The 72,089-nt window shown below is 46.3% G+C and overlaps 2 protein-coding genes across 2 annotated transcripts in view; one reads left to right on the top strand and one right to left on the bottom strand.

The window, feature by feature from the left end:
* LOC112237408 (mitogen-activated protein kinase 1) overlaps nt 1-272 on the bottom strand; it is a 133,226-nt gene extending 132,954 nt beyond the window's left edge. The window contains exon 1 of the mRNA XM_042320208.1: nt 1-272. This exon is cut by the window's left edge and continues 161 nt beyond it. The gene's annotated coding sequence lies outside the window, so the exon portion shown is untranslated.
* A 20,466-nt stretch (nt 273-20,738) lies between these two features.
* Nucleotides 20,739-71,789, top strand: LOC112215174 (protein RUFY3-like). Its single transcript, XM_042320207.1, is given in 13 exon segments — nt 20,739-21,309; nt 26,902-27,075; nt 32,423-32,540; nt 35,138-35,363; nt 36,359-36,420; nt 40,062-40,197; nt 40,496-40,582; nt 42,164-42,200; nt 42,203-42,249; nt 48,008-48,140; nt 48,143-48,174; nt 59,489-59,586; nt 69,276-71,789. Coding segments are annotated over 13 exon segments (1,401 nt in total). The 5' UTR covers nt 20,739-21,131; the 3' UTR covers nt 69,349-71,789.
* Nucleotides 71,790-72,089: the final 300 nt, after the last annotated feature.

Here is a 72,089-nt window from a genome sequence, read left to right as displayed (position 1 = left end):
TATTTTTAACACGTTCTCCACAGCCAAAAAGAAAGGGAAAATACGAAAAGTCACCTCTGTAATAACGTTATACAACACAGTGAGACTTTATGAAGTCCTCAGTAACGGCGAAAGAGAGTAAGAAAAGTAATTTGTCCGCTCCTCGGCGCTATAACGTGTACAAAGCCTGATTCCACTGACTGCAGTCTGCTAGCTACTGCAAGAGCATGGGTGTATTCATTTACGCCGATTCTGTTGCGAAATTTTTGGTCTGTTGCAAAACCTTTTGCAACAGAAAGCGTTTACTCCCAACGTAAAACGTTTTGCAACGAAAACGAGGGCTTCTATTTGACACATTCAGGTAGGCCCCTCCCCGTTTCCTTCCGTTTGCTCTGTTTGCTTCTTACACGCGGTAAACGGTTTCCGTTGCAAGACGTAATGAATACACAGAGCTGAGCCGAGGCTGCTGCAGGAAATAACGGAGTGCGTCATGTGATCAAGGAGGCAAGACAAGATCGACAACCTCGCTGTGAGAAGATCTTTAACATCACCCGGATAAATCAAACTCATTATAACACAAATGACCTTTGTCTACAGATTAGGCCCATGAGGATGAAGATTACTAGGCACAACCCTTTAGGATAATATCAGATATTCTTACATGCAGGTCTATATTTATTGCATGACTGCAAATTATAGATTGACATGAATTGCCTACAACCACTGTTGTCCATAATGAGTATGTATTATTGTGGATTATCATGATGATAATCTGAGTATGTATTATTGTGGATTATCATGATGATAATCTGAGATTATTGAATCATTATGAGGGGTTAATCTCTGATCTTCAGATTGAGGCAGTTGGCAGTTCCTGGAGTGCGGTACCAGAAAAATAACCTCTCACTCAACGTCAACAAAACAAAGGAGCTGATCGTGGACTTCAGGAAACAGCAGAGGGTGCACCCCCCTATCTACATCAACCGGACCGCAGTGGAGAAGGTGGAAAGCTTAAAATTCCTCTGTGTACACATCACGGACAAACTGAAATGGTCCACCCACACAAACAGTGTGGTGAAGAAGGCGCAACAGCGCTTCTTCAACCTCAGGAGGTTTAAGAAATTTGTCTTGGCACCTAAAACCCTCACAAACTTTTACAGACGCACAATTGAGAGCATCCTGTCGGACTATATCACCGTCTGGTACGGCAACTGTCCAACTCATCCCCAGGGGCAAACTACCTGCCCTCCAGGACACCTACAGCACCCGATGTCACAGGAAGGCCAAAAAGATCATCAAGGACAACAACCACCCAAGCCACTGCCTGTTTACCCCGCCATACAATATTCTACTGTATTTTAATATATGGCGCTCCGACATTGCTCGTCCAAATATTTATATTTTCTAAATTCATCATTCCTTTACTTAGATGTGTGTGTATTGTTGTGAAATTGTTAGATATTACTGCACTGTCGGAGCTAGGAACACAAGCATTTCGTTACACCTGCAATAACATCTGCTAAACATGTGACAAATAACATTTGATTTTGATTGGGCATTGATCTTTTTTCTTACAGATCTCAGAAGAAAAACTATTTCCACTTCAACCCATCAATAGATGAATGACCCTGTCCAGAAACAGCTCCAAGGTGGCCTACTTGTGTAGATCTGAGAGGATTGGACAGGTATAAGAAACACGGATGTTGCCCCACCTTGCCCTCAAATATACAAGGTGGAAGTTAATAATGCTTATTATTCTCTCAGATCTACCACTATCTAGGACCTGGGAAGGGTCTCAGATCTACCAGTACCTAGGACAGGTCTATGTTTGTCTACCAGTACTTAAGACATAGGCAGGGTCTATGGTTGTCTGAATAGTATAGTGGTCACAGAGAAAATGTGGTATTTTGTGCATTTTGTGCTGTCTGCAACTAAATTGGAAAACAAACATAAAGGTAGAAGAATGGATGTGGTCAAAGTCACAGGTATTGTGGTTGTTTGTACAATGGTCATTATGGCCAAACAGTTCTATTTTTGTTTCATCAGACCAGAGGACATTTCTCCACAATGTACGATCTTTGTCCCCATATGCAGTTGCAAACCGTAGTCTGGCTTTTTTACGGTGGTTTCGGATCAGTGGCTTCTTCCTTGCTGAGCGGCCTTTCAGGTTATGTCGATATAGGACTCATTTCACTGTGGATATAGATACTTTTACCTGTTTCCTCCATATCTTCACAAGGTCCTTTGTTGTTGTTCTGGGATTGATTTGCACTTTTCACACCAAAGTACATTAATCTCTAGGAGACAGAACGCATCTACGTCCTGAGCGGTATGACGGCTGCGTGGTCCCATGGTGTTTATACTTGCTCGCTATTGTTTGTACAGATGAGCGTGGTACCTTCAGGTGTTTGGAAATGGCTCCCAAGGATGAACCAGACTTGTGGAAGTCTACAATTTTTTTTCCGAGGTCTTGGCTTATTTCTTTTGATTTCCCCATGATGTCAAGCAAAGAGGCACTGAGTTTGAAGGTAGGCCTTGAAAGACATCCACAGGTACACCTCCAATTGACTCAAATTATGCCAATTAGCCTATCAGAAGCTTCTAAAGCCATGACATCATTTTCTGGAATTTTCCAAGCTGTTTACAGGCACAGTCAACTTAGTGTATGTAAACTTCTGACCCACTGGAATTGTGATACAGTGAATTATAAGTGAAATAATCTGCCTTTAAACAATTGTTGGAAAAATCACTTGCGTCATGCACAAAGTAGATGTCCTAACCGACTTGCCAAAACTATAGCTTGTTAACAAGAAATGTATGGAGTGGTTGAAAAACGAGTTAATGACTCCAACCTAAGTGTATGTTAACTTCAACTGTATATAGTATGGTGTGTACAGATAGTATAGACAGTATATTGAAAGAAAGGTGTTTACAGCAGTAGTTATATAGGATGAGCCCTGACTAGAATACACTATATACATATGAAGTGGGTAAAACAGTATGTAAACATGATTAAAGTGACCAGTGTTTAATGATTATGTATATAGGGCAGCAGCCTCTAAGGTGCAGGGTAGAGTACCGTGTGGTAGCCGGCTAGTAACAGTGTCTAAAGTTCAGGGCAAGTTACTGGGTACAGGCTGGATAGTGGTGACTATTTAACAGTCTAATGGCCTGGAGATAGAAGCTATTTTTCAGCCTCTCGGGTCCAAGCTTCGATTTACCTGTACTGCCTCTGCCTTCTGATGGTACTGGGAGAACAGGCCGTGGTTCAGGTGGCTGAGGTGCTTCCTGTGAGTGATGTGGTACTGGGAGAACAGGTGGCTGAGGTGCTTCCTGTGAGTGATGTGTTGAGTGGTACTGGGAGAACAGGTGGCTGAGGTCCTTCCTGTGAGTGATGTGTTGAGTGGTACTGGGAGAACAGGTGGCTGAGGTCCTTCCTGTGAGTGATGTGTTGAGTGGTACTGGGAGAACAGGTGGCTGAGGTCCTTCCTGTGAGTGATGTGTTGAGTGGTACTGGGAGAACAGGTGGCTGAGGTGCTTCCTGTGAGTGATGTGTTGAGTGGTACTGGGAGAACAGGTGGCTGAGGTGCTTCCTGTGAGTGATGTGTTGAGTGGTACTGGGAGAACAGGTGGCTGAGGTGCTTCCTGTGAGTGATGTGTTGAGTGGTACTGGGAGAACAGGTGGCTGAGGTGCTTCCTGTGAGTGATGTGTTGAGTGGTACTGGGAGAACAGGTGGCTGAGGTCCTTCCTGTGAGTGATGTGTTGAGTGGTACTGGGAGAACAGGTGGCTGAGGTGCTTCCTGTGAGTGATGTGTTGAGTGGTACTGGGAGAACAGGTGGCTGAGGTCCTTCCTGTGAGTGATGTGTTGAGTGGTACTGGGAGAACAGGTGGCTGAGGTCCTTCCTGTGAGTGATGTGTTGAGTGGTACTGGGAGAACAGGTGGCTGAGGTCCTTCCTGTGAGTGATGTGTTGAGTGGTACTGGGAGAACAGGTGGCTGAGGTCCTTCCTGTGAGTGATGTGTTGAGTGGTACTGGGAGAACAGGTGGCTGAGGTCCTTCCTGTGAGTGATGTGTTGAGTGGTACTGGGAGAACAGGTGGCTGAGGTCCTTCCTGTGAGTGATGTGTTGAGTGGTACTGGGAGAACAGGTGGCTGAGGTCCTTCCTGTGAGTGATGTGTTGAGTGCATGTCCATTTGTTGATTGTCTTCTGTTCGCCCCATAAGTCATGAAAGTGGTCGAATGGGTGAAGAGTGTCAATTCGTTAGTAGGCGAATTCCACCCATGTCAACGTAATTTACCTAATGTGAGTCTCATTTCATACAAGCACATTTGTTTCCACAACGGAGGAGGACGTGAGGAGTCGAGCAAAACTAATTGAGATTCTCCCCTATAGACGAGACCTTGGGACTCATGGCTGCATTTCCACAGGCAGCCCAATTCTGATGTTTTTTCTACTAATTGGTCTTTCGACCAATCACAGCAGCGCTTTTCACAGCAGCGCTTTTTTTCAAAGCTGATCTGATTGTTTAAAAGAACAATTTGTGAAAAAAATATCAGATTTGGGCTGCCCATGTAAACTTATGGGGCGGCAGGGTAGCCTAGTGGTTAGAGCGTTGGACTAGTAACTGAAAGGTTGCAACTTCAAATCCCCGAGCTGACAAGGTACAAATCTGTCGTTCTGCCCCTGAACAGGCAGTTAACCCACTGTTCCTAGGCCATCATTGAAAATAAGAATTTGTTCTTAACTGACTTGCCTAGTAAAATAAAGGAAAAATAAAAAAATAAAAAAATAATGGTGTAAAAGCAACCATGAAGGCCTATTGAGTGCTGCTTGTCAGCAGAGGGCGCTAAAATATCAAACTATGAAAAACAATCTCAGCTGCATCAAATTGGATTGAAATTTTGAAATGAATAACGCAAGTTTTTAATTGAATTATATAATATAAGTCATGTTATTACATAAATAAGTATCCTGTCTACTGTGTACTCTGATCGGCTCATATATGCAATTTATATGTATATATTCTCTGCATTATACAGGCCCCCTTTTTTAAATAGTTTTAAAAAATTTCATAAACACAAAAACCCTCGTAATAAAGTTGTGTTTTAATGCATTTCATTGGTGTAAAATGTTTCGACAATGAGAAGGTTTCTTTACGACAGCTATGCGTCACGTTTTGTGTACGTCATAGCCTGCACTGCGATTCTTTGAAGTTCATTAGATACGGGTTTTGTGGAGACTGGACTGCAGAACTATACAGAAAAACAGCAGGTTGCAGAAAAATAAATGATCTATTAAATCTTTCGTGTAAGAAAGAAGTGAACGAACGAAGTGTATATCCGTCATGCGCTAGTAGTTTGCTACAATATTGCTTTTGCACTGCTTTATTTTGGAAACGAGTCATATGAGTTTGAAGTGAAGATGGCCGAGGGGAGGCTGATATCATCGTACCCTTTTCAGGATCCACAACTTTCACAAAGTTTGGACGCCACGGGGGACTCTGACAGAGAACATATTCAAGCTAAAAACGGACATGTTGCTGGCACCCCGGATGAGTCTTTCTCTCCGACGTCGGTCATTTATTTTAAAGAGGCGCTCAGTTCGGCCAACATCCGATTTGCAAAGACTGGACTGTCATCTCCCACTCCTGTTCAATATGAGTTCAATATCGAAAGAATGTCCAACAAAACGAAAAGTGAGTTTCAATAAATGTAATAATTTGGGTCTATAGTTAGAGTCTGTAGGTGGCTAGGTTACCCCCTAGAGTCTGTAGGTGGCTAGGTTACCCCCTAGAGTCTGTAGGTGGCTAGGTTACCCCCTAGAGTCTATAGGTGGCTTTACCCCCTAGAGTCTAGAGTCTGAGTCTGTAGGTGGCTAGGTTACCCCCTAGAGTCTGTAGGTGGCTAGGTTACCCCTAGAGTCTGTAGGTTACCCCTAGAGTCTATAGGTGGCTAGGTTACCCCTAGGTGGCTAGTCTGTAGGTGGCTAGGTTACCCCTAGAGTCTGTAGGTGGCTAGGTTACCCCCTAGGTGGCTAGTCTGTCTGTAGGTGGCTAGGTTACCCCCTAGAGTCTGTAGGTGGCTAGGTTACCCCCTGTAGGTGGCTAGGTTAGAGTCTGTAGGTGGCTAGGTTACCCCCTAGAGTCTACAGGTGGCTAGGTTACCCCTAGAGTCTGTAGGTGGCTAGAGTCTATAGGTGGCTAGGTTACCCCTAGAGTCTGTAGGTGGCTAGGTTAGAGTCTATAGGTGGCTAGGTTACCCCCTAGAGTCTATAGGTGGCTTACCCCTAGAGTTACCCCCCCTAGAGTCTACAGGTGGCTAGGTTACCCCCCCCCTAGAGTCTATAGGTGGCTAGAGAGTCTATAGGTGGTGGCTAGGTTACCCCCTAGAGTCTAGAGTCTAGGTGGCTAGGTTACCCCCTAGAGTCTATAGGTGGCTAGGTTACCCCCTAGGTGGCTAGTTACCCCCTAGAGTCTGTAGGTGGCTTAGAGTCTACCCCCCCTAGAGTCTGTAGGTGGCTAGGTTACCCCCTAGAGTCTGTAGGTGGCTAGGTTACCCCTAGAGTCTACAGGTGGTAGAGTCTGTAGGTGGCTAGGTTACCCCCTAGAGTCTGTAGGTGGCTAGGTTACCCCCTAGAGTCTGTAGGTGGCTAGGTTACCCCCTAGAGTCTGTCTGTAGGTGGCTAGGTTAGAGTCTATAGGTGGCTAGGTTACCCCTAGAGTCTGTAGGTGGCTAGGTTACCCCCTAGAGTCTATGGCTAGGTTACCCCTAGAGCTAGGTTACCCCCTAGGTAGAGTCTATAGGTGGCTAGGTTACCCCCTAGGTGGCTAGTCTATCTGTAGGTGGCTAGGAGTCTACCCCCCCTAGAGTCTATAGGTGGCTAGGTTACCCCTAGAGTCTAGAGTCTGTAGGTGGCTAGGTTACCCCCCTAGAGTCTACAGGTGGCTAGGTTACCCCCCCTAGAGTCTGTAGGTGGCTAGGTTAGAGTCTATAGGTGGCTAGGTTACCCCCTAGAGTCTACAGGTGGCTAGGTTACCCCCCCTAGAGTCTAGAGTCTACAGGGGGCTAGGTTACCCCCCTAGAGTCTGTAGGTGGCTAGGTTACCCCCTAGAGTCTATAGGTGGCTAGGTTACCCCCCCTAGAGTCTGTAGGTGGCTAGGTTACCCCCTAGGTGGCTAGTCTGTCTAGGTGGCTAGGTTACCCCCTAGAGTTACCCCCCTAGAGTCTGTAGGTGGCTAGGTTACCCCCTCTGTAGGTGGCTAGAGTCTATAGGTGGCTAGGTTACCTCTGTAGGTGGCTAGAGTCTGTAGGTGGCTAGGTTACCCCCTAGAGTCTGTAGGTGGCTAGGTTACCCCCCTAGAGTCTGTAGGTGGCTAGGTTACCCCCTAGGTGGCTAGGCTAGAGTCTGTAGGTGGCTAGGTTACCTCCTCTGTAGGTGGCTAGGCTAGAGTCTAGGTGGCTAGGTTACCCCCTAGGTGGCTAGGCTAGAGTCTGTAGGTGGCTAGGTTACCCCCTCCTGTAGGTGGCAGGTTACTAGAGTCTGATATCATCTACTGTATCTTGCCTATAGGTGGCTCTGTTACCATCACTCATTCTATATCCCCCTAGATGTACATATTCTTTATCCCCTTAGGTGGCTAGGTTACCTCCTGTATGACAGTAGGTTTTTTTAGAGGCTTAGGTGGCTAGGTTACCTGCTCGAGGCTATTAGGTGGCTAGGTTACAGAGGCTTGGTGGCTCGGGTTAACTATAGGTGGCTAGAAGGCTACAGGTGGCTAGGTTACCTCCTAGAGGCTATAGGTGGCTAGGTTACCTCCTAGAGGCTATTAACATCTGAGGCTAGGTGGCTAGGTTACATAGGTGGCTAGGTTACCTCCTAGGTAGGTGGCTACCTAGAGGCTATGACAAATAAAATTTGAGGCTATTTGATTTGAGGCTATAGGTGGCTAGGTGGCTAGGTTACCTCCTAGAGGCTATAGGTGGCTAGGTCACCTCCTAGAGGCTATAGGTGGCTAGGTTACCTCCTAGAGGCTATAGGTGGCTAGGTTACGTCCTAGAGTCAGATGAACACCTCTGGTCAGCTAATTCTGTGTCACCATGTCAGTAGTTGGTGTTGTGATGTAGCTGGTTAGCTAGGTAGTCATGTTAGCTAGCTTGTTGTCTATGCTGGTTGTTTGCATACCTGATGTGTATAATGTAAGGGAACAATACATGTTGTGGATAATATTTACAGAGTAGGTGAGGTCCATTCCTGAATGGCTGATCAGATTACATTGCAGCCTCAAAGGCGTTTTTGAGATCAAAGCGGGCCACGTTTGCAAATGTTTTGCAAATAATTGCTGGTGAGTTATTGCCCAGGTATAGCACATTTTTGGTAATTAATGAGAACCCCTCAAGTTATGGTGTGTGCATCACAGGCGGGTGTGTCAGTGGGCCTATGTCCTAAAAAATATTCTAACATGCTGACAAGGTGCGCCATCACACGCGTGTTGATTTTGTCCATCCACACCAGACACGATCAGGACATGGAGGTTGAAATATCAAAACCAACTTTGAACCAACTATATTAATTTGGGGACAGGTCGAAAAACATCTAACATTCATGTAAATTTAGCTGGCTAGTATGCTGTTGCTAGCTAATTTGTCCTGGGATAAAACATTGGGTTGTTATTTTACCTGAAATGCACAAGGTCCTCTACTCTGACAATTAATCCACAGATAGAAGTTTTTTTTCTTCTAGTAATCTCTCCTCCTTTAGGCTTCTTCGTCTTTGGACTTTAAATGGTGGTTGACAACCAACTTTAAGGTGCATCACCGACTGGACTGGAGTGTGGCCCTCAGTTCATCTTTCAATCACCCATATGGGTATATTCTCCTTAAAACCAATGAGATGGAAGAGGCGGGACTTGCAGCGCATCATGCGTCTCAAATGATGTATTTTAGCACCTGGACACGCAGGCGCTCTTGAGCAGTTTGGATGAAATGATTGAATAACATGTATACTCAGCAACAAAAAAAAAGGTCCTTTTACTCTCAACTGTGTTTATTTTCAGCAAACTTAACGTGTAAATATTTGTATGAACATGACAAGATTCAACAACTGAGACATAAACTGAACAAGTTCCACAGACATGTGACTAACAGAAATGGAATAATGTGTCCCTGAATAAAGGAGGGGTCAAAAGTAACAGTCAGCATCTGGTGTGGCCACCAGCTGCATTAAGTGCTGCAGTGCATCTCCTCATCTTGGACTGCACCAGATCTGCCAGTTCTTGCTGTGAGATGTTACCCCGCTCTTCCACCAAGACACCTGCAAGTTCACGGACATTTCTGGGGGGAATGGCCTTAGCCCTCACCCTCCGATCCAACAGGTCCCAGACGTGCTCAATGGGATTGAGATCCGAGCTCTTCGCTGGCCATGGCAGAACACTGACATTCCTGTCTTGCAGGAAATCTCGCACAGAACGAGCAGTATGGCTGGTGGCATTGTCATGTTGGAGGGTCACGTCAGGATGAGTCTGCAGGAAGGGTACCACATGAGGAAGGAGGATGGGTTTTCCCTGTAATGCACAGCGTAGAGATTGCCTGCAATGACAACAAGCTCAGTCCGATGATGCTGTGATACACCGCCCCAGACCATGACGGACCCTCCACCTCCAAATCAATCTTTCTCCAGAGTACAGGCCTCGGTGTAACGCTCATTCCTTCGACGATAAATGCAAATCCAACAAAACTGTGATTCGTCAGTGAATAGCACTTTTTGCTAGTCCTGTCTGGTCCAGCGATGGTGGGTTTGTTCCCGTAGGTGATGACGTTGCCGGTGATGTAAGGCAGGTCCTCACCAGACAACAGGCCTACAAGCCCTCAGTCCAGCCTCTCTCATCCTATTGCGGACAGTCTGAGCACTGATGGAGGGATTGTGCGTTCCTGGCGTATCTCGGGCAGTTGTTGTTGCCATCCTGTACCTGTCCCGCAGGTGTGATGTTCGGATGTACCGATCCTGTGCAGGTGTTGTTACACGTGGTCTGCCACTGCGAGGACGATCAGCTGTCCTTCCTGTCTCCCTGTAGCGCTGTCTTAGGCGTCTCACAGTACGGACATTGCAATTTATTGCCCTGGCCACATCTGCAGTCCTCATGCCTCCTTGCAGCATGCCTAAGGCACGTTCACGCAGATGAGCACGGACCCTTGGCATCTTTATTTTGGTGTTTGTCAGAGTCAGTAGAAAGGCCTCTTTCGTGTCCTAAGTTTTCATAACTGTGACCTTAATTGCCTACCATCTGTAAGCTGTCAGCATCTTAACGACCGTTCCACAGGTGCATGTTCATTAATTGTTTATGGTTCATTGAACAAGCATGGGAAACAGTGTTTAAACCCTTTACAATGAAGATCTGTGAAGTTATTTGGATTTTTACGAATTATCTTTGAAAAGAGACTTGTTTTTTTGCTGAGTTTGTGTACATTTATTTAGCAAAGTTAGCACTCGTAACACAAGTGGCGTGGTAGCCTAAATGACAAATAACTCCTACGCTGTCAAGATCTCCCCTGAACTCTGAATATTTTAACCTTACAAATAGATTAATATCTTCGTTCGCTAACTCGCCCATCTTAACCATTTGATCCCTGGTTCATTGAATGAGGGAATAGTTTAGGGCGGACCCCATTTCGTCGACTTGTCGATTGTTTCGTCAATAGGCTGTTGGTCGACTGAGTATTTTTATTGTCAAGCAGTTGTAAAGAAAATCTATGGCACATGTCTTGATTGACACTTGTCTCAGTGGACTGATCCATTGCGGAGGCCCATCTCAGTGGACTGATCCATTGCGGAGGCCCATCTCAGTGGACTGATCCATTGCCCATTTCAGAGGCCACGGGAATTGCACACCAGTAGTACAGTTAATTCCCATTATTTCTAATCTACTTTTGTTACTGTAAAATCCGTTAATGCATTCAATATTTTATTATTAGTCCTACAGTTCTGATGATTGGAGTATGAATAGTAGTAGGCCTAGTCTACCTGGCCTGTGTGCAAATGTAGGCTTCTAAATGTGCCCATTTGGGGATCTGAAGGGATGTCTGATTTGGCTTAACGCACATCCACTAATGAGTTGTGGAGCTTCCCAAAGTAACTACTACTTCACTTCAAACAGCAACTAAACAAAGTCTGTTTTTACATCCATTGAGAATTTATTTACCTTTTATTTAATGACCGTAAAAAGAGTCCTTTTTGCTTTTATTTAATGCCCGTAGTTCCAATAGAATGGTAAGAGACGGGAATAATATATTGAATGCAGTAACAGAAATTACAGTAACCAAACATTGTAGATGAGAAATTATAGGAATTCAATGTAAATATACTACTGGTGATGAATGTAATGGGGAATTGATAGACACTAACATCAGACAACCACTCGCCCACACAGCGCCATACACTCTGTCTGCCATCTACCCGGTGCAATTGAACCCGGCTTTCATCTGTAAAGAGCACACTTCTCCAGAGTGCCGGTGACCATCGACGGTGAGCATTTGCCCACTGAAGTTGGTTACGTCGCCAAACTGCAGTCAGGTCAAGACCCTGACGACGAGCACGCAGATGAGCTTCCCCGAGACTGCAGAAATGATTTGGTTGTGCAAACCCACATTTTCGTCAGCTGTCTGGGTGGCTGGTCTCAGACAATCCCGCAGGTGAAGAAGCTGGATGTGGAGGTCCTGGGCTGGCGTGGTTACACGTGTTCTGTGGTTGAAGCTTTTGGATGTTCTGCCAAATTCTTTAAATGACGTTGGAGGTGGCTTATGGTAGAGCAATTAACATTTAAATTCTCTGGCAAATGTTCCTGCAGTCAGCCAATTGCACGCTCCTGCAACTTGAGACATCTGTGGCATTGTGTTGTGACAAAACTGCACATTTTACCGCCCTTTTATTGTCCCCAGCACAAGGTGCACCTGTGTAATGATCATGCTGTTAAATCAGCATCTTGAAATGTCACACCTGTCAGGTAGATGGATTATGTTGGCGAAGGAGAAATGCTCACTAACAGGGATGTTAACAAATTTCTCCAAAAAATTGAAAAGCATGGTAGCATTTCTGGGATATTTTATTTTAGCTCTTGAAACATGGGACCAACACTTTACATGCTGTGTTTATACACTGCTCAACAAAATAAAGGGAACACTTAAACAACACAATGTAACTCCAAGTCAATCACACTTCTGTGAAATCAAACTGTCCACTTAGGAAGCAACACTGATTGACAATAAATTTCACATGCTGTTGTGCAAATGGAACAGACAACAGGTGGAAATTATAGGCAATTAGCAAGACACCCCCAATAAAGGAGTGGTTCTGCTGTTGGTGACTACAGACCACTTCTCAGTGCCTATACTTCCTGGCTAATGTTTTGGTCACTTTTGAATGCTGGCGGTGCTTTCAGTCTAGTGGTAGCATGAGACGGAGTCTACAACCCACACAAGTGGCTCAGGTAGTGCAGCTCATCCAGGATGACACAACAATGCAAAGAAATGACCTCCAGCAGGCTACAAATGTGCATGTGTCTGCTCAAACGGTCAGAAACAGACTCCATGAGGGTGGTATGAGGGCCCAACGTCCACAGGTGGGGGTTGTGCTTACAGCCCAACACAGTGCAGGACGTTTGGCATTTGCCAGAGAACACCAAGATTGGCAAATTCGCCACTGGTGCCCTGTGCTCTTCACAGATGAAAGCAGGTTCACACTGAGCACATGTGACAGAGTCTGGAGACGCTGTGGAGAACGTTCTGCTGCCTGCAACATCCTCCAGCATGAGCGGTTTGGCGGTGGGTCAGTCATGGTGTGGGGTGGCATTTCTTTGGGGGGGCCGCACAGCCCTCCATGTGCTCGCCAGAGGTAGCCTGACTGCCATTAGGTACCGAGATGAGATCCTCAGACCCCTTGTGAGACCATATGCTGGTGCGGTTGGCCCTGGGTTCCTCCTAATGCAAGACAATGCTAGACCTCATGTGGCTGGAGTGTGTCAGCAGTTCCTGCAAGAGGAAGGCATTGATGCTATGGACTGGCCCACCCGTTCCCCAGACCTGAATCCAATTGAGCACATCTGGGACATCATGTCTCGCTCCATCCACCAACGCCACGTTGCACCACAGACTGTCCAGGAGTTGGCGGATGCTTTAGTCCAGGTCTGGGAGGAGATCCCTCAGGAGACCATCCGCCACCTCATCAGGAGCATGCCCAGGCATTGTAGGGAGGTCATACAGGCACGTGGAGGCCACACACACTACTGAGCCTCATTTTGACTTGTTTTAAGGACATTACATTAAAGTTGGATCAGCCTGTACTGTGGTTTTCCACTTTAATTTTGAGTGTGACTCCAATTCCAGACCTCCATGGGTTGATAAATTTGATTTCCATTGATCATTTTTGTGTGATTTTGTTGTCAGCACATTCAACTATGGAAAGAAAAAAATATTTAATAAGTATTTAATTCATTCAGATCTTGGATGTGTTATTTTAGTGTTCCCTTTATTTTTTTGAGCAGTGTATTTTTGTCCAGTGTCGATACAGTGCATTCGGAAAGTATTCAGACCCCTTGACTTTTTCCACATTTTGTTACGTTACAGCCTTATTCTAAAATGGATTATATTTTGTTTTTCCCCCTAATCGATATACACACACTACCCCCATAATGACAAAGCAAAAACAGGTTTGTAGAAATTTGATAATTTATATTTAAAAAATGAAAACAGATATGACATTTACATAAGTATTCAGACCCTTTTACTTAGTACTTTGTTCACGCACCTTTGGCAGCGATTACAGCCGTGTCTTCTTAGGTGTGACGCTACAAGCTTGGAATACGTGTATTTGGGGAGTTTCTCCCATTCTTCTCTGCAGATCCTTTCAAGCTCTCAGGTTGGATGGGGAGCATCGCTGCACAGCTATTTTCAGGTCTCTCCAGAGACGTTTGATCGGGTTCAAGTCCGGGCTCTGGCTGATGCTGCAACCACCATACTTCATTGTTGGGATGTTGCCAGGTTTCTTCCAGATGTGACACTTGGCAATCAGGCCAGAGAGGTCAACCTTGTTTCTCATGGTTTGAATCCTTTTAGGTAAACTACAAGTGGGCTGTTACGCCTTTTTTACTGAGGAGTGACTTCCGTCTGGCCACTCTACCATAATGGCCCGATTGGTGTTGCAGAGATGGTTGTCCTTTTGGAAGGTAATCCCATCCCCACAGAAAGAACTCTGGAGCTCTGTCAGAGTGACTCGGTTGCTCAGTTTGGCTGGGCAAGCAGCTCTAGGAAGAGTCTTGGTGGTTCCAAACAATCGTGTAAGAATGATGGAGGCCGCTGTGTTCTTGGGCAGTATTGTTGTGAAATTGTTAGGTATCACTTGTTAGATATTACTGCACTGTTGGAGCTAGAAACAAGCATTTCGCAACACCCGCAATAACATCTGCTTAACACGTGTATGTGACAAACAAAATTTGATTTGAATTGAGATGGATTAGGTTGAGTTGGACCGTGGAGAGAAGGAAGAGCAGCTAAACAAGCGCTCAGCATATGTGGGAACTCCTTCAAGACTGAAAGAATCTAAAAATGTATTTGGATTTGTTTAACACCTTCTTTTTGGTTACAACATGATTCCATATGTGTTATTTCATAGTTTTGATGTCTTCACTATTATTCTACAATGTAGAAAATAGTAAAAATAAAAACCCTTGAATGAGTAGGTGTTCTAAAACTTTTGACCGGGAGTGTAATTGGTGTTTTGATACAGGCTAGATGTAGCTGGATGGTCTGACCGAGCTCTGCAGTTCCTCTGTGGAGATGGGAGAACCTTCCCGAAGGACAACCATCTCTCTTCAGCACTCCACCAATCAGGCCTTTATGGTAGAGTGTCCATACGGAAACCACTCCTCAGTAAAGATGACAGCCCGCTTGGGGTTTGCCAAAAGGCAACCAAAGGACTCGCACACGATGAGAAACAAGATTCGCTGGTCTGATGAAATCAAGATTGAATTCTTTGGCCTGAAAGCCAAGTGTCACATCTGGAGGAAACCTGGCACCACCCCTACGGTGAAGCATGGTGGTGGCAGCATCATGCTGTGGGGATGTTTTTCAGCCGCAGGGACTGGGAGACTAGTCAGGATCGAGGTAATGGTGCAAAGTACAGAGAACTCCTTGCTGAAAACTTACTCAAGACTGCTCAGGACCTCACAACCCTACTTATATAAATGTGATATTTCTGTTTTTTAATTTGAGAAATTAACAAACATTTCTAAAAACCAGTTTTTGCTTTGTCATTATGGGGTATTGTGTGTAGATTGATCGGGGGGAAAACACTTTTTATCAATTTTAGAATAAGGCTGTAACAATTTGGAACAAGTCACGGGGTCTGAATATTTTGAGGGGACAGGTTGGATGCTTCACATTTGATACCTTTTTTGAACTGAACTTCTGTTTAGCGGTCTAACAAGGATGCAAACTAGTCACCTTTCTGTGAATTTTGCCATTTTGAATCCAAGAAAGTGTGGTGGACCAAGTATTGTTAGCATTGTTTAGTATCTTGCTAGCTGGGTCGAATTTAACGTTAGCTAGCCAGGGAAATGTTGAGCCACATTAGCCAATTTATCTGATGAAATAAATGAGTTTATGGTGTGAAAATTGGCTTGCTAATAAGGTCAGATGAGCTAACGTTAGTAACCTAACCAATTCGCTATAGTATTAACTGGTAACATTATACGACTAGAGGATCTAGATACTTTTGCTATCCTCTCTGGATTAAAACCAAATTAAGATAAAAGTACCATATTACGTATTGGATCACAAAAAAAATGCTAATTTTACCTTATGTAGTTTACCAATTAAATGGTCTGACGGAGATGTGGACATACTCGGTATATGATACTCATCTCATATGTATATACTGTACTCGATACCATCTACTGTATCTTGCCTATGCTGCTCTGTACCATCACTCATTCACATATCCTTATGTACATATTCTTTATCCCCTTACACTGTGTATTAGACAGTAGTTTTGGAATTGTTAGTTAGATTACTTGTTGGTTATTACTGCATTGTCGGAACTAGAAGCACAAGCATTTCGCTACACTCGCATTAACATCTGCTAACCATGTGTATGTGACAAATCAAATTTGATTTGATTTAAATGTTTGTAGAAGGTTAGCAAAAATAGATAAAATGTTGCTAGCATGGAAAGGAAAATACCTGTCTCTTTGTGGAAAAATCACCCTGATTAACTCTTTAGTCATATCACTATTTGCTTATGGTTTTGCCTACACCTAGTGACCTGCTTTTAAATGATATGAACATAAAATATTATATTTTATTTGGAACGGGAAGCCAGATAAAATGAAAAGGGCCTATTTGTATAACGAATATGAATTCGGTGGGCAGAAATGATTAAATATTAAAGCATTAGACCTCTCACTAAAGGCATCAGTCATACAAAAGTTATATTTAAATCCAAACTGGTTCTCTAGTCAATTTTTAGGAATGTCTCATCCTATATTCAGGAAGGGCCTTTTCCCTTTATTCAGATTACACCTGCTCACTTTCAGTTGTTTGAAAAGGAAATCATCTCCAAAATATATCTTTATTTTTTAAACAAGCCTTAGAAAGTTGGTTGCAATTTCAGTTTAATCCACCTGAAAGGATGGAACAAATAACACAACAAATACTGTGGTTAAATTCAAATATACTAATTGATTAAAAACTGTTTATTGAAGAAATGTTTACAAAAGGTATAATTTTAGTGAATGACATCATAAATAGGACTGATGGAGTTTTGTCACACATGCAGCTAACACAGACATATGGAAATGTCTGCTCTACCCAACATTACAACCAACTAATTGCAGCATCACCACAAAATGGAAGAGGCAACTAGAAGGGGGGACAAGTAAGGAACTTGTATGTCGGCCCTGTATTAAAGAACATAAATGGTTAAAGAAAAGTGTGATAAATAAAAACATTTACCAATTTCATTTAAGGACCAAAAACTGACAGCTGTGCCCTATAAATTGCAAAATAGTTGTGAAGAGATTTTTGATGTACCCGTTCCATGGCACATGGTTGATGAATTGATACGCAAAACAGCGCCGGATTCAAAACTTCAACTTTTTCCATTTATATTACTATACAAAATTATTGCAACCAATAGAATGTTAAATATATGGGGATACAATCTTCCCAGCTCTGCTGATTCTGCTGTGAGGAGGCAGAGTCATTAGATCATTTATTTAGGTATTGTCCATATGGAGCTCGTTTTTGGTCACAGGTCCTGAAGAATTGCAACATTTGCCTAGAACTAACACTACAGATAGCAATACTGGGTGATTTGAAAAGCTATAGTCAATCAATCAATAATATAATAATTATTTTAGCAAAAATGTTTCTTTTTAATTTACAATCTGTAGAAGCTATGAGAATAGGAAGGTTCAATTCTTTTGTGAAGCATCACAGCACAGTTTAAAAATATATGGCAGAGACAGATGGGAGGGGTTGAGAGACAGATGGGAGGGGTTGAGAGACAGATGGGAGGGGTTGAGAGACAGATGGGAGGGGTTGAGAGACAGATGGGAGGGGTTGAGAGACAGATGGGAGGGGTTGAGAGACAGATGGGAGGGGTTGAGAGACAGATGGGAGGGGTTGAGAGACAGATGGGAGGGGTTGAGAGACAGATGGGAGGGGTTGAGTGGAGCTGAAGGGTGGGACTAATAACAAGAAACAATGTAGGGCATAAGGGATCTGTAGAATGTATATAGGTTCGGAGCTTTTGTGAAATAGCACAGTTACAAATAGAAATCAAACTGGATGGACATCAGAAATAGAGGAAGGACTAAGAACAAACAAGAGAGAACTATTGTAAAGTAGACTGTGTCTGTAGAATGTGTATAAGATGTATGGATTGAAGGTAGAGGCAGAAGTGTTTATTAGTTTACTCCAATTGGGGGATCATTTGATTAATTGGGGATCAATTGGGGAATGTTAACTTGTTATAGTTAGCTCACCAACAAACCTATATCTGTGAACTAATGTTTTCCCTCTACAGTATGTGGTTAATTTTCAGAATGTGAGAATTAGGTGAAAATGAGGCGTTGCTTGTTTAAAAACCTCTTAAGGATCTGCCCCTTTCCCCCCCCCAATTTCCTCCTAAAATGACATACCCAAATCTAACTGCCTGTAGCTCAGGCCCTGAAGCAAGGATATGCAGATTCTTGATACCATTTGAAAGGAAACACTTTGAAGTTTGTGTAAATGTGAAATTAATGTAGTAGAATAAAACACATTAGATCTGGTAGAAGATGATGCAAAGAAAATAACATGCTTAAAAAATAAATTCCATCTTTGAAATGGAAGAGAAAGGCCATAATGTATTATTCCAGCCCATGTGCAATTTAGATTGTGGCCACTAGATGGCAGCAGTGCATGGGCAAAATTTTAGACTGATCCAATGAACCACTGTATTTCTGTTCAAAATGTTGTATCGACTGCCCAAATGTATGTAATTGGTGTATTAATACATTTTCAAGTTCATAATTGTGCACTCCCCTCAAACAATAGCATGGTATTATTTCACTGTAATAGCTACTGTAAATTAGACAGTGCAGTTAGACTAACAACAATTTAAGCCTTTTGCCAATATCAGATATGTCTATGTCCTGGGAAATGTTCTTGTTACTTACAACCTCATGCTAATCACACTAGCTTACGTTAGCTCAACCTTCCCACGGGGGTCCCACTGATCTGGTAGAGGTTAAACAAGCGTAGCTGGAGCTGGTCCTGGCTTAAGCTGGAGGCCACTAGAGGTGAAAGGAACACCACACACTTTCCCTCTATCACTTTTTCAATACGGTGGATGGAAAGGGGTATGCCAGGTGTACTCTCTGCCTGAAAGAGACCAATTATGCCAACAAAGGATCTCATGCTCTGCTGGCACATTGTAGAACAGATGTCCACAGCCAGAAAGTGTACAATGTAATAATGTGCAGTGAAGCCCACAGATATTGTTTTTGTTGTGTTGAACTTGATAGTAACACGTGTGTGAGTGAGTGCGTGGGATTATATTTATTTTTTTACTCGGTGAACATTATTTTTGCACACATGTATCCTTGTGCAGTTGATCAATGTCTACAGAGGCCACTATAATAGAGCAACAATAGAATGCCTGTTTCATTCTATTTCTACTTTGCAATGTTTTTCCCCCAGTATATTTAGTGTGGTCACAAGCGTTCTATTATCAAGGCTAACCGCAATATTAGTGTTTTCTTTCTCATTTGCTGTGAAGTCTGGGCAACAAATAACATTGGATTTGGCTTTCTTTACTTTTTAATTAGCTATTTTAGGGTCACATGAACCACTTGTTATTTTACACACAGAGACTGATCATGTAGATCATATTCTGTTGGTTAATTAGTTAAAACCTGTGTTATTTATTGCTTGTTTCAGTGCAACAACAAAAAATGTCACCTTTGTGGTCCCTCAGAAGTTTGTATCCCTATAACATAAAGAACTGAATGGTGTGGCAGCACTATGAGGTAACATAAAGAACTGAATGGTGTGGCAGCACTATGAGGTAACATAAAGAACTGAATGGTGTGGCAGCACTATGAGGTAACATAAAGAACTGAATGGTGTGGCAGCACTATGAGGTAACATAAAGAACTGAATGGTGTGGCAGCACTATGAGGTAACATAAAGAACTGAATGGTGTGGCAGCACTATGAGGTAACATAAAGAACTGAATGGTGTGGCAGCACTATGAGGTAAAATAAAGAACTGAATGGTGTGGCAGCACTAAGGTAACATAAAGAACTGAATGGTGTGGCAGCACTATGAGGTAACATAAAGAACTGAATGGTGTGGCAGCACTATGAGGTAACATAAAGAACTGAATGGTGTGGCAGCACTGAGGTAACACAAAGAACTGAATGGTGTGGCAGCACTATGAGGTAACATAAAGAACTGAATGGTGTGGCAGCAACTGAATGGTGTGGCAGCACTATGAGGTAACATAAAGAACTGAATGGTGTGGCAGCACTATGAGGTAACATAAAGAACTGAATGGTGTGGCAGCACTATAAAAGAAAGAACTGAATGGTGTGGCAGCACTATGAGGTAAAATAAAGAACTGAATGGTGTGGCAGCACTATGAGGTAACATAAAGAACTGAATGGTGTGGCAGCACTATGAGGTAACATAAAGAACTGAATGGTGTGGCAGCACTATGAGGTAACAAAGAACTAGAAATGCTGTAAACGAGCATAATGCCTAGGCTTTTGCTCAGAAGACTAATTGTTTTGTGACTCGCAGATGATCTCTGTTCATTTATTATTATTATTATTATAGCATTATTACTCAGTTTCATCAGAGTGAAATGTAATTTTCCTGCAGTCTACGACAGTGCACACGTTATTTTTATTTAACTAGGTAAGTCATTGAGAACAACTTATTTTACTTAACAAATTACCAAGAGATACCAATGTTTCAATACTTGTCCTAAAAACATTAATGTTGTAGGCTGATTGAAACGATAGTTAATGCCCACTGCTTTTACACAGGAGAGTTGTAGTGCCTGTTAAGTGGTGGTTCTCAGTTCAGTGTTTTGATTAATACTCCTTCCCAACCAGGAAATCTGGCTGATGCCAGAAAGAAAGATGAAGCTCTCCCTCCCTGCAACAAAGCAAAAAAATTTTTTACGCATGCACCATCTGGTCACGTGATGCTGATCTGTTACCCAACAAGCTCATTATCAGGCAGCCATCTTGGTGTCTATCATCGGAGCAGCGACTCACAGCCTACTCTATCTGAGCTAGCTGGGCGAGAGGAGAGGCAGAGCGTTGTTATCCCAGTACCCAGACCGCACCGCGCTGCAGAGACGCACAGGGGAGAGGGCAGGGCTGCAGCCTTTGTTGAGACCGACGCACGGTGGCTTTTCTCCTTACTCATCTGTGAAGGGAGGAGAGCGTGAAGGGCGAGGAATAACAAACCCAGCATCCATCCAGCCTCCTCTTTTCTCTCTCCCTTTGTTTTCAGCAAATAGACTGGCCTTACTTTGCATTGCCTGTTTTTCTGGAGAGAGCTGCGTTGTTTCCATTTGCCTCTCAGCCCTCTATTCGCTGAGTCATCATGGCAGACCTGATGGCCCAGCCCGACGCCCCGACTCCCACCACCGACAAGATCACGCAGGCCGCCCGGGAGACCATCTACCTGTGTAACTTCCGCGTGTCGGTGGACGGAGAATGGCTCTGTCTCAGGGAGCTGAATGACATCTCCCTCACCCCAGACCCAGAGCCAGCCCACGAAGGTACAGACAGGGCTGAGGCTGACCTAGTCTAGGAGGATGGGGAGGGTCGGGGGTGGTTGGATGTTCAGGAGGATGTTGTGGTAATGAATTACATCATTGGTTCTCAGCGCTTGGTAACCCACTGATTTAACTCAATGATTACAAGTGTCTTGCAGGGAGGAGGGCTGGGATATAGACACTCAGGATATCCTCTCTCCATCCTGCCTCCGTACAGTAACAGACCAGTGTTTTCGATGCTCTCGTTTAGCTGTGGCGCTGCGCCACACGTTGAAGATGCTAGAACAGTCCACATTATACTTTTCCTCTACAAACAAAAGGCGTAATGACAAATTAGACAACCCCATGGAATAGTTGATCTATTAGCTTTTATACTGAAAAAAAATATAAACGTAACATGGGCTGAATAAAATATCCCAGAAATGTTCCATATGCACAAAAAGCTTATTTATCTCAAATTTTGGTTCTGTTCACAAATTTGTTTACATCCCTGTTAGTGAGAATTTCTCCTTTGCAAAGATAATCCATCCACCTGACAGGTGTGGCATATCAAGAATCTGATTAAACAGCATGGTCATTACATAGGTGCACCTTGAGCTGGGGACAATAAAAGGCCACTCTAAAACCATGTGGTTTTGTCACACAACACAATTTCACAGATGTCTGAAGTTTTGAGGGAGTGTGCATTTGGTATGCGGACTGCAGGAATGTCCACCAGAGCTGTTTTATCTTTGTATTTAATCTTTAACTAGGCAAGTCAGTTAAGAACAAATTCTTATTTACAATGATTGCCAAACCTGGTCAATTCTGCGCCGTCCTTTTTAGAGAATATGGCTGTATGGCCAACCGGCCTCACAACCGCAGACCATTTGCACAACTGAAGAATAGAAACCATAAACCAAGCTCTTCGTCTTGACCTGACTGACGATGTTCAGCATCGTAACTGACTTCAGTGGGCAAATGCTCTGATGGCCACTAGCACACTGGATAGGTGTGCTGTTCACAGATTAATCCCGGTTTCAACGGTTTACGATGCTCTGGATCGACGTGTACTATAGTTCCAGTTCTCGCTAATATCCAGCAACTTCGCCATTGGAGGAGGAGTGGGAGCCACAGCCATTGGGACAACATTCCACAGACCACAATCAACTCTGAGAAGATGTCACGCTGCATGAGGCACATGGTGGTCACACCAGATACCGGTTTGCTGATCTAAGCACCTAACTTTGTTTTAAGGTATCTGTGACCCACAGATGCATATCTGTATTCCCAGTGTTGTGAAATCTGAAGTGAAGCCTAATTGATTTAAATTCACTGATTTCCTTAAGAATTTTAACTCCGTAATGTCTTCAGAAATTGTTGCATTGATATGGTTTGTTCAGTGTAGCTTGCTTTTTGTTCTAGGCGAGATAAATGTTCTTCTTGAGGTGCATTCAAGTTGAGTGCCCACAGGCCGCACAACAGTAATTTAAAATAAACAAATGTATAAACCCATCCACTTCCCCCACTCTTCTTCTTCTTTTACAGGTTTTCTGCCGGTTGAAAGTTTGGACACACCTACTCATTGAAGGGGTTTTCTTTATTATTTGCTGTTTTCTACGTAGTTGATTTGTTCACTATTATTCTACAATGAAATTACACATGGAATCATGTAGTAACCAAAAAGTGTTAAACAAATCAAAATATACTTTATATTTGCGATTCTTCAAATAGCCACCCTTTGCCTTGACAGCTTCGTACACTTGGCATTCTCTCAATGAGCTTCACCTGGAATGCTTTTCCAACAGTCTTGAAAGAGTTCCCACATATGCTGAGCACTTGTTGGCTGCTTTTCCTTCACTCTGCGGTCCAACTCATCCCAAACCATCTCAATTAGGATGAGGTCAGGGGATTGTGGAGGCCAGGTGGTCTGATGCAGCACCTTCTTGGTCAAATAGCCCTTACACAGCCTGGAGGTGTGTTGGGTCATTGTCCTCTCAAAAAACAAATGATAGTCCCACTAAGCCCAAACCAGATGGGATGGCGTATCGCTGCAGAATGCTGTGGTAGCCATGCTGGTTAAGTGTGCCTTGAATTCTAAATAAATCGCTGACAGTGTCAACAGCAAAGCACCCCCACACCATCTCACCACCACCTCCGCCATGCTTCACGGTGGGAAATACACATGCGGAGATCATCCGTTCAAATGCTTCAAGAGGGCATTGTTCCTGTTCCCAAGAAAGCTAAGGTAACTAAGCTAAATGACTACCGCCCCATAGCACTCACTTCCGTCATCTTGAAGTGCTTTGAGAGACTAGTCAAGGACCATATCACCTCCACCCTACCTGACACCCTAGACCCACTCCAATTTGCTTGCTGCTCTAATAGGTCCACAAACGATGCAATCACACTGCACACTGCCCTAACCCATCTGGAGAAGAGGAATAACTATGTAAGTATGTTGTTCATCGACTACAGCTCAGCATTTAACACCATAGTACCCTCCAAACTCGTCATTAAGCTCGAGACCCTGGGTCTCGACCCCGCCCTGTGCAACTGGGTCCTGGACTTCCTGACTGGCCGCCCGCAGGTGGCGAGGGTAGGTAACAACATCTCCACCCCGCTTATCCTCAACACTGGGGCCCCACAAGGGTGCATTCTCAGCCCTCTCCTGTACTCCCTGTTCACCCACGACTGCGTGGCCATGCACGCCTCCAACTCAATCATCAAGTTTGCAGACGACACTACAGTCGTAGGCTTGATTACCAACAACGACGAGACGGCCTACAGGGAGGAGGTGAGGGCCCTCGGAGTGTGGTGTCAGGAAAATAACCTCACACTCAATGTCAACAAAATAAAGGAGATGATCGTGGACTTCAGGAAACAGCAGAGGGTGCAGCCCCCTATCCACATCGACGGGACAGTAGTGGAGAAGGTGGAAAGTGTTAAGTTCCTCGGCGTACACATCACGGACAAACTGAAATAGTCCACCCACACGGACAGCGTGGTCAAGAAGGCGCAACAGCGCCTCTTCAACCTCAGGTGGCTGAAGAAATTTGGCTTGTTACCAAAAACACTCACAAACTTTTACAGATGCACAATCGAGAGTATCCTGTCGGGCTGTATAACTGCCTGGTACGGCAACTGCTCCGCCCACAACCGTAAGGTTCTCCAGAGGGTTGTGAGGTCTGCACAACTCATCACCGGGGTCAAACTACCTGCCCTCCAGGACACCTACACCACCCAATGTCACAGGAAGGCCATAAAGATCATCAAGGACAACAACCACCCGAGCCACTGCCTGTTCACCCCGCTATCATCCAGAAGGCGAGGTGCATCAGTACAGGTGCATCAAAGCTGGGAACGAGAGACTGAAAAACAGCTTCTATCTCAAGGCCCTCAGGTTGTTAATCTGCCATCAATAACATTGAGTGGCTGCTGCCAACATACTGACTCAACTCCAGCCACTTTAATAATGGAAAAATTGATGTAATAAATGTATCACTAACCACTTGAAATAATGCCACTTTATATAATGTTTACATACCCTACATTACATTACGTAAATTGTTGGTTGTCTGCATGAACCCAGCCTTTACTATGAGTCATCCATACACCAATTGTCTTAATCATTTATTTACTAATTAAATAATCACAGAAATGCACAAACAAACAACAGTTGTAGTTATGAGGAGGTTCCCTAGTGGGCTAAGCCGATATGATGGCTTGATGGACAAAGGGAAGTGGGTGTGGACTAAAAAGGGTGGAAAAGACAAAAGGAGTCACTACACCGTTGATAATTATATGAATTGAAATGCTAATCCTTTGCACATGAACGCTTAGTCTCAATCAATATAGATTTACGCCCAGTGTGTGATCTCTGTTGGAATCGTCAGTCCTTCTATTGGAGAGTTCGTCCGAGCGTCTCTCTGATTCCCTGAAGTATTTCGTGGTTAGAATGAGTACTTCAGAGTATCATTCAGAAATGTTCTCATGGAATAGATGTTTCGGCAGTTGTCGGTCTTCGCATCCCAGGTTGACATCATGTCTAGCTGCAGACTAGTAATTAGTATCTAAGATTTGCTCTTATTCTGTAGGGATCGGTAGTCTCAGAGTTGAACCATTTTCAGCTGTGTAGCCAATGCTCCACGTGGTATGGTAGGAATTCAACAACCATTACAACCTTAGTTTATACTGAGGTTTTTGTGGTCTAACCTCAACCTGTGCCCCTCAGTGTCCAATGAGGTACGCGTGGTCTGAAGAGGATTTCCTCAGGAGTTTTTTTTTATTCGTAACAGTAGAAAAGGGCTGTTTCATGACGCCCGATCATGTCTGTGCTCACGGGTGCGGGCCAATGACTTTGATAAACTTTGACGGTTTAACATCACCTTACATCATTTCACAAATATTTTCATCTTTACTCGTTCATTTTATACAATAATTAGATGCAAACCCCATAATTGATAAATGTACATATTCAGAGATATAGTTTGTGTTTTCTGTCCTCTCTGGGGTCACCAAATGAAACACACTTGTCATACCCGTCCCTCAAGTGTCCACGGACCATTCCTACCTTCTCACAAGTGGACATTTTGTGTCAAATCCTTATTTTTGGGGATTCAGGAGTTCGCCATGTGAAATCCTTTGTTCTCTCTGTGTCTCTTTCTGCATGGCCAGGGGGAGAGAGTCTCCTCCAGGAATTTACGACCTGAGATAACAGAACCTGGGTGTAGGAGAGAGAGGGGGAAGCCACTAGCTATACCCATAAAGGGCCACATCATGACAGCACAGTCAACTTAGTGTATGTAAACTTCTGACCCACTGGAAATGAGATACACAGTGAATTATAAGTGAAATAATCTGTAAACAATTATTGGAAACATTACTTGTCATGCACAAAGTAGATGTCCTAACCGACTTACCAAAACTATGTTAACAAGAAATTTGTGGAGTGGTTGAAAAACTAGTTTTAATGACTCCAACCTAAGTGTATGTAAACTTCTGACTTCAACTGTATATTGTAGTTGCTTGATATTTATATTGACATCCAGTAGGCTGTCTCTCGAGGGCGAGACCATGTCACAGCCTTGAAGACAGTCTGGTTAGTGTTAATGAGACCCGGTTGGAATGTGAAGAGGTGGCTGTGATATTCTTTGCCAGTTTTGCAGTCAGATTAGTCAATGACTTCCTTTGATGTCTCACTATTATAAGACATGGATCCAAATAACACTAGTGTGTCTTGCTGAAGAAAGAACCACCAGGATTTCACAGGGATTTGTTTTTTGTCATTTACCTACAAAAATGCTTGATTTTGGTTCTCCAATGCTGACATTTTGCCTGACAATATGCAATGATTTTGTCCAATTTGTCGCAAAAATGCGCTGACGGGTGAAAAGGTTTGTTGCTACATCCTCTGTCTGTTGGAAGATATTCTTCCTGTCTCTATTCTCAGTTTTGATTGGCTGCTGCCTTCAACTAGTTTTGGTGACATGGTGACTATTGTACCAGGGTTTGTTTGTTGACATCTCTTCTTTCTCTCTCTTCCCTCTCTCCTTTATCTTTTCTACTTGTCCCTCTATTTCTTCCTCTACTCTCTCCCTCTATCCCTCTGTCCAGATCCGAAGGACCCTATAGCCATCGAGCGGTTGAACCTGATGAACATGGCTAAGCTGAGCATCAAGGGTCTGATTGAGTCGGCCCTGAACCTGGGCAGGACCTTGGACTCTGACTACGCTCCGTTACAGCAGTTCTTCGTGGTCATGGAGCACTGCCTCAAACACGGACTCAAAAGTACAGAGACGTGGGCTACCTACCTATGTTGTTGTTTGTTCTCGTCCCAGATCTGTTTGTGCGGTCTTGTTTCACCAAACGTGACATAGGAGTGACCATAGGAGTTGGTTGGCTGAACAGATCTGGGACATGTTTGTATAGATGTAGGCTTCTTTCTCTGGTGTAACAAGAATCCTAAGTCATATCTTTGATAATAATAATTTGAGAACCATGCTCCCAAATTTTTACCAACACATCTTACTCGTGGAAATTCTACTCTTGACCACAGCTACACGCCTTTTGGACACGGGGTATAAGGCCCGCTCTCGTCCTCCTTTTGGCAAATCCGACCATGACTCCATCTTGCTTCTCCCTGCCTTCAAAACAAAGACTTGAGGGAAGTGCTGGTGGTCAGGTCTATACAGCGTTTGTCTGACCAATCAGAATTCTGGCGTCATGACTATTTTAATCACGTGGACTGAAATATGTTCCGGGTTGCCTCAGGAGATTAACATCAATGAATACGCAGACTCCGTCACCAGATTAAATTAAAATGGCGCCGGAAGAAATGGCAGCAGTTTTACGGGCGCCCACCCAATTGTGTTTTTTTGCGTTATTTGTAACTCATTTTGTACATAATGTTTCTGACACCGTATCTTACGGCAAAAAATAGCTTCTGAATTTCAGGACAGCGATCACTCACCTCGGATTAGACAAAGAGCTTCTGGATTTCAGGACAGCGATCACTCACCTCGGATTAGACAAAGAGCTTCTGGATTTCAGGACAGCGATCACTCACCTCGGATTAGACAAAGAGCTTCTGGATTTCAGGACAGCGATCACTCACCTCGGATTAGACAAAGAGCTTCTGGATATCAGGACAGCGATCACTCACCTCAGACTAGACAAAGATTTTTTTCTTCAACAAGCAAGACGCACAGGACATTCTCCTAACATCCGACAAGGCCAACATCCCAGTTATTTGCAAGAGGAAGAGGCGCAGGTACAGGGGACACAGAGCAGGATGCCTCATCCAGACCCGCAGAAGGCGAGTCGGAAAGCTGCCGTTACCATCAATATCCTACCAACGTGCAATCATTGGACAATAAACTAGACGAGGTACGATCACGAATATCCTACCAACGGGACATCATTGGACAATAAACTAGACGAGGTACGATCACGAATATCCTACCAACGGGACATCATTGGACAATAAACTAGACGAGGTACGATCACGAATATCCTACCAACGGGACATCAACAACTGTAATATCCTATGTTTCACGGAATCATTGCTGAATGAGGACATGGATTTTCAGCTATAGGGATATACGCTGCACTGGCAAGACAGAACAGAGGAGTGGGGGCGGTCTGTGCATGTTTGTAAACAACAGCTGGTTCACAAAATCTAAGGAGGGTCTCTAGATTTTGCTCGCCTGAAGTAGAATATATTGTAGAGTATATTGTGATAAATTGCAGGCCACACTACTTGCCTAGAGAGTTTTCAGCTATACTTTTCGTGGCAGTTTATTTACCACCACAGAGAGAAGCTGGCATAAGGAAATAAGGAATAAAGGAAATAAGCAAACAGGAAACCACTCACCCAGAGGCGGCGCTCCTAGTGGCCGGAGACTTTAATGCAGGGAAACTTAAATCAGTTCTACCAAAGCTCTATCAACATGTTAAATATGCAACCAGAGGGAAAACAATTCTAGATCATATGTACCCCACACACAGAGACGCGTACAAAGCTCTCCCTCGCCCTCCATTTGGTAAATCCGACCACAATTCTATCCTCCTGATTCCTGCTTACAAGCACAAATTAAAGCAGGAAGCACCAGTGAGATGAAGCAGATGCTAAACTACAGGACTGTTTTGCTATCACAGACTGGAACATGTTCCGGGATTCTTCTGATGGCATTGAGGAGTACACCACATCAGTCACTGGTTTTTTTATGAATTTATTTGCAAATTATGGTGGAAAATAAGTATTTGGTCACCTACAAACAAGCAAGATTTCTGGCTCTCACAGACCTGTAACTTCTTCTTTAAGAGGCTCCTCTGTCCTCCACTCGTTACCTGTATTAATGGCACATTAGAATCCTCCTTTTTTTACTCACTGCTTTAGCACATTCTGCCAACCCGGATGTCCTAGCCGTGTCTGAATCCTGGCTTAGGAAGGCCACCAAAAATCCTGACATTTCCATCCCTAACTATAACATTTTCCGACAAGATAAAACTACCAAAGGGGGCAGAGTTAGCCTGCAGAGTTCTGTCTTACTATCCAGGTCTGTACCCAAACAATTCGAGCTTCTACTTTTAAAAATCCACCTTTCTAGAAACAAGTCTCTCACCGTTGCCGCTTGTTATTGACCCCCTTCAGCTCACAGCTGTTCCCTGGACACCGTGAATTGATTATCCCCCATCTATCTTCAGAACTCGTGCTGCTAGGTGACCTAAACTGGGACATGCTTAACACAATCTCACACAAATTATCAAGGAACCTACCAGGTACAACCCTAAATCTGTAACCATGGGCACCCTCTTAGATATCATCCTGACCAACTTGCCCTCTAAATACACCTCTGCTGTCTTCAACCAGGATCTCAGCGTCACTGCCTCAATGCCTGCATCCGTAATGGATCCGCGGTCAAACGACCACCCCTCATCACTGTCAAACGCTCCCTAAAACACTTCTGCAAGCAGGCCTTTCTAACCAACCTGGCCTGGGTATCCTGGAAGGATATTGACCTCATCCCGTCAGTAGAGGATGCTCTTCTAAAGTGCTTTCCTCTCCATCTTAAATAAGCCCCATTCAATAAATGTAGAATTAAGATCCCATATCGCCCTTGGTTCACTCCAGACTTGACTGCCCTTGACCAGCACAAAAACATCCTGTGGCCAAGGCTTTCGACTCTGTCAATCACTGCATTCCTATCGGCAGAATCAATAGCCTTGGCTTTTCAAATGACTGCCTTGCCAGGTTCACCAACTATTTCTCTGATAGAGTTCAGTTGTCAAATCGGAGGGCCTGTTGTCCGGACCTCTGGCAGTCTCTGTGGGGGTGCTACAGGGCTCAATTCTTGGGCTGACTCTTTTCTCTGTATAGATCAATGATGTTGCTCTTGCTGCTGGTGATTCTCTGATCCACCTCTATGCAGACGACACCATTCTGTATACTTCTGGCCCTTCTTTGGACACTGTGTTAACAGTTTTATCACCAAACCCCATATACGACCCACCACTGTGACCTGTATGTTCTCGTTGGCTGGTCCTCGTTTCATATTCGTCACCAAACCCACTGGCTCCAGGTCATCTATGTTTTTGCTCGGTAAATCCCCGCCTTATCTCAGCACACTGGTCACCATAGAAACATCCACCTGTAGCACGCGCTCCAGAAGGTAAATTGCACAGGTCATCCCCAAAGCCAACACTTCCTTTGGCCGCCTTTCCTTCCAGTTCTCTGCTGCCAATGACTGGAACGAATTGCAAAAATCTCTGAATGTGAAAAATCTCTCTAACTTTAAGCATCAGCTGTCAGAGCTGCTTACCGATCACTGTACCTGTACACAGCCAATCTGTAAATAGCCCATCCAACTACCTCATCTCCATATTATTACTTACCCTCTTGCTATTTTGCACCCCAGTATCTCTACTTGCACATCATCATCTGCACATACAGTAAATCACTTCAGTATTAATGCTAAGTTGTAATTATTTTTGCCTCTATGGCCTATTTATCCCTACTCTTCTACATTTGCACACATTGTACATAAATCGAAAAATCTTTATTTTCTATTGTGTTATTGACTACGTTTGTTTATTTGTAACTCTGTTGTTGTTTGTGTCGCACTGCTTTGCTTTATCTTGGCCAGGTTGCAGTTGTAAATGAGAACTTCTTCTCAACTGGCCTACCTGGTTAACTAAAGGTGAAATAAAAAACACAAATAGTGGACTTCAGGAGGAATCAGGCTGGATACTCCCCTCCATGGAGACGGTCAGCGTACACCTCAGAGAATCTGAAATGGTCTAACCTCATGGACATCGTAGTGATGGCACGACAGTGACTCTTCAATATTCTGAAGAAATGTTGCATTTCCCAGAGGGCTCTGTGTTCTACAGGAGTAACTTCGAGAGCATACTGTTGGTCTGCATCCCAGCCTGGTACGGACCACAAGGCGCTTCAGAGTGTGATACAGCCTAACGCAGTATTGGGTGCCCACTGCCTGCCCTACAGGACACCTACAACACCAGGTGTCGCAGGAAGGCCTAGAAGATCATCATGGACCCCAGCCACCAAGCCATGCCCTGTTCTCCCATCTTCAATCACTCAGACCGGGCAGCAAAGGAGCTTCATGGGAACAACTGGAAGGACTGGCTGCTGAATAGCCACCTGCAGCTACCTGCAACCCCTTCCTCCCTGCTACTCCCCTTATGGTCTTTACTCTGCCTCTACCCCCAAGGGACATGTATTTATTCATCCTTGCTACAGTTATGTATATAGTTTATTTTTTCTATACTTTTAATACCATTTGTCATTATCTCTTTTCACTCGTCCTGTATGTTGGAGCTCGGAACCTAAACGTTTGACTGTACCTGCTTCTATCTCAAGGCCATCAGACTGTTAAACAGCCACCACTAACATTGAGTGGCTACTGCCAACACACTGTCAATGACACTGACTCTACTCCAGCCACTTTAATAATGGGAATTGATGGGAAATGATGTAAATATATCACTAGCCACTTTAAACAATGCTACCTTATATAATGTTACTTACCCTACATTATTCATCTCATATGCATACGTATATACTGTACTCTATATCATCGACTGCATCCTTATGTAATACATGTATCACTAGCCACTTTAACTATGCCACTTGGTTTACATACTTATCTCATATGTATGTACTGTACTCGATATCATCTACTGTATCTTGCCTATGCTGCTCTGTACCATCACTCATTCATATATCCTTATGTACATATTCTTTATCCCCTTACACTGTGTTATAAGACAGTAGTTTTTTTGGAATTGTTAGTTAGATTACTTGTTCGTTATTACTGCATTGTCGGAACTAGAAGCACAAGCATTTCGCTACACTCGCATTAACATCTGCTAACCATGTGTATGTGACAAATAAAATTTGATTTGATTTGATTGTACCCTGCAATCACACCTGCATCCCTGTACATGTGACTATTAAACACTCGGAATCTGATTATAATGATGTAAGTGTGACAGATTTATAACCTACTGATTCTGTTCATTCAGGATGCTTAGAAGTGCCCTTTCAGGATGATCTTAGCATTGGTGTTGTGTAGTATTGTTGGCCTAACGTGCCCTCTACCGACCCCCTCAGCCAAGAAGACGTTCCTGGGGCAGAACAAGTCTTTCTGGGGGGCCCTGGAGCTGGTGGAGAAACTCACCCCTGAGGCTGGAGAGATCACCGCCAGCGTCAAGGACCTGCCAGGACTCAAGTAAGACCTGCGCCTGAATAACGCCGTCCCTCATGTCCCCTTCCCGCCTGACTAACGCTGTCCCTAATGTCCTCTTCCCGCCTGACTGACGCCGTCCCTAATGTCCTCTTCCCGTCTGACTAACGCCGTCCCTCATGTCCTCTTCCCGTCTGACTGACGCCGTCCCTAATGTCCTCTTCCCATCTGACTGACGCCGTCCCTAATGTCCTCTTCCCGTCTGACTGACGCCGTCCCTAATGTCCTCTTCCCGCCTGACTAACGCTGTCCCTAATGTCCTCTTCCCGCCTGACTAACGCTGTCCCTAATGTCCTCTTCCCGTCTGACTAACGCTGTCCCTAATGTCCTCTTCCCGTCTGACTAACGCTGTGCCTAATGTCCTCTTCCCGTCTGACTAACGCTGTGCCTAATGTCCTCTTCCCGTCTGACTAACGCTGTGCCTAATGTCCTCTTCCCCCTAACGCTGTGCCTAATGTCCTCTGACTAACGCTGTGCCTAATGTCCTCTTCCCATCTGACTAACGCTGTGCCTAATGTCCTCTTCCCGTCTGACTAACGCTGTGCCTAATGTCCTCTTCCCGTCTAACGCTGTGCCTAATGTCCTCTTCCCGTCTGACTAACGCTGTGCCTAATGTCCTCTTCCCGTCTGACTAACGCTGTGCCTAATGTCCTCTTCCCGTCTGACTAACGCTGTGCCTAATGTCCTCTTCCCGTCTGACTAACGCTGTGCCTAATGTCCTCTTCCCGTCTAACGCTGTGCCTAATGTCCTCTTCCCGTCTGACTAACGCTGTGCCTAATGTCCTCTTCCCGTCTGACTAACGCTGTGCCTAATGTCCTCTTCCCGTCTAACGCTGTGCCTAATGTCCTCTTCCCGTCTGACTAACGCTGTGCCTAATGTCCTCTTCCCGTCTGACTAACGCTGTGCCTAATGTCCTCTTCCCATCTGACTAACGCTGTGCCTAATGTCCCCGTCTGACTAACGCTGTGCCTAATGTCCTCTTCCCGTCTAACGCTGTGCCTAATGTCCTCTTCCCGTCTGACTAACGCTGTGCCTAATGTCCTCTTCCCGTCTGACTAACGCTGTGCCTAATGTCCTCTTCCCGTCTGACTAACGCTGTGCCTAATGTCCTCTTCCCGTCTGACTAACGCTGTGCCTAATGTCCTCTTCCCGTCTGAACGCTGTGCCTAATGTCCTCTTCCCGTCTGAACGCTGTGCCTAATGTCCTCTTCCCGTCTGACTAACGCTGTGCCTAATGTCCTCTTCCCGTCTGACTAACGCTGTGCCTAATGTCCTCTTCCCGTCTGACTAACGCTGTGCCTAATGTCCTCTTCCCGTCTGACTAACGCTGTGCCTAATGTCCTCTTCCCGTCTGACTAACGCTGTGCCTAATGTCCTCTTCCCGTCTAACGCTGTGCCTAATGTCCTCTTCCCGTCTAACGCTGTGCCTAACAACACCATTCCTACATGAGAAATTCCCTCCTTTGTTTTGTTGATGGTGGTGGAAGATGCTGTCTCTGGTGTTATTTTACAGGGTTGACATCTAGTGACACACGTGTTGATGGTGGTGGAAGATGCTGTCTCTAGTGTTATTTTACAGGGTTGACATCTAGTGACCCACGTGTTGTTTTACTGTCCTTGTGGGGACTAAACAATTGATTCCCATTTAAAAATCCTATTTTACCTTACCCTCATTCTAAACCTAACCCCTAAGCCTGAAATTGCTTTTTTTTTTCCATGTGGGGACAGGCAAAATGTCCTGTCCCCACATTGGGGGGGGATAGTCTCATCTTTCAAGAGTGGTCATAATAGGCCTGTTGAAATGCATTTTTGGGAGAAGACTGATTTTCAGGATGTCTCCTGGTCTGACAAACAGAGCTGTAGCTCTGCTACCTTCCACAGCAGATGCTGAAGGGCGATATCGGTGGATGCATAGGCTTGAGAGACAGTCCAGGCAAAATAATATTTCTCTAGCTTGAACCTACTGATTTTGATGGGGATTTTGTTATGTTGATTTCTGGGGTGCAGAAATTGTAGGCTACGGGTTTTGAAACCCTCTATACTCCTTTGAGATCCATCTTTGAAAGTCACTGAGATCTCTTCTATCCATGGTTGCCAACATAATGGGCAGCTGGGCATTTTTATACAGGGACCCTCCCAAAGCATGATGGGATGTTTTAAATTCTTAATTAACTCACGAACCACACCTGTGTGGAAGCACCTGCTTTCAATATACTCCGTCTCCCTCATTTACTCCAGTGATTCCTTTATTATGGAAGTCATATCACATCCGTGATTGGGAGTCCCATAGGACGGCGCACAATTGGCCCAGCGTCGTTCGGGGTAGGCCGTCATTTTAAATAGGAATCTGTTGGTAACTGACTTGTTTGGTTAAATTAAGGTTCCATTGGTGTAAGCCCCCCCAGTATTAGATGGAGTAACACTGTGTGGTTCGATTACGATGGTAGACACTCGCACACGGTTCACTTGGTATCTGATTGGTGTAAACATGTCACACATTGTGTAGTTGATACATAATTGGCCTAATCCCCTGTTGACCAGTTGAGTTATGTGATTGGTGTAACTCCCCGTCCGTCACCAGAACCCCATTAGGAAGAGGGCGGGCCTGGCTGCGATTGGCCCTGATGCAGAAGAAGCTGTCAGATTACATGAAGACCATCATCAACAGAAAGGACCTGCTCAGTGAGTTCTACGAGTCCAACGCTCTCATGATGGAGGAGGAAGGAGCCGTGATCGCCGGACTGCTGGTTGGGTTGAACGTCATCGATGCTAATCTCTGTATGAAGGGAGAAGACCTCGACTCACAGGTTAGTACCATAGAATATATATGTGGCCCCCAGTACACATTTACAGTGGCCCCCAGTACACATTTACAGTGGTCCCCAGTACACATTTACAGTGGTCCCCAGTACACATTTACAGTGGCCCCCAGTATGCATTTACAGTGACCCCCAGTATGCATTTACAGTGGCCCCCAGTATGCATTTACAGTGACCCCCAGTATGCATTTACAGTGGCCCCCAGCCCCCCCCAGTATGCATTTACAGTGGCCCCCAGTATGCATTTACAGTGGCCCCCAGTATGCATTTACAGTGGCCCCGCAGTATGCATTTACAGTGGCCCCCAGTATGCATTTACAGTGGCCCCGCAGTATGCATTTACAGTGGCCCCGCAGTATGCATTTACAGTGGCCCCCAGTATGCATTTACAGTGGCCCCCAGTATGCATTTACAGTGGCCCCCAGTATGCATTTACAGTGGCCCCCAGTATGCATTTACAGTGGCCCCCAGTATGCATTTACAGTGGCCCCCAGTATGCATTTACAGTGGCCCCCAGTATGCATTTACAGTGGCCCCCAGTATGCATTTACAGTGGCCCCCAGTATGCATTTACAGTGGCCCCAGTATGCATTTACAGTGGCCCCCAGTATGCATTTACAGTGGCCCCGCAGTGCATTTACAGTGGCCCCCATTTTACAGTGGCCCCGCAGTATGCATTTACAGTGGCCCCAGTATGCATTTACAGTGGCCCCCAGTATGCATTTACAGTGGCCCCAGTGCGCATTTACAGTGGCCCCCAGTACGCATTTACAGTGGCCCCCAGTACGCATTTACATTGGCCCCCAGTACGCATTTACAGTGGCCCCAGTACGCATTTACAGTGGCCCCCAGTACGCATTTACAGTGGCCCCCAGTACGCATTTACTGTGGCCCCCAGTACGCATTTACAGTGGCCCATCAGTGTAGCAGCTGTTATTCTGTTATGTGGTCATACAAGTAAGTCTGTTGTATTTCCTGTGCAGGTCGGGGTGATAGATTTCTCCATGTATCTTAAGGATGGTCAAAGCAGCAAGACGGCAGAAGGGTGCGTTCCTCTTTTAATACCGCTAGCCCCTCCCATTAACAATGATAGCCACTCCCCTTAACAATGATAGCCCCTCCCCTTGACAATGCTAGCCCCTCCCCTTAACAATGATAGCCACTCCCCTTAACAATGATAGCCACTCCCCTTAACAATGATAGCCCCTCCCTGGACAATGCTAGCCCCTCCCCTTAACAACGCATTCCCCTCCCCTTAACAATGATAGCCCCTCCCCTTAACAACGCATTCCCCTCCCCTTAACAATGATAGCCCCTCCCCTTGACAATGCTAGCCCCTCCCTTTAACAATGATAGCCCCTCCCCTTAACAATGCTTTCCCCTTCCCTTAACAACGCTAGCCCCTCCCCTTAATACCGCTAGCCCCTCACCTTAATAACGCTAGCCCCTCACCTTAATACCGCTAGCCCCTCACCTTAACAACGCTAGCCCCTCACCTTAACATCGCTAGCCCCTCACCTTAACAACGCTAACCCCTCACCTTAATTACCGCTAGCCCCTCACATTAACAACGCTAGCCCCTCACCTTAATAACGCTAGCCCCTCACCTTAACAACGCTACCTTAACCCCCCCTCACCTTAATTACCGCTAGCCCCTCACATTAACAAAGCTCGCCCCTCACCTTAATAACGCTAGCCCCTCACCTTAATACCGCTAGCCCCTCACCTCATCCCGCCCCTCACCGCTAGCCCCTCACCTCACCCGCCCCTTACTAGCCCCTTTTTGCAATTCTTTCCAGTCGCAGGCAGCAGAGAACTGGAAGGAAAGACGGCCAAATGAGGTTTTGGCTTTAGGGATGATCAGTGAGATACACCTGCTGGAGCGCGTGCTACGGTTGGGTGTTGCCATCGTGACCAGTGAACTGAGATAAGGCGGAGCTTTACCTAGCATAGACTTGTAGATGACCTGGAGCCAGTGGGTCTGGCGACGAATATGTAGCGAGGGCCAGCCGACTAGAGCATACAGGTCGCAGGTGTGGGTGGTATAAGGTGCTTTAGTAACCAAACGGATGGCACTGTGATAAACTGCATCCAGTTTGCTGAGTCGAGTATTGGAAGCTATTTTGTAGATGACATCGCCGAAGTCGAGGATCGGTAGGATAGTCAGTTTTACTGGGGTAAATTTTGCGGTGTGAGTGAAGGAGGCTTTGTTGCGAAATAGAAAGCCGACTCTAGATTTGATTTTGGATTGGAGATATTTGATATGAGTCTGGAAGGAGAGTTTGCAGTCTAGCCAGACACCTAGGTACTTATAGATGTCCACATATTCTAGGTCGGAACCATCCAGTGTGGTGATGCTAGTCGGGCGTGCGGGTGCAGGCAGCGAACGGTTGAAAAGGATGCATTTGGTTTTGCTAGCGTTTAAGAGTAGTTGGAGGCCACGGAAGGAGTGTTGTATGGCATTGAAGCTCATTTGGAGGTTAGATAGCACAGTGTCCAAGGAAGGGCCAGAAGTATACAGAATGGTGTCGTCTGCGTAGAGGTGGATCAGGGAATCGCCCGCGCAAGAGCAACATCATTGATATATATACAGAGAAAAGAGTCGGACCGAGAACTGAACCCTGTGGTACCCCCATAGAGACTGCCAGAGGACAGGACAACATGCCCTCCGATTTGACACACTGAACTCTGTCTGCAAAGTAGTTGGTGAACCAGGCAAGGCAGTCATTAGAAAAACCGAGGCTACTGAGTCTGCCGATAAGAATATGGTGATTGACAGAGTCGAAAGCCTTGGCCAGGTCGATGAAGACGGCTGCACAGTGCTGTCTTTTATCGATGGCGGTTATGATATCGTTTAGTACCTTGAGCGTGGCTGAGGTGCACCCGTGACCGGCTCGGAAACGGATTGCACAGCGGAGAAGGTATGATGGGATTCGAGATGGTCAGTGATCTGTTTGTTAACTTGGCTTTCGAAGACCTTAGATAGGCAGGGCAGGATGGATATAGGTCTGTAACAATTTTGGGTCCAGGGTCTCTCCCCCTTTGAAGAGGGGGATGACCGCGCAGCTTTCAATCCTTGGGGATCTCAGATGATACAAAGGAGATGTTGAACAGGCTGATAATAGGGGTTGCGACAATGGCTGCGGACAGTTTCAGAAATAAAGGGTCCAGATTGTCAAGCCCAGCTGATTTGTACGTGTCCAGGTTTTGCAGCTCTTTCAGAACATCTGCTATCTGGATTTGGGTAAAGGAGAAGCTGGGGAGGCGTGGGCGAGTAGCTGCGGGGGGCGGAGCTGTTGGTTCGAGGTTGGAGTAGCCAGGAGGAAGGCATGGCCAGCCGTTGAGAAATGCTTGTTGAAGTTTTCGATTATCACGGATTTATCGGTGGTGACGGTGTTACCTAGCCTCAGTGCAGTGGGCAGCTGGGAGGAGGTGCTCTTGTTCTCCATGGACTTTACAGTGTCCCAAAACTTTTTGGAGTTCGAGCTACAGGATGCACATTTCTGCTTGAAAAGCTGGCCTTTGCTTTCCTGACTGACTGCGTGTTTTGGTTCCTGACTTCCTGAACAGTTGCATATCGCGGGGACTATTCGATGCTAGTGTTGTGCCCTCCCAGCCCTAGTGTTGTGCCCTCCCAGCCCTAGTGTTGTGCCCTCCCAGCCCTAGTGCCGCGCCCTCCCAGCCCTAGTGCCGCGCCCTCCCAGCCCTAGTGCCGCGCCCTCCCAGCCCTAGTGCCGCGCCCTCCCAGCCCTAGTGCCGCGCCCTCCCAGCCCTAGTGCCGCGCCCTCCCAGCCCTAGTGCCGCGCCCTCCCAGCCCTAGTGCCGCGCCTCCCAGCCCTAGTGCCGCGCCCTCCCAGCCCTAGTGCCGCGCCCTCCCAGCCCTAGTGCCGCGCCCTCCCAGCCCTAGTGCCGCGCCCTCCCAGCCCTAGTGCCGCGCCCTCCCAGCCCTAGTGCCGCGCCCTCCCAGCCCTGCCCTCCCAGCCCTAGTGCCGCGCCCTCCCAGCCCTAGTGCCGCGCCCTCCCAGCCCTAGTGCCGCGCCCTCCCAGCCCTAGTGCCGCGCCCTCCCAGCCCTAGTGCTCCCAGCCCTAGTGCCGCGCCCTCCCAGCCCTAGTGCCGCGCCCTCCCAGCCCTAGTGCCGCCCAGCCCTCCCGCGCCCAGCCCTAGTGCCGCGCCCTCCCAGCCCTAGTGCCGCCCTAGCCCTCCCAGCCCTAGTGCCGCGCCCTCCCAGCCCTAGTGCCGCGCCCTCCCAGCCCTAGTGCCGCGCCCCCCAGCCCTAGTGCCGCGCCCCCCCAGCCCTAGTGCCGCGCCCTCCCAGCCCTAGTGCCGCGCCCTCTCAGCCCTAGTGCCGCGCCCTCCCAGCCCTAGTGCCGCGCCCTCCCAGCCCTAGTGCCGCGCCCTCCCAGCCCTAGTGCCGCGCCCTCCCAGCCCTAGTGCCGCGCCCTCCCAGCCCTAGTGCCGCCTCCCAGCCCTAGTGCCGCGCCCTCCCAGCCCTAGTGCCGCGCCCTCCCAGCCCTAGTGCCGCGCCCTCCCAGCCCTAGTGCCGCGCCCTCCCAGCCCTAGTGCCGCGCCCTCCCAGCCCTAGTGCCGCGCCCTCCCAGCCCTAGTGCCGCGCCCTCCCAGCCCTAGTGTGAGATGAGCTGGCTTTTGCTTCCAAGTATTTCTCAATTCTTCCCCCCCCCCACCAGGGATGGCCAGATCACAGCCATCCTGGACCAGAAGAACTATGTTGAGGAGCTCAACAGACACCTGAGTGCTTCAGTCAACAACCTGCAGGCCAAAGTAGACGCTATGGAGAAGTCCAACACCAAGCTCACTGAAGAGGTTGGCTTATTTTTTTATTTGACCACAGTTTGATTTAACATGCAGTCTACAACTGGGTTGTGTAGAGGTTGTGTTGAGGTCAACAGAACGTTGTCTTAATGTCAAGTGAAATGCCATTCTTTCAAGCTCTAAACCCAACAATGCAGTAATCAATAGCCTTGGTTGTCTGAAAGTAAATCTGATATTTCTCCACTGGTGTGGAACATTTTACAGGGTTCTCTTGCAAAATAGATTTTTATCTCAATGAGACAAACCTGTATAAATAAAGGTCAAATACACTCAAACCTGGTGTGTCCAGCTTGCAGTAGCCAACAACAGGATCATCACCCTACAAGAGGATGTAGAACGAGTCAAGGAGGAGAGCTCCAACCAGTCCAGTCGCAAGGTAAAACGGACAACCACTGTTCATTTTGAAGTATTTAACCATTATTGAACTAGGCAAGTCAGTTAAGAACAAATTCTTATTTACAACAACGGCCTAGGAACAGTGGGTTAACTGCCTTATTCAGGGGCAGAACGACATATTGTACCTTGTCAGCTCTGGGATTCGATCCAGCAACCTTTCAGTTACTGGGCCAATGCTCTAACCACTAGGCTACCTGCTGGTTACTGGCCCAACACTCTAACCACTAGGCTACCTGCTGGTTACTGGCCCAACACTCTAACCACTAGGCTACCTGCTGGTTACTGGCCCAACACTCTAACCACTAGGCTACCTGCTGGTTACTGGCCCAACACTCTAACCACTAGGCTACCTGCTGGTTACTGGCCCAACACTCTAACCACTAGGCTACCTGCTGGTTACTGGCCCAACACTCTAACCACTAGGCTACCTGCTGGTTACTGGCCCAACACTCTAACCACTAGGCTACCTGCTGGTTACTGGCCCAACACTCTAACCACTAGGCTACCTGCTGGTTACTGGCCCAACACTCTAACCACTAGGCTACCTGCTGGTTACTGGCCCAACACTCTAACCACTAGGCTACCTGCTGGTTACTGGCCCAACACTCTAACCACTAGGCTACCTGCTGGTTACTGGCCCAACACTCTAACCACTAGTCTACCTGCTGGTTACTGACCCAACGCTCTAACCACTAGGCTACCTGCTGGTTACTGGCCCAACACTCTAACCACTAGGCTACCTGCTGGTTACTGGCCCAACACTCTAACCACTAGGCTACCTGCTGGTTACTGACCCAACGCTCTAACCACTAGGCTACCTGCTGATTACTGGCCCAACACTCTAACCACTAGGCTACCTGCTGGTTACTGGCCCAACACTCTAACCACTAGGCTACCTGCTGGTTACTGCCCCAAAGCTCTAACCACTAGGCTACCTGCCGCCTCACATCGTGCAGCCATATGTGGAAATGATCTCAAATGCAGAAATTGATGAAAAATCAGGAAATTAGAAGTTAAATTGAACAGTATAAAACAATCAGAATGGAGAAAGAAACCACCCAACGGTCACCTACTACTCATAAAGCACATGCACAACTTTTATTATCCAAAAATAGAGTGATGTGATATTTTGACCATATTGCCCAGCCTTAGTAACTAGCTAGCAAGCAATGCTAAGGAGGTTAGCAGAATGCTAGATGACTAGCATTTCAGGCCAACAAACACTTTCCTCACACGCTAGGAACGTATTTCCTCCAATGTGACGTTCCTAGCGTGTGAGGAACATAAAAGGTGCCTCTCGCTCCCAAAACACACGTTTTCTGGAGACTTGAGGGCAGAGTGCTGATGACATCACCCACTGTATGTGTATCTGGTAGCCTGATTGATCCATACTGAGGAGAAATCCAATGTGTCCCTGACCACCTTCTGAACACAATCAGACCGCAACGCGACCTGTCTTTTCCATGCCATCTTCGTATACTGATCGCAGAAATCGCATGTAAATGTCAAGTGTGGACGAGGCCTGATATGTAGGATGAAGTAATTAGGACGACTTTCCCAGGCATCGCGGGCAGGGGACAGCTTGGCAGACGGTCAGGTGCTGGGGAGGCACGCAAACAGCTCAAGGAGGAAACACAGCTACGATTGGTCAGTTTGTCTCTCTCCCTAATCGCTGAGAAATATCATATCCTGTATTAACCCATCCCTCCATCCATCCATCCTGTATTAACCCCTCCATCCATCCATCCTGTATTAACCCCTTCATCCTTCCATCCCTCCATCCATCCTGTATTAACCCATCCATCCATCCATCCTGCATTAACCCATCCATCCATCCTGTATTAACCCATCCATCCATCCTGTATTAACCCATCCCTCCATCCATCCATCCATCCATCCTGTATTAACCCATCCATCCATCCATCCTGTATTAACCCCTTCATCCTTCCATCCCTCCATCCATCCTGTATTAACCCATCCACCCATCCATCCTGTATTAACCCATCCATCCATCCATCCTGTATTAACCCCTTCATCCTTCCATCCCTCCATCCATCCTGTATTAACCCATCCCTCCATCCATCCTGTATTAATCCATCCATCCCTCCTGTATTAACCCCCCCCATCCATCCCTCCATCCATCCTGTATTAACCCATCCATCCATCCATCCCTCCATCCATCCTGTATTAACCCCTCCTCCATCCTGTATTAACCCACCCATCCATCCTGTATTAACCCATCCATCCATCCTGTATTAACCCCTCCCTCCATCCTGTATTAACCCACCCATCCATCCTGTATTAACCCATCCATCCATCCTGTATTAACCCATCCCTCCATCCTGTATTAACCCACCCCTCCCTCCATCCATCCTGTATTAACCCCTCCCCCCTCCATCCATCCATCCATCCTGTATTAACCCACCCCTCCATCCATCCATCTATCCTGTATTAACCCACCCCTCCCTCATCCATCCTGTATTAACCCATCCCTCCATCCATCCATCCATCCTGTATTAACCCATCTCTCCCTCCATCCTGTATTAACCCATCCCTCATCCATCCATCCTGTATTAACCCATCCATCCATCCTGTATTAACCATCCATCCATCCATCCATCCATCCTGTATTAACCCATCCATCCTGTATTAACCCATCCATCCTGTATTAACCCATCCATCCATCCATCCTGTATTAACCCACCTCCATCCATCCATCATGTATTAACCCACCCATCCCTCCATCCATCCATCATGTATTAACCCACCCATCCCTCCATCCATCCATCATGTATTAACCCACCCCTCCATCTATCCATCCTGTATTAACCCACCCCTCCATCCATCCCTCCATCCATCCATCCATCCTGTATTAAACCCTCCCACCCTCCTGTATTAACCCACCCCTCCATCCATCCCTCCATCCATCCTGCATTAACCCCTCTCTCCATCCTGTATTAACCCACCCCTCCATCCATCCCTCCATCCATCCATCCATCCATCCATCCATCCTGTATTAACCCATCCATCCATCCATCCATCCATCCTGTATTAACCCCTCCCTCCATCCTGTATTAACCCACCCCTCCATCCATCCTGTATTAACCCACCCTCCCTCCATCCATCCATCCTGTATTAACCCACCCCTCCATCCTGTATTAACCCATCTCTCCCTCCCTCCATCCTGTATTAACCCCTCCATCCATCCTGTATTAACCCACCCCTCCATCCATCCACCCTCCTGTATTATCCCATCCATCCCTCCATCCATCCATCCTGTATTAACCCATCCATCCATCCTGTAATATCCCATCCATCCATCCTGTATTAACCCACCCCTCCATCCTGTATTAACCCATCCATCCATCCTGTATTATCCCCTCCCTCTATCCATCCATCCATCCATCCATCCTGTATTAACCCCCTCCCTCCATCCTGTATTAACCCATCACTCCATCCTGTATTATCCCCTCCCTCCATCCATCCATCCATCCTGTATTAACCCACCCCTCCCTCCATCCATCCATCCATCCTGTATTAAGCCATCTCTCCCTCCATCCATCCATCCATCCTGTATTAACCCATCTCTCCCTCCATCCATCCATCCATCCTGTATTAACCCCTCCATCCATCCATCCTGTATTAACCCCTCCCCATCCATCCATCCATCCATCCATCCTGTATTAACCCATCCCTCCATCCTGTATTAACCCACCCCTCCCTCCATCCATCCTGTATTAACCCCTCCCCCTCCATCCATCCATCCATCCTGTATTAACCCACCCCTCCATCCATCCTGTATTAACCCACCCCTCCCTCATCCATCCTATATTAACCCATCCCTCCATCCATCCATCCATCCTGTATTAACCCACCCCTCCCTCCCTCCATCCATCCATCCATCCTGTATTAACCCATCTCTCCCTCCATCCTGTATTAACCCATCCCTCATCCATCCATCCTGTATTAACCCATCCATCCATCCTGTATTAACCATCCATCCATCCATCCTGTATTAACCCATCCCTCCATCCATCCATCCTGTATTAACCTCCATCCATCCATCCTGTATTAACCCCTTCATCCTTCCATCCCTCCATCCATCCTGTATTAACCCATCCATCCATCCATCCTGTATTAACCCATCCATCCATCCATCCTGTAATATCCCATCCATCCCTCCATCCATCCATCCTGTATTAACCCATCCCTCCATCCATCCTGTATTAACCCATCCATCCATCCTGTATTAATCCATCCCTCCATCCATCCATCCTGTCCTGTTAACCCACTCCTCCATCCCTCCCTCCATCCTGTATTAACCCATCCATCCCTTCATCCATCCATCCTGTATTAACCCATCCATCCCTCCATCCATCCATCCTGTATTAACCCATCCATCCATCCCTCCATCCTTCCATCCTGTATTAACCCATCCCTCCATCCATCCTGTATTAACCCACCCCTCCATCCATCCATCCATCCATCCATCCTGTATTAACCCCTCCCACCCTCCTGTATTAACCCATCCCTCCATCCATCCACCCTCCCGTATTAACCCCTCCATCCATCCATCCATCCTGTATTAAACCCTCCCTCCCTCCTGTATTAACCCCTCCCACCCTCCTGTATTAACCCCTCCCTCCATCCATCCTGTATTAACCCATCCATCCCTCCATCCTTCCATCCTGTATTAACCCATCCATCCTTCCATCCTATATTAATAACCCATCCTGTATTAATCCATCCATCCCTCCATCCTGTATTAACCCATCCATCCCTCCTTCCCTCCATCCTGTATTAACCCATCCATCCTTCCATCCTGTATTAACCCATCCATCCCTCCATCCTTCCATCCTATATTAATAACCCATCCATCCCTCCATCCATCCTGTATTAACCCATCCATCCCTCCATCCTGTATTAACCCATCCACCCTCCATCCTTCCATCCTATATTAATAACCCATCCTGTATTAACCCATCCATCCCTCCATCCTGTATTAACCCATCCATCCCTCCATCCTTCCATCCTGTATTAACCCATCCATCCCTCCATCCATCCATCCTGTATTAACCCATCCATCCCTCCATCTATCCTGTATTAACCCATCCATCCCTCCATCCTGTATTAACCCATCCATCCCTCCATCCTTCCATCCTATATTAATAACCCATCCTGTATTAACCCATCCCTCCATCCCTCCATCCATCCTGTATTAACCCCTCCCTCCATCCCTCCATCCTGTATTATAACCCCTCCATCCATCCATCCTGTATTAACCCACCTCTCCCTCCATCCATCCTGTATTAACCCCTCCCTCCATCCATCCATCCATCCTGTATTAACCCCTCCATCCATCCATCCTGTATTAACCCACCCCTCCATCCATCCATCCGGTATTAACCCACCCCTCCATCCATCCATCCGGTATTAACCCCTCAATCCATCCATCCTGTATTAACCCACCCCTCCCTCCCATCCTCCTGTTTTAACCCCTCCCTCCATCCTGTATTAACCCCTCCATCCATCCATCCATCCTGTATTAACCCCCTCCCTCCCTCCCATCCATCCTGTATTAACCCCTCCCTCCATCCTGTATTAACCCCTCCCTCCATCCATCCATCCATCCATCCTGTATTAACCCCTCCCTCCCATCCATCCTGTATTAACCCCTCCCTCCATCCTGTATTAACCCCTCCCTCCATCCATCCTGTATTAACCCCTCCCTCCATCCTGTATTAACCCCTCCCTCCATCCTGTATTAACCCCTCCATCCATCCTGTATTAACCCCTCCCTCCATCCTGTATTAACCCCTCCCTCCATCCTGTATTAACCCCTCCCTCCATCCTGTATTAACCCCTCCCTCCATCCATCCTGTATTAACCCCTCCCTCCATCCTGTATTAACCCCTCCTCCATCCATCCATCCATCCATCCTGTATTAACCCCTCCCTCCCATCCATCCTGTATTAACCCCTCCCTCCATCCTGTATTAACCCCTCCCTCCATCCATCCTGTATTAACCCCTCCCTCCATCCTGTATTAACCTCCATCCATCCTGTATTAACCCCTCCATCCATCCTGTATTAACCCCTCCCTCCATCCTGTATTAACCCCTCCCTCCATCCGTCCATCCATCCTGTATTAACCCCTCCCTCCCATCCTCCTGTATTAACCCCTCCATCCATCCTGTATTAACCCCTCCCTCCATCTTGTATTAACCCCTCCCTCCATCCATCCATCCATCCTGTATTAACCCCTCCCTCCATCCTGTATTAACCCCTCCCTCCATCCGTCCATCCATCCTGTATTAACCCCTCCCTCCCATCCTCCTGTATTAACCCCTCCATCCATCCTGTATTAACCCCTCCCTCCATCTTGTATTAGCCCCTCCCTCCATCCATCCATCCATCCTGTATTAACCCCTCCTCCATACATCCATCCATCCTGTATTAACCCCTGCATCCATCCATCCTGTATTAACTCCTCCCTCCATACATCCATCCATCCTGTATTAACCCCTGCATCCATCCATCCTGTATTAACCCCTCCCCTCCATCCATCCCTCCATCCTGTATTAACCCACCCTCCATCCATCCACCCTGTATTAACCCATCCATCCATCCATCCTGTATTAACCCATCCATCCCTCCATCCTGTATTAACCCACCCCTCCCTCCCATCCATCCTGTGTTAACCCACCCCTCCATCCATCCTGTTTTAACCCCTCCCTCCCATCCATCCTGTTTTAACCCACCCCTCCTGTATTAACCCACCCCTCCATCCATCCTGTATTAACCCATCCATCCTGTATTAACCCACCCCTCCATCCATCCTGTATTAACCCATCCATCCTGTATTAACCCATCCATCCATCCATCCTGTATTAACCCATCCCTCCATCCATCCTGTATTAACCCACCCCTCCATCCATCCTGTATTAACCCATCCATCCTGTATTAACCCATCCATCCATCCATCCTGTATTAACCCATCCCTCCATCCATCCTGTATTAACCCATCCCTCCATCCATCCTGTATTAACCCATCCATCCTGTATTAACCCATCCATCCTGTATTAACCCATCCATCCATCCATCCTGTATTAACCCATCCCTCCATCCATCCTGTATTAACCCATCCCTCCATCCATCCTGTATTAACCCCTCCATCCATCCATCCATCCATCCATCCATCCATCATCCTGTATTAACCCCTCCCCCTCCATCCTGTATTAATCTCTCTCGTGTGTCTCTCTCTCTGACTCTCTCTCTCGTGTGTGTGTATGTCTCTCTCGTGTCTCTTTGTCTCTCTCTCGTGTGTGTGTATGTCTCTCTCGTGTCTCTTTTGTCTCTCTCTCTCGTGTGTCTGTCTCTCTCGCTCTCACTGTCTCCGTCTCTAGGATGTAGAGAAGGAGTTGGAGGTTCAGATTGGTATGAAGCAGGAGATGGAGCTGTCTATGAAGATGTTAGAGACGGATATGTGTGAGAAACAGGATGCTCTGGTTGAGCTACGACAACAGCTAGAAGACCTCAGGTCCTCAACCAGCAGCTAGCGCAGAAGTCCCAGGTAGGCCTAGAAACACACTGTGTTTGTCATAGTCACCAGTGACTGGACTCCTCTGCCCCTCCAGTATCAGTGACTTGACTCCACTACCCCTCCAGTATCGTAGTGACTGGACTCCTCTGCCCCTCTAGTATCATTGTGACTTGACTCTTCTGCCCCTCCAGTATCAGTGACTTGACTCCTCTGCCCCTCCAGTATCAGTGACCTTGACTCCTCTACCCCCCAGTATCGTAGTGACTGGACTCCTCTGCCCCTCTAGTATCATTGTGACTTGACTCTTCTGCCCCTCCAGTATCAGTGACTTGACTCTTCTGCCCCTCCAGTATCATAGTGACTTGACTCCTCTACCCCTCCAGTATCTCACTTGACCCCTCTACCCCTCCAGTATCTCACTTGACCCCTCTACCCCTCCAGTATCATATTGACATGACCCTCTACCCCTCCAGTATCAGTGACTTGACCCCTCTACCCTCCAGTATCATAGTGACTTGACTCCTCTCCCCCTCCAGTATCATAGTGACTTGACCCTCTACCCCTCAGGTATCATAGTGACTTGACTCCTCTACCCTCCAGTATCATATTGACATGACTCCTCTGCCCTCCAGTATCATATTGACTTGACTCCTCTGCCCCTCCAGTATCATATTGACATGACCCCTCTACCCCTCCAGTATCATAGTGACTTGACTCCTCTCCCCTCCAGTATCATAGTGACTTGACCCCTCTACCCCTCAGGTATCATAGTGACTTGACCCCTCTCCCCTCCAGTATCATAGTGAATTGACTCCTCTGCCCCTCCAGTATCATAGTGAATTGACTCCTCTCCCCTCCAGTATCATAGTGACTTGACCCTCTACCCCTCCAGTATCATATTGACTTGACTCCTCTGCCCCTCCAGTATCATATTGACATGACCCCTCTACCCTCCAGTACCAGTGACTTGACCCTCTACACCTCCAGTATCATAGTGTCTTGACTCCTCTGCCCCTCCAGTATCATAGTGACTTGACCCCTCTACCCCTCAGGTATCATAGTGACTTGACTCCTCTACCCCTCCAGTATCATAGTGACTTGACCCCTCTACCCCTCAGGTATCATAGTGACTTGACTCCTCTACCCCTCCAGTATCATATTGACATGACTCCTCTGCCCCTCCAGTATCATATTGACATGACCCTCTACCCCTCCAGTATCAGTGACTTGACCCCTCTCCCCTCCAGTATCATAGTGAATTGACTCCTCTGCCCCTCCAGTATCGTAGTGACTGGACTCCTCTGCCCCTCTAGTATCATTGTGACTTGACTCTTCTGCCCCTCCAGTATCAGTGACTTGACTCCTCTGCCCCTCCAGTATCAGTGACCTTGACTCCTCTACCCCTCCAGTATCGTAGTGACTGGACTCCTCTGCCCCTCTAGTATCATTGTGACTTGACTCTTCTGCCCCTCCAGTATCATAGTGACTTGACTCCTCTACCCCTCCAGTATCAGACTTGACCCCTCTACCCCTCCAGTATCTCACTTGACCCCTCTACCCTCCAGTATCATATTGACATGACCCCTCTACCCCTCCAGTATCAGTGACTTGACCCCTCTACCCCTCCAGTATCATAGTGACTTGACTCCTCTCCCCCAGTATCATAGTGACTTGACCCCTCTACCCTCAGGTATCATAGTGACTTGACTCCTCTACCCCTCCAGTATCATATTGACATGACTCCTCTGCCCCTCCAGTATCATATTGACTTGACTCCTCTGCCCCTCCAGTATCATATTGACATGACTCCTCTACCCCTCCAGTATCATATTGACATGACTCCTCTGCCCCTCCAGTATCATATTGACTTGACTCCTCTGCCCCTCCAGTAACATATTGACATGACCCCTCTACCCCTCCAGTATCAGTGACTTGACCCCTCTACCCCTCCAGTATCATAGTGACTTGACTCCTCTCCCCCTCCAGTATCATAGTGACTTGACCCCTCTACCCCTCAGGTATCATAGTGACTTGACCCCTCTCCCCCTCCAGTATCATAGTGAATTGACTCCTCTGCCCCTCCAGTATCATAGTGAATTGACTCCTCTCCCCTCCAGTATCATAGTGACTTGACCCCTCTACCCCTCCAGTATCATATTGACTTGACTCCTCTGCCCCTCCAGTATCATATTGACATGACCCCTCTACCCCTCCAGTACCAGTGACTTAACCCCTCTACACCTCCAGTATCATAGTGTCTTGACTCCTCTGCCCCTCCAGTATCATAGTGACTTGACCCCTCTACCCCTCAGGTATCATAGTGACTTGACTCCTCTACCCCTCCAGTATCAGACTTGACCCCTCTACCCCTCCAGTATCTCACTTGACCCCTCTACCCCTCCAGTATCATATTGACATGACCCCTCTACCCCTCCAGTATCAGTGACTTGACCCCTCTACCCCTCCAGTATCAGTGACTTGACTCCTCTGCCCCTCCAGTATCATAGTGACTTGACTCCTCTACCCCTCCAGTATCGTAGTGACTGGACTCCTCTGCCCCTCTAGTATCATTGTGACTTGACTCTTCTGCCCCTCCAGTATCATAGTGACTTGACTCCTCTACCCCTCCAGTATCAGACTTGACCCCTCTACCCCTCCAGTATCTCACTTGACCCCTCTACCCCTCCAGTATCATATTGACATGACCCCTCTACCCCTCCAGTATCAGTGACTTGACCCCTCTACCCCTCCAGTATCATAGTGACTTGACTCCTCTCCCCTCCAGTATCATAGTGACTTGACCCCTCTACCCCTCAGGTATCATAGTGACTTGACTCCTCTACCCTCCAGTATCATATTGACATGACTCCTCTGCCCCTCCAGTATCATATTGACTTGACTCCTCTGCCCCTCCAGTATCATATTGACATGACTCCTCTACCCTCCAGTATCATATTGACATGACTCCTCTGCCCCTCCAGTATCATATTGACTTGACTCCTCTGCCCCTCCAGTATCATATTGACATGACCCCTCTACCCCTCCAGTATCAGTGACTTGACCCCTCTACCCCTCCAGTATCATAGTGACTTGACTCCTCTCCCCCTCCAGTATCATAGTGACTTGACCCCTCTACCCCTCAGGTATCATAGTGACTTGACCCCTCTCCCCTCCAGTATCATAGTGAATTGACTCCTCTGCCCCTCCAGTATCATAGTGAATTGACTCCTCTCCCCTCCAGTATCATAGTGACTTGACCCCTCTACCCTCCAGTATCATATTGACTTGACTCCTCTGCCCCTCCAGTATCATATTGACATGACCCCTCTACCCCTCCAGTACCAGTGACTTAACCCCTCTACACCTCCAGTATCATAGTGTCTTGACTCCTCTGCCCCTCCAGTATCATAGTGACTTGACCCCTCTACCCTCAGGTATCATAGTGACTTGACTCCTCTACCCCTCCAGTATCAGACTTGACCCCTCTACCCCTCCAGTATCTCACTTGACCCCTCTACCCCTCCAGTATCATATTGACATGACCCCTCTACCCTCCAGTATCAGTGACTTGACCCCTCTACCCCTCCAGTATCATAGTGACTTGACTCCTCTCCCCTCCAGTATCATAGTGACTTGACCCTCTACCCCTCAGGTATCATAGTGACTTGACTCCTCTGCCCCTCCAGTATCATATTGACTTGACTCCTCTGCCCCTCCAGTATCATATTGACATGACCCCTCTACCCCTCCAGTATTAGTGACTTGACCCCTCTACCCCTCCAGTATCATAGTGACTTGACTCCTCTCCCCCTCCAGTATCATAGTGACTTGACCCCTCTACCCCTCAGGTATCATAGTGACTTGACCCCTCTCCCCTCCAGTATCATAGTGAATTGACTCCTCTGCCCCTCCAGTATCATAGTGAATTGACTCCTCTCCCCTCCAGTATCATAGTGACTTGACCCCTCTACCCCTCCAGTATCATATTGACTTGACTCCTCTGCCCCTCCAGTATCATATTGACATGACCCCTCTACCCCTCCAGTACCAGTGACTTGACCCCTCTACACCTCCAGTATCATAGTGTCTTGACTCCTCTGCCCCTCCAGTATCATAGTGACTTGACCCCTCTACCCCTCAGGTATCATAGTGACTTGACTCCTCTACCCTCCAGTATCATAGTGACTTGACCCCTCTACCCCTCAGGTATCATAGTGACTTGACTCCTCTACCCCTCCAGTATCATATTGACATGACTCCTCTGCCCCTCCAGTATCATATTGACATGACCCCTCTACCCCTCCAGTATCAGTGACTTGACCCCTCTCCCCTCCAGTATCATAGTGAATTGACTCCTCTGCCCCTCCAGTATCATAGTGAATTGACTCCTCTCCCCTCCAGTATCATAGTGACTTGACCCCTCTACCCCTCCAGTATCATATTGACTTGACTCCTCTGCCCCTCCAGTATCATATTGACATGACCCCTCTACCCCTCCAGTACCAGTGACTTGACCCCTCTACACCTCCAGTATCATAGTGTCTTGACTCCTCTGCCCCTCCAGTATCATAGTGACTTGACCCCTCTACCCCTCAGGTATCATAGTGACTTGACTCCTCTACCCCTCCAGTATCATATTGACTTGACTCCTCTACCCCTCCAGAATCAGTGACTTGACTCCTCTACCCCTCCAGTATCATAGTGACTTGACCCCTCTACCCCTCCAGTATCATAGTGACTTGACTCCTCTGCCCCTCCAGTGTCATAGTGACTTGACCCCTCCAGTATCATATTGACTTTACTCCTCTACCCCTCCAGTATCAGTGACCTTGACCCCTCTACCCCTCCAGTATCATATTGACCTGACCCCTCTACCCCTCCAGTATCATATTGACTTGACCCCTCTACCCCTCCAGTATCATATTGACTTCAAATCAAATCAAATCAAATTTTATTTGTCACATACACATGGTTAGCAGATGTTAATGCGAGTGTAGCAAAATGCTTGTGCTTCTAGTTCCGACAATGCAGTAATAACGAGCAAGTAATCTAACTAACAATTCCAAAAAAAAACTACTGTCATACACAGTGTAAGGGGATAAAGAATATGTACATAAGGATATATGAATGAGTGATGGTACAGAGCAGCATAGGCAAGATACAGTAGATGATATCGGGTACAGTATATACATATGAGATAAGTATGTAAACCAAGTGGCATAGTTAAAGTGGCTAGTGATACATGTATTACATAAGGATGCAGTCGATGATATAGAGTACAGTATCAACGTATGCATATGAGATGAACAATGTAGGGTAAGTAACATTATATAAGGTAGCATTGTTTAAAGTGGCTAGTGATATATTTACATCATTTCCCATCGATTCCCATGATTAAAGTGGCTGGAGTAGAGTCAGTGACATTGACAGTGTGTTGGCAGTAGCCACTCAATGTTAGTGGTGGCTGTTTAACAGTCTGATGGCCTTGAGATAGAAGCTGTTTTTCAGTCTCTCGGTCCCAGCTTTGATGCACCTGTACTGACCTCGCCTTCTGGATGGCAGCGGGGTGAACAGGCAGTGGCTCGGGTGGTTGATGTCCTTGATGATCTTTATGGCCTTCCTGTAGCATCGGGTGGTGTAGGTGTCCTGGAGGGCAGGTAGTTTGCCCCGGTGATGCGTTGTGCAGACCTCACTACCCTCTGGAGAGCCTTACGGTTGAGGGCGGTGCAGTTGCCATACCAGGCGGTGATACAGCCCGCCAGGATGCTCTCGATTGTGCATCTGTAGAAGTTTGTGAGTGCTTTTGGTGACAAGCCGAATTTCTTCAGCCTCCTGAGGTTGAAGAGGCGCTGCTGCGCCTTCCTCACGATGCTGTCTGTGTGAGTGGACCAATTCAGTTTGTCTGTGATGTGTATGCCGAGGAACTTAAAACTTGCTACCCTCTCCACTACTGTTCCATCGATGTGGATGGGGGTGTTCCCTCTGCTGTTTCCTGAAGTCCACAATCATCTCCTTAGTTTTGTTGACGTTGAGTGTGAGGTTATTTTCCTGACACCACACTCCGAGGGCCCTCACCTCCTCCCTGTAGGCCGTCTCGTCGTTGTTGGTAATCAAGCCTACCACTGTTGTGTCGTCCGCAAACTTGATGATTGAGTTGGAGGCGTGCATGGCCACGCAGTCGTGGGTGAACAGGGAGTACAGGAGAGGGCTCAGAACGCACCCTTGTGGGGCCCCAGTGTTGAGGATCAGCGGGGAGGAGATGTTGTTGCCTACCCTCACCACCTGGGGGCGGCCCGTCAGGAAGTCCAGTACCCAGTTGCACAGGGCGGGGTCGAGACCCAGGGACTTGACCCCTCTGCCCCTCCAGTATCATAGTGACTTGACCCCTCTACCCCTCCAGTATCATATTGACTTGACCCCTCTACCCCTCCAGTATCATAGTGACATGACCCCTCTACCCCTCAGGTATCATAGTGACTTGACTCCTCTCCCCTCCAGTATCATAGTGAATTGACTCCTCTGCCCCTCCAGTATCATAGTGAATTGACTCCTCTACCCCTCCAGTATCATATTAACTTGACCCCTCTGCCCCTCCAGTATCATAGTGACTTGACCCCTCTACCCCTCCAGTATCTCACTTGACCCCTCTATCCCTCCAGTATCATAGTGTATTTCCCAGTGATATAATCCCAGTGATATAAAGGGACCCTGTAGTAGTAGTGGTGGTGATAGTATTGGTGGTAGTAGTAGTGGTAGTTACAGTAGTAGTAGTATTAGTTGTGGTAGTGGTAGTAGTAGTGGTGGTCGTAGTAGAGATGGTGGTGGTGGTGGTAGTAGTAGTGGTAGTATTAGTAGTGGTGGTGGTAGTAGTAGTAGTGGTAGTTACAGTAGTAGTAGTAGTATTAGTAGTGGTGGTGGTAGTAGTGGTAGTGGTAGTTACAGTAGTAGTGGTATTAGTAGTGGTGGTGGTAGTAATAGTAGTAGTAGTGGTGGTGGTGGTGGTGGTGGTGGTAGTAGTAGTAGTAGTGGTAGTTACAGTAGTAGTAGTATTAGTTGTGGTAGTGGTAGTAGTAGTAGTGGTGGTCGTAGTAGAGATAGTGGTGGTGGTGGTAGTGGTAGTATTAGCAGTGGTGGTGGTAGTAGTGGTGGTAGTGGTAGTTACAGTAGTAGTAGTATTAGTAGTAGTGGTGGTAGTAGTAGTAGTATTAGTTGTGGTGGTAGTAGTAGTGGTAGTTACAGTAGTAGTAGTATTAGTAGTGGTGGTGGTAGTAGTGGTAGTTACAGTAGTAGTGGTATTAGTAGTGGTGGTGGTAGTAATAGTAGTAGTGGTGGTGGTAGTAGTAGTAGTAGTAGTAGTAGTGGTAGTTACAGTAGTAGTAGTATTAGTTGTGGTGGTAGTAGTAGTAGTAGTAGTAGTGGTAGTTACAGTAGTATTAGTTGTGGTGGTAGTAGTAGTAGTAGTGGTAGTTACAGTAGTAGTAGTAGTATTAGTAGTAGTGGTGGTAGTAGTAGTGGTAGTTACAGTAGTAGTAGTATTAGTAGTATTAGTTGTGGTGGTAGTAGTAGTAGTAGTGGTAGTTACAGTAGTAGTAGTATTAGTAGTGGTGGTGGTAGTAGTGGTAGTTACAGTAGTAGTGGTATTAGTAGTGGTGGTGGTAGTAATAGTAGTAGTGGTGGTGGTAGTAGTAGTAGTAGTAGTAGTAGTAGTGGTAGTTACAGTAGTAGTAGTATTAGTTGTGGTGGTAGTAGTAGTAGTAGTAGTGGTAGTTACAGTAGTATTAGTTGTGGTGGTAGTAGTAGTAGTAGTGGTAGTTACAGTAGTAGTAGTAGTATTAGTAGTAGTGGTGGTAGTAGTAGTGGTAGTTACAGTAGTAGTAGTATTAGTAGTAGTGGTGGTAGTAGTGGTAGTTACAGTAGTAGTGGTATTAGTAGTGGTGGTGGTAGTGGTAGTTACAGTAGTAGTAGTATTAGTTGTGGTGGTGGTAGTAGTAGTAGTAGTGGTAGTTATAGTAGTAGTAGTAGTAGTTACAGTAGTAGTAGTAGTAGTAGTGGTGGTAGTAGTAGTAGTGGTGGTAGTTACAGTAGTAGTAGTATTAGTAGTGGTAGTGGTAGTAGTGGTAGTGGTAGTTACAGTAGTAGTATTAGTAGTGGTGGTAGTAGTAGTAGTAGTGGTAGTTACAGTAGTAGTAGTATTAGTAGTGGTAGTGGTGGTAGTAGTGGTAGTAGTAGTAGTAGTAGTAGTAGTAGTAGTAGTAGTGGTAGTTACAGTAGTAGTAGTATTAGTAGTGGTGGTAGTAGTAGTAGTAGTATTAGTAGTAGTAGTAGTGGTAGTTTCAGTAGTAGTAGTAGTATTAGTAGTGGTGGTAGTAGTGGTAGTATTAGTAGTGGTAGTAGTAGTGGTAGTTACAGTAGTGGTAGTATTAGTAGTGGTGGTGGTAGTAGTGGTAGTGGTAGTTACAGTAGTAGTGATAGTAGTGGTGGTGGTAGTAGTAGTAGTAGTGGTAGTTACAGTAGTAGTAGTATTAGTAGTGGTGGTGGTAGTAGTGGTAGTGGTAGTTACAGTAGTAGTGATAGTAGTGGTGGTGGTAGTAGTAGTGGTAGTTACAGTAGTAGTATTAGTAGTAGTGGTGGTGGTAGTAGTGGTAGTGGTAGTTACAGTAGTAGTGATAGTAGTGGTGGTAGTAGTAGTAGTGGTAGTAGTAGTAGTAGTGGTAGTTACAGTAGTAGTGGTATTAGTAGTGGTAGTGGTAGTTACAGTAGTAGTGGTATTAGTAGTGGTGGTGGTAGTAGTAGTGGTAGTTACAGTAGTGGTATTAGTAGTGGTGGTGGTGGTAGTGGTAGTTACAGTAGTAGTGGTATTAGTAGTAGTGGTATTAGTAGTGGTGGTGGTAGTAGTAGTGGTAGTGCTGGTAGCAGACTTACTTTCTCCTGTTCTGCTTTCTATTTTTGGTGTTCTTGTTCTACTTTCCTTTAGTGTGTTGTAGTAACAGTAGTGGTGGTAGTTACAGTAGTATTAGTAGTGGTGGTGGTAGTGGTAGTGGTAGTTACAGTAGTATTAGTAGTGGTGGTGGTAGTTACAGTAGTATTAGTAGTGGTGGTGGTAGTGGTAGTAGTAGTGGTAGTAGTAGTAGTGGTGGTAGTAGTGGTAGTGGTAGTTACAGTAGTAGTAGTATTAGTAGTGGTGGTGGTAGTGGTAGTAGTAGTGGTAGTAGTGGTAGTAGTGGTAGTGGTAGTTACAGTAGTAGTAGTATTAGTAGTGGTGGTGGTAGTGGTAGTTACAGTAGTAGTAGTATTAGTGGTGGTGGTGGTAGTTACAGTAGTATTAGTAGTGGTGGTGGTAGTGGTAGTAGTAGTAGTGGTAGTAGTGGTGGTGGTAGTTACAGTAGTATTAGTAGTGGTGGTGGTAGTGGTAGTAGTAGTGGTAGTAGTAGTAGTGGTAGTAGTGGTAGTGGTAGTTACAGTAGTAGTAGTATTAGTAGTGGTGGTGGTAGTGGTAGTTACAGTAGTAGTAGTATTAGTGGTGGTGGTGGTAGTGGTAGTTACAGTAGTAGTAGTATTAGTAGTGGTGGTGGTAGTTACAGTAGTATTAGTAGTAGTGGTAGTTACAGTAGTATTAGTAGTGGTGGTGGTAGTTACAGTAGTATTAGTAGTGGTGGTGGTAGTTACAGTAGTATTAGTAGTGGTGGTGGTAGTTACAGTAGTATTAGTAGTGGTGGTAGTAGTGGTAGTGGTAGTTACAGTAGTATTAGTAGTGGTGGTGGTAGTTACAGTAGTATTAGTAGAGGTGGTGGTAGTTACAGTAGTATTAGTAGTGGTGGTGGTAGTTACAGTAGTATTAGTAGTGGTGGTGGTAGTTACAGTAGTATTAGTAGTAGTGGTAGTTACAGTAGTATTAGTAGTGGTGGTGGTAGTTACAGTAGTATTAGTAGTGGTGGTGGTGGTTACAGTAGTATTAGTAGTGGTGGTGGTAGTTACAGTAGTATTAGTAGTGGTGGTAGTTACAGTAGTATTAGTAGTGGTGGTGGTAGTTACAGTAGTATTAGTAGTGGTGGTGGTAGTTACAGTAGTATTAGTAGTGGTGGTGGTAGTTACAGTAGTATTAGTAGTGGTGGTAGTTACAGTAGTATTAGTAGTGGTGGTGGTAGTAGTAGTAGTAGTGGTAGTAGTAGTGGTGGTGGTAGTAGTAGTATTAGTAGTGGTGGTGGTAGTTACAGTAGTATTAGTAGTGGTGGTGGTAGTTACAGTAGTATTAGTAGTGGTGGTAGTTACAGTAGTATTAGTAGTGGTGGTGGTAGTAGTAGTAGTAGTGGTAGTAGTAGTGGTGGTGGTAGTAGTGGTAGTGGTAGTTACAGTAGTGGTAGTATTAGTAGTGGTGGTGGTAGTAGTGGTAGTAGTGATAGTGGTGGTGGTAGTAGTAGTGGTAGTATTAGTAGTGGTGGTAGTATTAGTAGTGGTAGTAGTAGTGCTGGTAGGAGTTGTAGTCACAGTAGTAGTATTATTAGTAGTGGTATTAGTAGTAGTGCTGGTAGTGGTAGTGCTGGTAGTTTTAGTAATGGTAGTGCTGGTAGGAGTAGTGGTAGTAGTAGTGGTGGTGCTGGTGGTAGTGGTGGTGCTGGTAGTAGTAGTAGTAGTAGTGCTGGTGGTGGTAGTGCTTGTGGTGGTGGTGGTAGTGGTGGTAGTAGTAGTAGTAGTGGTAGTAGTAGTGCTGGTAGTAATAGTGTTAGTAGTGGTGGTGGCAGTGCTGGTCGTAGTAGTGCTGGTGGTGGTAGTAGTAGTGGTGGTGGTGGTGGTAGTAGTGCTGGTCGTAGTAGTGCTGGTAGTAGTCGTGGTGGTGGTAGTAGTAGTAGTAGTGGTGGTGGTGGTAGTCGTGGTAGTGGTGGTGGTGGTAGTCGTGGTAGTAGTAGTGGTGGTGGTGGTGGTGGTGTTGGTAGTGCTGGTCGTGGTGGTGGTAGTAGTAGTGGTGGTGGTGTTGTTAGTGCTGGTTGTGGTAGTAGTGGTGGTGGTAGTGCTGGTCGTAGTAGTGCTGGTAGTAGGAGTGGTAGTAGTAGTGGTGGTGGTGGTGGTAGTGGTGGTACTAGTGGTAGTAGTAGTGCTGGTCGTAGTAGTGCTGGTGGTGGTGGTGGTAGTGCTGGTCGTAGTAGTGGTGGTGGTGGTGGTGGTGGTAGTGCTGGTCGTAGTAGTGCTGGTGGTGGTGGTGGTAGTGCTGGTGGTGGTAGTAGTAGTGGTACTGGTAGTTGTACAAGCAAGACAGACATTTCACTGTACTAGTGGACGTGACAAAAAGCTTTAAACACACGTGCGCACACACACAGCTAAAGGGTCTTGGTTTGATATGTCTCCACAGAACTTGGAGGCGGGCGCCAAGCAGAAGAGTGAGGTCATCAGTCGCCTGGAGGAGAAGACTAATCAGATGGCTGGAACTATAAAACAGCTGGAGAGCAGGTAGGAGGGAGGGACTGTAAAACAGGTAGGTAGGAGGGAGGGACTATAAAACAGGTAGGTAGGAGGGAGGGAGGGACTGTAAAACAGGTAGGTAGGAGGGAGGGACTATAAAACAGGTAGGTAGGAGGGAGGGACTATAAAACAGGTAGGTAGGAGGGAGGACTATAAAACAGGTAGGTAGGGGGAGGGACTATAAAACAGGTAGGGGGAGGGACTATAAAACAGGTAGGTGGGAGGGAGGGACTATAAAACAGGTAGGTGGGAGGGAGGGAGGGACTATAAAACAGGTAGGTGGGAGGGAGGGACTATAAAACAGGTAGGTGGGAGGGAGGGACTATAAAACAGGTAGGTAGGAGGGAGGGACTATAAAACAGGTAGGTAGGAGGGAGGGACTATAAAACAGGTAGGTAGGAGGGAGGGACTATAAAACAGGTAGGTAGGAGGGAGGGACTATAAAACAGGTAGGTAGGAGGGAGGGACTGTAAAACAGGTTGGTAGGGGGAGGGACTGTAAAACAGGTAGGTAGGGGGAGGGACTGTAAAACAGGTAGTTAGGAGGGAGGGACTATAAAACAGGTAGGTAGGAGGGAGGGACTATAAAACAGGTAGGTAGGAGGGAGGGACTGTAAAACAGGTTGGTAGGGGGGAGGGACTGTAAAACAGGTAGGTAGGGGGAGGGACTGTAAAACAGGTAGGTAGGAGGGAGGGACTGTAAAACAGGTAGTTAGGAGGGAGGGACTGTAAAACAGGTTGGTAGGAGGGAGGGACTGTAAAACAGGTTGGTAGGGGGGAGGGACTGTAAAACAGGTAGTTAGGAGGGAGGGACTGTAAAACAGGTTGGTAGGGGGAGGGACTGTAAAACAGGTAGGTAGGGGGAGGGACTGTAAAACAGGTAGGTAGGAGGGAGGGACTATAAAACAGGTAGGGGGAGGGACTATAAAACAGGTAGGTGGGAGGGAGGGACTATAAAACAGGTAGGTGGGAGGGAGGGACTATAAAACAGGTAGGTGGGAGGGAGGGACTATAAAACAGGTAGGTGGGAGGGAGGGACTATAAAACAGGTAGGTAGGAGGGAGGGACTATAAAACAGGTAGGTAGGAGGGAGGGACTATAAAACAGGTAGGTAGGAGGGAGGGACTATAAAACAGGTAGGTAGGAGGGAGGGACTGTAAAACAGGTTGGTAGGGGGAGGGACTGTAAAACAGGTAGTTAGGAGGGAGGGACTGTAAAACAGGTTGGTAGGAGGGAGGGACTGTAAAACAGGTTGGTAGGAGGGAGGGGCTAAAACAGGTTGGTAGGAGGGAGGGGCTAAAACAGGTTGGTAGGAGGGAGGGACTGTAAAACAGGTTGGTAGGAGGGAGGGACTGTAAAACAGGTTGGTAGGAGGGAGGGGCTAAAACAGGTAGGTAGGAGGGAGGGACTGTAAAACAGGTTGGTAGGAGGGAGGGACTGTAAAACAGGTTGGTAGGAGGGAGGGGCTAAAACAGGTTGGTAGGAGGGAGGGGCTAAAACAGGTTGGTAGGAGGGAGGGGCTGTAAAACAGGTTGGTAGGAGGGAGGGACTGTAAAACAGGTAGGTAGGAGGGAGGGACTGTAAAACAGGTTGGTAGGAGGGAGGGGCTGTAAAACAGGTTGGTAGGAGGGAGGGGCTAAAACAGGTTGGTAGGAGGGAGGGACTGTAAAACAGGTTGGTAGGAGGGAGGGGCTAAAACAGGTTGGTAGGAGGGAGGGGCTCTAAAACAGGTTGGTAGGAAGGAGGGGCTAAAACAGGTTGGTAGGAGGGAGGGGCTGTAAAACAGGTTGGTAGGAAGGAGGGGCTAAAACAGGTTGGTAGGAGGGAGGGGCTGTAAAACAGGTTGGTAGGAGGGAGGGGCTGTAAAACAGGTTGGTAGGAGGGAGGGGCTAAAACAGGTTGGTAGGAGGGAGGGGCTAAAACAGGTTGGTAGGAGGGAGGGGCTGTAAAACAGGTTGGTAGGAGGGAGGGGCTAAAACAGGTTGGTAGGAGGGAGGGGCTAAAACAGGTTGGTAGGAGGGAGGGACTGTAAAACAGGTAGGTAGGAGGGAGGGACTGTAAAACAGGTTGGTAGGAGGGAGGGGCTAAAACAGGTAGGTAGGAGGGAGGGACTGTAAAACAGGTTGGTAGGAGGGAGGGGCTAAAACAGGTAGGTAGGAGGGAGGGGCTAAAACAGGTAGGTAGGAGGGAGGGGCTAAAACAGGTTGGTAGGAGGGAGGGGCTAAAACAGGTTGGTAGGAGGGAGGGGCTAAAACAGGTTGGTAGGAGGGAGGGGCTGAAACAGGTTGGTAGGAGGGAGGGACTGTAAAACAGGTTGGTAGGAGGGAGGGGCTAAAACAGGTTGGTAGGAGGGAGGGGCTAAAACAGGTTGGTAGGAGGGAGGGACTGTAAAACAGGTTGGTAGGAGGGAGGGGCTAAAACAGGTAGGTAGGAGGGAGGGGTTAAAACAGGTAGGTAGGAGGGAGGGGCTAAAACAGGTTGGTAGGGGGACTATAAAACAGGTAGTTAGGAGGGAGGGACTGTAAAACAGGTTGGTAGGGGGAGGGACTATAAAACAGGTAGTTAGGAGGGAGGGACTGTAAAACAGGTTGGTAGGGGGAGGGACTGTAAAACAGGTAGGTAGGAGGGAGGGACTGTAAAACAGGTTGGTAGGGGGAGGGACTGTAAAACAGGTAGTTAGGAGGGAGGGACTGTAAAACAGGTTGGTAGGAGGGAGGGGCTGTAAAACAGGTAGGTAGGAGGGAGGGACTGTAAAACAGGTTGGTAGGGGGGAGGGACTGTAAAACAGGTAGTTAGGAGGGAGGGACTGTAAAACAGGTTGGTAGGAGGGAGGGGCTGTAAAACAGGTTGGTAGGAGGGAGGGGCTGTAAAACAGCTGGAGAGCAGGTAGGAGGAAACAATACCTTAACACTACCCTAGCACTTGCGGTCGGTAAGCACTAACCCCAACTCCGTTAATACAAGAACAAGGGAGGGTACGCATGTCATTTCACAAATTGGTTCACAAGTCAAGTCAGTTGGCATACAAATTCAAACCAACTCCCAACTCAACTCAAATGTAAGGCTCAACAACAGAAATGAAATATAACAAAATGCTTTGAACAGCCATCAGTCTGTATTCTTCAAGGAAAGTCAATGCTCAATTCAGTACTGAATCCAAGTCAGATATCCCCAAACTATTCAGTCCAATTAATCCAAATGGGGAGATCTGACCAGTTCAGTAATGTAACCCACGAAGTAGAACTATTCCATATAAATATCCTTCTTGTTAATCTACCTGAGTCAGACAATCCACAAAGAGAAACCTCTTCTCAATTAATGCTCCTACACAAGTCTCACCTGTGCAGCATGAAAGAAAAGTATGCCTTCAAACTGTCACCAAACATTTTCTCCAACCTCTATTCCCCTCAAACTAAACTCTGGACCACAAAGCCAGTTCCACTGTGTTTTTTAGGGACTGGTTTAGACTTGGGACACCAGGTGTAATTCATTGTCATGTAGAACAGAGAACCAGCAGGCTCCAGACCTCGTACAGTAAGAGACCATTTATGCTTGATCCGATAATGTGGTTGGGAGTTTGTGCCGTATGTGTGACTCAATTGCTGAGCCTCCGGAGGAACTCGGAGGCCAAATTAAGCTCAGTACCACACCGCCGTGTGCCTCAAATTTTGTAACAATGTGGAGGGCTCCATATAGCTCCTTATTGACATGACTGGTTGATGGTAGTTCAGCACGTCCTGCTGGTTCAGCAGGTCCTGTATAAACACAAACTCACTTCCTTGACAACAGCTCTGCACTGCTCTGCGAAGCACAATAAGTATGAATGCCCTGACTTCTGCAGAGCCCGTATCACCGGAAACGCTGAACGGTCAATGGAGACGTCGGGTTGACCGTTCAGCGCCTTTTAACAGTTGAAATACCTCTGCTCTATGCAGTCAAAATGCCCCCCTTTTACTTAACAAATATAATTTTATTTGTCACATACACGTGTTTTAGCAATAATTAGAATATATGAATATTTGGACAAACAATGTCTTAGCAGCATAGACTAAGAATAGAAAAGAATAGAATACAGTTTTACATATGAGATGAGTAATGCAAGATATGTAAACATTATTAAAGTGACCATTATTAAAGTGACTAGTGTTACATTATTAAAGTGGCCAGTGATTACAAGTCTATGTATATAGGGCAGCAGCCTCTAATAGGCTAGTGATGGCTATTTAACAGTCTGATGGCCTTGATAGAAGCAGTCTCTCGGTCCCTGCTTTGATGCACCTGTACTGACCTCGCCTTCTGGATGATAGCGGGGTGAACAGGCAGTGGCTCGGGTGGTTGATGTCCTTTATGATCCTTTTGGCCTTCCTGTGACATCGGGTGCTGTAGGTGTCCTGGAGGGCAGGTAGTTTGCCCCCGGTGATGAGTTGGGCAGAGGGCACCACCCGCTGGAGACCATTTCATTTTGTCAGTGATGTGTACGTCGAGGAACTTGAAGCTTTCCACTGTTGTCCCGTTGATGTGGATAGGGGTGTGCTCCCTCTGCTGTTTCCTGAAGTCCACGATCATCTCCTTTGTTTTGTTGACGTTGAGTGTGAGGTTATTTTCCTGACACCACACTCCCAGAGCCCTCACCTCCTCCCTGTAGGCTCTCGTCGTTGTTGGTAATCAAGCCTACCACTGTGGTGTCGTCTGCGAACTTGATGATTGAGTTGGAGGCGTGCGTGGCCACGCAGTCATGGGTGAACAGGAAGTCCAGGAGAGGGCTGAGCACGCGTCCTTGTGGGGCCCCAGTGTTGAGGATCAGCGAAGTGGAGGCGTTGCACAGGGAGGGGTTCAGGGAGGGGTTCAGACCCAGGGCCCCAAGCTTAATGATGAGCTTGGAGGGTACTATGGTGTTAAAAGGCTGAGCTGTAGTCAATAAACAATAAACAGCATTCTTATATAGGTATTCCTCTTGTCCAGATGGGAAAGGGCAGTGTGTTGGCGATTGCATCATCTGTGGATCTATTGGGGTGGAATGCAAATTGTGGGTCTAGGGTGTCAGGTAAGGTAGAGGTCATATGATCCTTGACTAGTCTCTCAAAGCACTTCATGATGACAGAAGTGAGTGTTACTGGGCGATAGTCATTCAGTTCAGTTATCTTTGCTTTCTTGGCCACCATTGTTCCTGTACCCATCTTGAAGTAAGTGGGGACAGCAGACTGGGATAGGGAAATATCTAATATGTCCATAAACACTCCAGCCAGCTGGTCTGCGCATGCTCTGAGGATGCGGCTGGGGATGCCGTCTGGGCCGGCAGCCTTGTGAGGCTTAACGCGCTTAAATGTCTTACTCACGTCGGCCACGGAGAAGGAGAGCCCACAGTCCTTGGCAGCGGGCCGCTTTGGTGGCACTGTGTTATCCTCAAAGCGAGTGAAGAAGGTGTTTAGCTTGTCTGGAAGCAGGATGTCGGTGTCCGCGATGTGGCTGGTTTTCCCTTTGTAATCCGTGATTGTCTGTAGCTACTGTCACATACGTTTTGTGTCTGAGCCGTTGAATTGTGACTCCACTTTGTCTCAAAACTGACGTTTTGCCTATTCTTACGGAGGTAATAACTCCACTGTTTGTGTTCTGCCATAATCCCAGTCACCTTGTCATGGTTAAATGCAATGTTTTGCGTGAATACAGCCATCTGTCCATTGTTTCTGGTTAGGTTAGGTTTTAATAGTCACAACATCTCCAATACACTTCCTTATAAATTCACTCACCGATTCTGTGTATACGTCAATATTATTCTCAGAGGCTACCCGGAACATGTCCCAGTCTGCGTGATCAAAACTATCTTGAAGCATGGATTCCGATTGGTCGGACAAGCGTTGAATAGTCCTTAGCACAGGTACTTCCTGTTTTGAGTTTCTGCCTATAGGAAGGGAGGAGCAAAATGGAGTTGTGATCAGATTTGCCTTAGGGAAGGTGGGGGAGGACCTTGTAGGCATCCCGGAAGTTGGAGTAGCAGGGGTCGAGTGTTTTAGCAGCACGAGTACTACAGTCAATGTGTTGATAGAACTTTGGTAACGCTTTCCTCAAATTTGCTTTGTTAAAATCCTCAGCTACAATGCATGCGGCCTCAGGATATGTGTTTTCCAGTTTGCATAAAGTCAAATCAAATCAAATGTATTTATAAAGCCCTTCTTACATCAGCTGATATCTCAAAGTGCTGTACAGAAACCCAGCCTAAAACCCCAAACAGCAAGCAATGCAGGTGTAGAAGCACTGTGGCTAGGAAAAACTCCCTAGAAAGGCCAGAACCTAGGAAGAAACCTAGAGAGGAACCAGGCTGTGAGGGGTGGGCAGTCCTTTTCTGGCTGTGCCAGTGAAGTTCTTTGAGGGCCGTTGTGGTATCGGCTTGAGGGGGAATATCCACGGCCGTGGCTATAGCTGATGAGAATTCTCTTGAGGTAACAGGGTCAGCACTTGATTGTGAGGTATTCTAGGCAGGGTGAAAAACAGGACTTGAGTTTCTGTATGTTAACTCAATCACACCATTAGTAGTTAATCATGAAACACACACCCCTGCCCTTCTTCCCAGAGATATTTATTCCTGTCTTTCTGATGAACTGAGAACCCAACAGGCTGTACGGACAGTATATCCAGAGAGAGCCATGTTTCCATCACACACCCCTGCCCTTCTTCCCAGAGATATTTATTCCTGTCTTTATGATGAACTGAGAACCCAACAGGCTGTACGGACAGTATATCCAGAGAGAGCCATGTTTCCATGAAACAGAGTGTTACAATCCCTGATGTCTCTCTGGAGGGAGATCCTCGCCCTGAGCTCGTCTACGTTATTATTCAGCGATAATTAGCGAGTAATATACTCTGAAGCGGTAGGTGGTGTGCGTGCAGGCCTTATTGTCCCTAGAATTTCTAAAAGTCTCCACTGAGTACCTCTTTTCCACCCGCGGTGTTTTGGAGTCAGTTCAATTGCCCTGGAGGGTACAAACAAAGGATCCGATTTGGGAAAGTTGTATTCCTGGTCGTAATTCTGGTGATTTACCACCGCTCTGATATCCAAAAGTTGTTCCCGGCTGTATGTAATAACACACAAAGAAATCTGGGCTAATAATGTAAGAAATAACACATAAAAAATACTGCAATGTTTCCTGAGAGCTAGAAGCATGGCAGCCCTGTTCATCTGCGCCATTTTTTCTTCCTATATCCACGCAAACCAGGAAGTGACTATGGGTCTGACTAGGAATTTGACCAGGGCGGAGCCTACAGATGGGTTCGTTGTTTAGCAACAAAACAGATGCATGTGCCAAACAGACAGGATTGGCTTAGATTGTTGACAACATGTAAACTATTTCGCCGCCAATGTTTGTTAAAAACATAAATACATTTGCACAACGAACACTTGTTCCTCAAATACATCGTTACAGTTGTTTGTTTGCTAGCTAGCAAATTTTGGCCATTTTAGCATAGATGTATCAAGAACAAGATGAAACAAGCCACCTAAGATTCCAAAGATTCCTCACATGGCAGCTTCTTGTCATTGTTGCTAGTTGTCTGGCCATCCAGAATCACAACACCACACACACCTCTGCCCCATGGAAGTGTGCGCATCGTTTTCCAGACGTTGTCAGCTAACCTGTCTATACACATCAAGAAACCGCACTTCCACAGTAGATTAGAACAGGACGCATGAGTTTACCAAGCATTCAGAACTGCTTTCCAGGACTTAAAAGCAGCTCTGTCATTGGGATTCTTCATCTACTTTTTATGCTTTTTTGTCAGTCTTTATCTGAGTCCCAGAAACCGGCCCTGAGTGAATTAGGCTTTCTGGCTGTGTTCTGTTTTAGATCCCACTGAAACAAAGCTCTTGACAGCCTCAGACCAGTGTGTTTATCAGGTCTAGTCTGTCTAATTAACCTCACTAATGTGTTTATGAGGTCTAGTCTGTCTAATTAACCTCACTAATGTGTTTATGAGGTCTAGTCTGTCTAATTAACCTCACTAATGTGTTTATGAGGTCTAGTCTGTCTAATTAACCTCAGTCCAGTGTGTTTATCAGGTCTAGTCTGTCTAATTAACCTCACTAATGTGTTTATGAGGTCTAGTCTGTCTAATTAACCTCAGTCCAGTGTGTTTATCAGGTCTAGTCTGTCTAATTAACCTCACTAATGTGTTTATGAGGTCTAGTCTGTCTAATTAACCTCACTAATGTGTTTATGAGGTCTAGTCTGTCTAATTAACCTCACTAATGTGTTTATGAGGTCTAGTCTGTCTAATTAACCTCAGTCCAGTGTGTTTATCAGGTCTAGTCTGTCTAATTAACCTCACTAATGTGTTTATCAGGTCTAGTGTGTCTAATTAACCTCAGTCCAGTGTGTTTATCAGGTCTAGTCTGTAATTAACCTCACTAATGTGTTTATGAGGTCTAGTCTGTCTAATAAACCTCAGTCAGTGTGTTTATCAGTGTGTTTTAACCTCAGGTTTATGAGGTCTAGTCTGTCTAATTAACCTCACTAATGTGTTTATGAGGTCCTGTCTAATTAACCTCACTAATGTGTTTATGAGGTCTAGTCTGTCTAATTAACCTCAGTCCAGTGTGTTTATCAGGTCTAGTCTGTCTAATTAACCTCACTAATGTGTTTATCAGGTCTAGTCTGTCTAATTAACCTCAGTCCAGTGTGTTTATCAGGTCTAGTCTGTCTAATTAACCTCACTAATGTGTTTATGAGGTCTAGTCTGTCTAATTAACCTCAGTCCAGTGTGTTTATCAGGTCTAGTCTGTCTAATTAACCTCACTAATGTGTTTATGAGGTCTAGTCTGTCTAATTAACCTCAGTCCAGTGTGTTTATGAGGTCTAGTCTGTCTAATTAACCTCACCAATGTGTTTATCAGGTCTAGTCTGTCTAATTAACCTCAGTCCAGATCAGGTCTAGTCTGTCTAATTAACCTCAGTCCAGTGTGTTTATCAGGTCTAGTCTGTCTAATTAACCTCACTAATGTGTTTATCCAGGTCTAGTCTGTCTAATGTGTTTATTAACTGTCTCAGTCCAGTGTGTTTATCAGGTCTAGTCTGTCTAATTAACCTCACTAATGTGTTTATGAGGTCTAGTCTGTCTAATTAACCTCAGTCCAGTGTGTTTATCAGGTCTAGTCTGTCTAATTAACCTCACTAATGTGTTTATCAGGTCTAGTCTGTCTAATTAACCTCAGTCCAGTGTGTTTATCAGGTCTAGTCTGTCTAATTAACCTCAGTCCAGTGTGTTTATCAGGTCTAGTGTGTCTAATAAACCTCAGTCCAGTGTGTTTATCAGGTCTAGTCTGTCTAATTAACCTCAGTCCAGTGTGTTTATCAGATCTAGTCTGTCTAATTAACCTCAGTCCAGTGTGTTTATCAGGTCTAGTCTGTCTAATTAACCTCAGTCCAGTGTGTTTATCAGGTCTAGTGTGTCTAATTAACCTCAGTCCAGTGTGTTTATCAGGTCTAGTCTGTCTAATTAACCTCACTAATGTGTTTATCAGGTCTAGTCTGTCTAATTAACCTCACCAATGTGTTTCACTGTCTAATCAGGTTCTCTTCACAGGGAGTTACAGCCAGATACTTTCCCTGCAATAACTACTGTCTTCCTCTTCTTCTTTCTGTCCTTTTTTCTCTCCATTTATTTCATTTCTTGGTTCTCTTCTTCTCAGTGAGAAAGACTGTGTGAAGCAGGCCAGAAGCTTGAGTTCCAATGCAGGGAAACTGCTTCAGAAGCAACTATAGGACTCTCCTCTCTTCCCTTTCTCTCCCCACAATGACACCCACATCATAGTTTCAGAAATCTGATTCCCAATCGAAACATAAAACCAACCTTTGCATAATATAGAAATGACTAAGCTAGGGTATTTATTTTGATATGATATCTGTTGCGGTTAAACCTTTTCATTTCTAACTGTTAAACAATCTTTTGTTTCCTAAAACTAAACTTTCCTTAAACAGTTTTCCTGACAGCATTACTTTGATTAGCAGCATGGACTGGAGACAGGCTAGAGGGCACCAGAGAGAGGCTATCTTTCTGTTGTACTGAGACAGGCTAGAGGGCACCAGAGAGAGGCTATCTTTCTGTTGTACTGAGACAGGCTAGAGGGGGCCAGAGAGAGACTATCTTTCTGTTGTACTGAGACAGGCTAGAGGGCACCAGAGAGAGACTATCTTTCTGTTGTACTGAGACAGGCTAGAGGGGGCACCAGAGAGAGGCTATCTTTCTGTTGTACTGAGACAGGCTAGAGGGGGCCAGAGAGAGACTATCTTTCTGTTGTACTGAGACAGGCTAGAGGGGGCCAGAGAGAGGCTATCTTTCTGTTGTACTGAGACAGGCTAGAGGGGGCCAGAGAGAGGCTATCTTTCTGTTGTACTGAGACAGGCTAGAGGACTGTTGGACTAGCAGTGCAGGGTGACTCCACTCACAGAACTACATCTTTCTGTGTTAATAAAGATATCAGACCCACAGCTGTAATGAATGTTCCCTGATAAGAGGTTTGGGATGTCTGCCATTTTAGTAAGCGAGAGGTTACTGTTCTGAAAACTCTAAATATTTGCTATTTCTTGAACATCAACACATCCAGACGCCCCCTACAGTGGCTTACCGTAGGTCCTTAGACCAGCCCAATGCTACGTACAGCTTGTCCTTAGACCATACAGACATACGTGCTTAACCAGCCACTGAGCAGCCCTCTTTCTCACCCCATGGTTAATAAAGGTCTGGCCTCCTGCACCGTTAAGTGATAATGCCTGAGAAGCCCTCTTTCTCACCCCATGGTTAATAAAGGTCTGGCCTCCTGCACCGTTAAGTGATAATGCCTGAGAAACCCGTGTTTGGAGGACATATTGGCACGGGTGTTGTTAGGCCCGAGACGAAGTTGAGGCAAACCGTGCCAATATGTCCTCCAAACACGGGCTTCTCAGGCATTATCACTTTTATACAACAGGTTACCAACCTATTCAAATAACGATTGACATTTTCATTAGCTTTATTTTGATAAATGTATTCATACCGTTTCATCTTTACACAAATCTAGGGTTACTATCCAAGCTGGCTGGTCGTTCGTTCTATCAGTTCGGTTACCAGAGACGCGACCCAGTCGTTTTGTTCTGTATCTATGGATGCAACACAGTCGTTCGTTCTCAATGTTCTATTGCCATACTGGCTGGCAACATTCTTGTCCTTTGCTTGCTAGCTAGCCAACTACGGCTAACTTAGTCACATCAAAAAGTGTAGCCAGATAACAGCAAAGTAGCTGTATTTGCATGCTTGTTTAAGTAGTTTTCTAGTGACCGTTATTTGGATACATTCATAAGAATTAGCAAAAGAAGCGCGATTTCGCCTGGCAAGGAAAATGTGCTCACTCATCAGGACACTGTTGTTCAAAGGAGCTAGCCAAAAACACAGCTAACACAATCACTGTTGTTCAGAGGAGCTAGCCAAAAACACAGCTAACACAATCACTTCAAACTAAAGCTGGAAAGACTGCGAACTAGCTGCACTTCGTTTGACCCTTTTTATATTAACATTTGTTTGTATATATCCATAAGAATCATGCGGATTCATGACTTGGACTGGCTGAGTCCAGACCTCTACACTTTCATTACAATGGGTCAGCTGGAGATGGAATTTCAATATTGAAACAATGTTGCAAATGTCAGAGAGACAGACCGCAAGTTTTATTAAATCTCCGCTGTTGAAAACCAATTGCTAGTTAAAAAGAAGTGGGAGATAATGTCTTGATGCTTTTTACAGTGGAGATCGGGTTTATAAATTGCCTGGCTGGGCTGATGAGACAGTGGATTGGTGCAGTCAGATGGAACAGAGTAAATAAGCATTTTAACGTCATAGATTTAACCGGTGGTAAATTGTGGAATAGACACCGCCTGGAATGAAGTTTTAACCAATCAGCATTAGGCCCAACCCTAATGTCATGGTATAAAGTACCGTACCATGACATCTGGACCATACAGCACACACAGTTTGTAGCTGTGCTTCCTTCGCTAGTCTGACTCCATACAGCTTTCTGTGGAACCATGCTGTTGGCCACTCACTGCTGTATGGAGCAGTGGGCTGGTCCCAGATCAGTCTGTGCTGTATGGAGCGGTGGCCTGGTCCCAGATCAGTCTGTGCTGTATGGAGCGGTGGCCTGGTCCCAGATCAGTCTGTGCTGTATGGAGCAGTGGCCTGGTCCCAGATCAGTCTGTGCTGTATGGAGCGGTGGCCTGGTCCCAGATCAGTCTGTGCTGTATGGAGCAGTGGCCTGGTCCCAGATCAGTCTGTGCTGTATGGAGCAGTGGCCTGGTCCCAGATCAGTCAGTGCTGTATGGAGCAGTGGCCTGGTCCCAGATCAGTCTGTGCTGTATGGAGCAGTGGCCTGGTCCCAGATCAGTCTGTGCTGTATGGAGCAGTGGCCTGGTCCCAGATCAGTCTGTGCCCTATGGAGCAGTAGCCTGGTCCCAGATCAGTCTGTGGCTAAAAT

This window comes from Oncorhynchus tshawytscha, linkage group LG04 (genome assembly GCF_018296145.1).
Source record: "Oncorhynchus tshawytscha isolate Ot180627B linkage group LG04, Otsh_v2.0, whole genome shotgun sequence".
Taxonomy (NCBI): domain Eukaryota; kingdom Metazoa; phylum Chordata; class Actinopteri; order Salmoniformes; family Salmonidae; genus Oncorhynchus; species Oncorhynchus tshawytscha.
Note: the sequence above shows the minus strand (reverse complement) of the source record. Positions and strands in the feature narration are given on the sequence as shown.